The sequence below is a fragment of the Pinus tabuliformis genome, chromosome Q, assembly GCF_031772625.1.
Source record: "Pinus tabuliformis cultivar Carrire ecotype Pingquan chromosome Q, CPIR1, whole genome shotgun sequence".
NCBI lineage: Eukaryota > Viridiplantae > Streptophyta > Pinopsida > Pinales > Pinaceae > Pinus > Pinus tabuliformis.
In genome coordinates, this window is record NC_142296.1 from 379718129 (window position 1) to 379790217 (window position 72089).

The window sequence follows — 72089 nt, forward strand, 5'->3', positions numbered from 1 at the left end:
AAAAAACTTCCCGTGTGCCATGCATTATATATTTAACACATGCCGTATATAAGAAATATAAAACATATAAAAAAAATTAAAACTGTGCGCCCATGCTCATATTAATGGGACTCCACCAAAAATTACGTATGTGCCCATAATCATTTAAGACGGGCCTCCACCAACCTTCATAAATGCATTAAAGGCCTCAGCGTTTCCTCCACGGTGGTCAACGAAAAGACAAACATTATACAATTTGGTTTTGGGAAGCCATCGGGTCCGCGCTTCATCGCATCGCAACTTTACTCATGTTAAAGACCCCGACCCTATGACATTGCCGATAGCGATGTGCTGATCGCTCATCGGCGATCGCTCATCGGCGATGTTTCATATTGCTGCCACTGACTGCCTCCGATGCTCCAACCCGCCGATATGCCGACTTGCCGATATGCCGACACGATCTGGACCGCTGATCGGCCAGATTTAACGGTTGAGATTTAAAGTGGATCCTCTATTCTGTAATTTTAAATTTTGAGTGTTTCTGCCTCCCGATCCTTGGTGAAGTGCGCGGCTATAGTCTTCATGCTGCTGCATGGCTCAATTGTTGCATAGTTGAAATTATATTTTCAACACTCCCCTTTAATTTCAACTGTCGGGCATTCAATCATACCCAAACACTTCCTCAAAAATTCAAAGATTTTCTGATCCAATGGCTTTGTCAAGATGTCTGCAACCTATTCCTGAGTGCTGCAATGTTGCAAACTGATTTCTCCATTGCTTACCAATTCTCTGATATAGTGAAACCTTGTATCAATGTGTTTCGTTCGTTTGTGAAACACTGAATTCTTTGACAATGCAATAGCAGAGCTATTGTCACAATAAATTACTGTTGCTTTTGCCTGCTCTTGGCCTAGACTTCTCAACATCCTTCTCATCCACACTGCTTGACATGCTGCTGCTGTAGCTGCCACATATTCAGCCTCTGCTGTAGACAATGCTACAATGGACTGCTTCTTAGAAGCCCATGAGATGGCTCCTGAACCCATGTTAAAAACATAACCGGAAGTGCTCTTCCGATCATCTACACTTCCAGCCCAATCACTGTCAGTGTATCCAGCCAAATCTGAATGTTCTGAGGCATGATATAGAATTCCAAACATTTTAGTGCCTTTGACATACCTCAAAATTCTCTTTGCTTCCTGCAAATGTGCCTCCTTTGGCCTCTCCATAAATCTGGAAATCAAACTAACAGCATACATTAAATCAGGCCTAGTTGCTGTTAAATACATAAGGCGACCCACAATGCTTTTGTAGAGGCTAGGATCAAAATCCTTGCTGTTGTCCTCTCTGCTGAGCTTTAATCCCATCACTGTGGGAGTGATTGCTGCCTTGCATTCTTCCATCTTAAATCTGCCCAAAACTTGATTTACATATCTTGCTTGAGATATAAAAATTCCTTTTTCATTTTGATCTACTTCTATGCCTAAGAAGTATCTCAACAAACCCATGTCAGTCATTTCAAATTCATCCTTCATGACTGATTTAAAATTCTCAATAAGATAACTGTCATTTCCAGTGAAAATAACATCATCTACATACAAGACAACAATTAAAATTTTACCATCCTTTTCCTTGATGTAGACTGTGGGTTCTCCTTCACACTTGTCAAATTCATTATCCATTAGATAAGAATCTATCCTGCTGTACCATGCTCTTGGCGCTTGCTTCAGCCCATAAAGAGCTTTCTTCAACTTGCCCACTTTGTGCTCTTCACCTTTCTTCTCATATCCGAGAGGCTGTTCCACATAAACCTCTTCCATTAACACTCCATTTAGGAATGCTGACTTCACGTCCATTTGGTAGACTTTCCATTTGTTTTGTGCTGCTATGGACAACACTGCTCTCACGGTTTCCATTCTTGCAACCGGGGCGAAAGTCTCCTCATAATCTCTCCCATACTGCTGCTTGTACCCTTTGACAACCAGCCTTGCCTTGTGCCTTTCTATCTTGCCTTCAGCATTGCTCTTGGTCTTGTAGACCCATTTCACACCAATGACTTCTTTGCCTTTTGGTAACTCAAACAAATCCCATGTTTTGTTTCTCTTTATGGCATTCATCTCCTCATCCATAGCTTCTATCCATTTCTTATCTTTAATTGCATCCTCGAAATGAATAGGATCATCAACATGACAATACAAGGCAAATAAGGAATTCATTCCTTCATCATAAATATCACTTAGATTTCTAAATTTCTTACCTCTTTCACTTGGTGTGCAAGTGCTTGAAGATGCACTTGAATTTTCTCCTTGTGGTGTGCTTGGAGAAGCACTCTCATTGATCCTCAATGGTGTCCCTTGCTGTCCTTGTGTTGGCGCTGCTGTTTGGGGATGCATTTCAGCCACTTCCTCTTCATCTTCATCATGAGACAAACAGTTCTTGACATTAACTGTCTTCTCTATGCTTCCATCCCAAGCTTCCTCTTCAATGAATTGAACATCTCTGCTGACAAAAAACATCTTGGTAGATGGGATATACAGCCTGTAGGCTTTGGATTCCTCACTGTATCCAATGAATAGACATTTCTCCCCTTTGCTGTCCAACTTCCTCCTTAGCTGATCTGGAATGTGTGCATAGGCCACACATCCAAAAACTCTCATGTGGGTGACTCCTTGCTTTCTCCCACTCCATGCCTCTTCTGGCACCTTGTTCATGACTGCTTTTGTAGGACACCTGTTCAGTATATAAACTGCACAATGTACAACTTCAGCCCAATACTCATTTGGCAAATGCTTTGCCTTCAGCATGCTCCTCGCCATATCCATGATGGTCCTGTTCTTCCTTTCAGCAACTCCATTTTGCTGTGGGGTGTACCGAGTTGTAAACTGTTTATGAATTCCATTTTCTCTACAGAATCTTAGGAATTCCTTGGAGATATATTCACCTCCTCTATCAGTTCTCAAAACTTTTATATGCAGCCCGCTTTGGTTCTCCACAAGTGCTTTGAAATTTTGGAATTTCTCAAAGACTTCACTTTTGTTCTTGAGGAAATATATCCAAGTCTTTCTTGTAAAATCATCAATGAATGTTAAGAAATATAGGCTGCCAGCTAATGATGGAGCTTGCATTGGTCCACACAAATCTGAGTGGATAATCTCTAAGGGTGCCTTTGCCCTTATGCTTTTCCCTGATGGAAAACTTTCTCTGTGTTGTTTTCCCAATATGCAGCCTTCACATAGGTTGTCCGGCTTCTCTATCAATGGTAATCCTCTTACCATTCCTTTCCTACTCAACAAATTCAGACCTCCAAAATTGAGATGTCCAAATCTCAAGTGCCACAACCAATTCTCATCATTTGGCACGCTTTGGAAAGCCTCTTGGGTAACTGCTGCAATTTCTCCTTTGTTTTTCAAATCTGCCCGGATCCTGAGAGGGAACATCCTGTTCCTTGTCATCTTCACTTCAGCAATGCATCTTTTGCTAGGTGGTATGTCCATGATGGTGCACACATCATTTACAAAATAAACATTGTAACCCTTTTGGATAAGCTGTCCAACACTCAATAGGTTACATCTCATTCCGGGGACATAGTAGACATCTGCTATGGTTTTCCTTTCTCCTTGTTTTGTAAATATTTTTATCTCCCCTTTTCCCATAACAGACACTTTACTATCAGTGCCTAATGTGACCTCTGATTTCAAGTTTTGATTTAAGGCTGAGAAGAGGGCAATGTTTCCTGTCATATGGTTGCTGCAACCTGAGTCTAAGAACCATATGTCTTCACTATGTGTTTCAGCCATGTTACATGCTAACAACACATTATTTTGGCTGTTGTTTTCCCTAGTAACATTTGCATTTTGTCTACTACTCATATCGTGCTGCTTCTTCCTACATTCACTGGCATAATGCCCATACTTTTTACAGTAATAACATTGGACATTGGATTTTTCATACCTTTGTCCTTGAGCATGATGTTGTCCTCCTTGTTGGCTCCTGCCTTGGCCTTGGTTCTGATTTGGATTGCTGCCTCTTCCTTGTGCATTTGATGGGCTGTTCCTTCCACCTCTGTTCTGGCTTCTGCCTCTTCCTCTTCGGTTTCCTCTTCCTTGACCTCTTCCTCTTCCAAAGGACATCTGGGTCTTGAAGGCTTGCTCAAGAGATGAGTTTTCATTCCTACTCAACCTCTGCTCATGTGTTATCAGTGATGCATGTAGCTCATCAACTAAATACTTTGAGAGATCCTTTGTCTCTTCAATGGTGGTGACTATGGCATCAAACCTTGAGGGTAAGACCCTCAATATTTTCTCCACTATTCTTCTATCTTCAATGGTTTCTCCATGAGTTCTCATTTGTGTGATTACACCAATCACATGAGTGAAGAATGAGTCAATGTTATCTGACTCCTTCATGTTCAAGTTCTCAAAATCCTTTCTCAGCAATTGTAGTTTTGCTGTCTTCACTCTCTCCATGCCTTGATAGGCTGTCTTGAGGGTTTGCCATGCTTCATTGGCTGTCTTAGCTGCTGCTAACCTTGGAAACATACTCTGGTCTATTGCTAGATACAACAACACACGGGCTTTTGAATCTTTCTTCCTATTGTTCTTAAGCAGATCCTTCTCTCCCTGAGTTAATGCATTGAACTCAGTTTCATCTGCTGGTTCTTCAAAGCCATCTTCAACTATTTCCCATAAGTCTTGGGAGGCAAGCAGGGCTGTCATAGTTATTGACCAATAATCATAGTTCTTCCCATTAAACTGTGGGAGCTGGGTGTTAAACAAACCCATACCAGTGCTTGTGCTGGCCATTCCTTGTATTCTGATCTATGCCACTAAATCCTTGACTGTGTGTTTAAACAGCTGACTGTTTCTTCAGCAACACAAAAAAAACTTTGTGAAATACCTGAATCCTTTGATGTCTGAGTCTTCTGTCTGCCTGAGAAGTTTTGCTGCAGCAACAACCTTCTCCCTTCAGCTTCTTGAACACGTTCAAGAGCCTAAGCCGGCTCTCATACCACTGTTGGGTATTTTTAAATGGGGAAAATACCAAAAACCAAATGTTCAAATAAACACACACAGAGGCAATGCTCTGTTTTTCCTTCACGGGATCTTTTGTGCAGAGACAACAAAAAAAAATTCACAGAGAGACAAAGTATTTCACCACCATAAGAACATTCTATTCATTAAAACCTGATCCAAAGATTTACCAATGTAAAATCCTTTTTACATTCACTGGTGTGAAAAAAAAACTCACTGCTGTAATAAAAGGATTTACATAAGTTTACTGCTGTGAAAAACAAAATTACACAGGCTTACAAAAATTCACGCTCCACCCTTTCCTTTATCCACTACTTGTCCAAAACCACACATGGTTTTTCGGTTTTTACTGCATCTTCGTTTTACAATGCTCCACACAAAAACATTACAACATATTTGTGCACTGCTATGCATACACCCTCTGGTTCTTCACAGTTTACACACTGCTGTGTGTTTTTCCTTTTACTGCACCCTCGTATTTTTGTGAGCACACACACCAAAAAAAACTTCCCGTGTGCCATGCATTATATATTTAACACATGCCGTATATAAGAAATATAAAACATATAAAAAAAATTAAAACTCTGCGCCCATGCTCATATTAATGGGACTCCACCAAAAATTACGTATGTGCCCATAATCATTTAAGACGGGCCTCCACCAACCTTCATAAATGCATTAAAGGCCTCAGCGTTTCCTCCACGGCGGTCAACGAAAAGACAAACATTATACAATTTGGTTTTGGGAAGCCATCGGGTCCGCGCTTCATCGCATCGCAACTTTACTCATGTTAAAGACCCCGACCCTATGACATTGCCGATAGCGATGTGCTGATCGCTCATCGGCGATCGCTCATCGGCGATGTTTCATATTGCTGCCACTGACTGCCTCCGATGCTCCAACCCGCCGATATGCCGACTTGCCGATATGCCGACACGATCTGGACCGCTGATCGGCCAGATTTAACGGTTGAGATTTAAAGTGGATCCTCTATTCTGTAATTTTAAATTTTGAGTGTTTCTGCCTCCCGATCCTTGGTGAAGTGCGCGGCTATAGTCTTCATGCTGCTGCATGGCTCAACTGTTGCATAGTTGAAATTATATTTTCAACAAATGCCTGGAGTATTCGATATCTTTTAGTCATGAAATGCAACTGAAATGTAAGGTAAATAGCCTGTGCACTCAATTTTCGCATACCATCGCTCTTTCAGAAACTGTATTCTCTCCGAACTGGGACTTCTCCTCTTATAAGACTATGTTGCTTGCATGTCTTAAAATCCTGCGCTGAGACGAGGTCGAAGCGACAAGAGATGTAAAGTTGACAATTCGATTTGGAAAGCAACTTTTCCATGGGCCTTGTTTAGACAACTTACAAGATAATGATTTTCTTCCCCTGGGAGACCTGCAAGACCTGTGTCGGCCAAAGGAGGTGAAATCCTTCTTCTCTACTGCATGTTTAGAGACGGCTGTAAAAGATCTCCGGCTGAAGTTAGAAGTGCTAGGATACGTGAAGGTCTCCAGTCGAAAGAAAATTAGCATTCACGTGGCAGATCTCGAAGACAACCAACTCTCTCAATATAATATCTCTGTTCGGTATGACAGCAACGACAGTCTGTTGCAGAGCAGTGAAGTTAGACGCATTTTGAATGCAAAAGATTATTTTCAGGTACAATTTTAACTAGAGAGTTTTAAATTTATTTAGTGAATGTTAAGCAATTCATTTGTTTTGAGGATATTATAGGTAATAAAAATACAATTTTTTAGGTTCTGGATGTAGACAGGGGAGCGTCGGAATATGAACTTGAGATGGCGTATCGGAGGTGTTTGCTACGAATTCAGTTTCACGGAATTAATGGGGCATCTTGTGATGAGGCCATTAAAATTGCAGAGGAAGCGTTCGTTTTTCTACTAGATCCCTCGAGAAGAGATCGATACCTTAAGAAAACCCCTGTAGGGGGACCTTCTTTGCCATGTAATGAATTACCATCTAGGTTAGAAGAAAAAGCAGTGATTAAGAGAGTTAGAAAGCTGCGAAAACGACATGGGTTCGTGACATTTTGTAGAGAAGGCCAGGCAAGAACAGATTTCAGGCTGGGAGTCACGAGTCACGAAACAGACCCGGATAATATTAGCCCCGAAATGGTTGCATGGGTAGAGCAAGCATGGAGGGATAGAACCGTTGACCAGTTCCTCGTTTTTCCCCTGCCGGGCAGGTTTCTGGTTATGAATGTCCGGTACAAGGACACTGAGACGTATGTGACGGAGGATTGGAAATTTCGAATTTCATATGTGGGAGAAGGGCAGAGAAGAAGTAACATGATGAGGAACAAACGATGGGAATGCGGGTTGAGCAGTAGATGGTTCAAGTGGAACGATGGAATAACAGGTGACGCGAGCATTGATTCAATTTTGAAGACTGATGTGCATTCCCTTGTCAAGGAAGCCGCCAAAATTAGTGAAGAAATGAGTTCAGAAATCTAACTCACTGCAAAGGGTGGAAAAGATTACAGTACATGAATATTATATTGGAAAATGCCTGAGAGTTGAAGGATGCGTTATAATCGGTCTCTCACTGGTATGTCAAGTTCGTTAGAACTTTGAATTTTGAACCATTTTTTACGTGTTTTGAATTTTGAACCATTTTTTATGCGTTGAATGTAGTTTTTTAAATAATCAGTTTGGATCACAGAGCCCGCTCAGTTGGTAGAGCTCCGTGTTTAATTACTAGTACATATCCTGTTAGGGAGCTCAGTTTCTAAAACATCCCTCGTATGTTTGGATAATATAAGATCGATTATGTGATTAGTTTATTAATTGTGTAGAATAGTATAATGGACGCAGATAAGATAATTGTATTTCATAGCATCTCTATATATTATCAAATGCATATATATTTTTTCCGAGGGAAGAAATTAGTGTTTTTTTTTTTAAATTTATTTTCTAGTAAAGAAATTAGTGTTTTTTTGGCTCGTTGAAGATTATAGTTAAAATATTTATTTAAAAATCCAGAAGATTTAAAGTTAAAATAACAATATTCACAAGTAAAAAATTATTATGATAATATTGATCAAAACATTATAACTTATCATTTTACTAAAAAGAATTTAAACCTGGTTTTGAAAAATAACAACTATTCAATCTAACCATGGAAAAATAAATCTAATTATTAAATAATTATAAAAACTATAAAAAAATATATCAGATAAACACTAAATACATTTATATTATGTGATTAGTGTATTAATTGTGTAGAATAGTTTGATGGAGGTAGATAAGATAATTGTATTTTATAGCATTTTTATCTATATTATTAAATGTATTTTTTTTTTTAATTTATTTTAGAAGAAAGAAATCAGTGTTTTTTTTTTATATTTATTTTCTAGAAAATAAATCAGTGTTTTTTGTGTGGTGGGTTGAAAATTATAACTAAAATATTTATTTTAAAGATTATAAGATTAAAAATTAATATAACAATATTCATGAGTAAAAAATCATTATAATAATATTAATTAAAACATTATGACTAATCATTTTACAAAATAAATTAAACCTAGTTGTGAAAAATAACAACCATTCAATCTGGAAAAATAAACTTAATTATTAAATGATCATAAAAATTATATATTAGATAACCATTTAAATACATTTATATATTAGATAACCACTAAAATACATTTATATTATAATACTAGTTTCAAAATTAATGTAAAATACACTTTGATTTCTAATATATATAAAATAAAATAAAAATTATATCAAAATATATTTATAATTGTAAAGTTGGATGTTTATAATTGTAAAGTTGGATGTTGAAGATATCTATGGATAATAATCATTATATATATTTTTATAGTTAGATTTTATTAAGTTATATATTAATTCATTATCAGGGTTAGTTTTATTAAATTTTATATTAATTTAATGATGTTGATTTTTATATTAATTTTCGTGTATTGTTTTTAATATTTTGAAAAAAAATATGAGAAGTTAGAGTGTTTGAAAGATTTTCAATTTCAAAAAGCTGGTTAAACTAGAGGCTGATCATTTTATATTAATTTTCCTCGTGTTGTTTTAACATTTTGAAAAAAATATGAGAAGTTAGACTGTTGGAAAGATATTCAATGTTAAAAAGCTGGTTAAACTCAGGGTTGATCTCAAAAGGCTGGTTAGATTTCGCAGGTTTTGCTCGTCAATTTCATCATAAGGGTGAACAATTGCTCGACTGATACTAACGTTCTCTACATTCTGTTTTGTGTTTCCTACAAGGAGATCCGTGTACAGGGCTATTAATTTCACCTATTATATGACTTGAAGGTTTATTTTGGATCTACGAGATCTAAATTATCAATGTATTTCCTTTACAGCAAGTAATATAAACGTTTTTTTTCTGTTTGAAAAAAATTCAAGGTTGATTAGTATTTAGTAATTGAAAAGAGAAATTGCTTGATATATAAATCTTGTTACAGAGTAAATAAAAGAAGTATTTTGAAATTAGATATAATATGTGAAAAGTAAAAATAATTTGTTATTTTCTAAATGTGTAATAATGAAGAGTTATGATGTAAGTAATGTTATTAAAATTGAATCTATGTGGTTGAAACTTGAAACTAATAAAAATTATTTTCTTCTCATTTTTGTGGTTAAACTTCAGGTCGATCACTGTTTAGTAAGTTTAGTAATTGAAAAAGGAGATTGAGTGATATATAGATTTTTTTTTATAGTGTAAATAAAAGAAGTATTTTGAAATTAAAGATAATAGGTGAAAAGTTAAAAATAATTTGTTATTTTGTAAATGTGTAATAATGAATAGTTATGATGTAAGTAACGTTATTAAAATTGGATCTATGTGGTAGAAACTTGTTGGTACTATCGATTTTTTGGTAATATTTATTTGATTGAAAGTTTTAAGGAAACAATTATTTGTTTTTTTTTTTTTTTTGAATTTTGTTATAAATTTCAAAATTGGCTACTTTTGTATAAAACAAAAGTATGATTTATTTTCTTTAGTCAATACAATTCAAAAAATAATAGTAGTCTTTTTCCCTTTTCCTTTCCTTCTTTTACTATTTAAAGAACTTTACATCTTTATGCATCTCACAATATTAATTTAAACAAACTGAAATCTTCGAGCTTAGTCTTTTTTTGGGTGGATTGAAGATCTCATCTAAAAAAAATTCATATAAAACAAAAGTATGATCATTTGGTTTTTTTAATCAATAAAATTAAAAAAAATAATCTTAACCCTTTTTCCTTTTCCTTCTCCTTTTACATTTAAAGAAATTTACATCTTTTATGCATCTCACATTATTTATTTGAACAAATTGAAGTTTCTGAATTTAATCTATTTTAAGCACAAGTAAAGAGCTCATCTAAAGAATTTGTTGAGTTCATGCAAAGAGCTAATGTTGACTTCGAGATATTTCCAGCTATAAGTTTCTTTGAGATGAGTTTGATTTTATTGAAGAGTTTATTTTCTATACTTTTTACACTTGTTTGAGTTAATTGAAGGGTTGTTTTTCATATTTTATTAGATTATTATAGAGTTATTTTTTACATTGTGAGGAGATGTTTTGTAGTTGTTTTAGACCATTGAAACTGATCTTTTTCTCTTAATTTGGAAAGAAACGTATTTTAATTTTTAAAATTTAATTAGTAATATTTCTAATATTATTATTTTTTTTCCCAAAAAAAGAAATTTTAGGCCTTTATTTTTAGGGTAGAGTTTTCATCAGCAACTCCTAAAAAAAAGTACATGAGATAATTTCCAGTGAATTGAGAGGGATATGGCACCCAATTATTCTCAAAGGAAGTTGGGGATGGATGTATCCATACGTTGAAACTAGATTTAAGCACATGTAAGAGACAATGTAGAAATCTACTTAAATTTTTTTAATTATCTAAAAGTTGACACACACATCTTGAATCCTACCAAATAAATAAGATCAAGTTTAAAAATATTTAATAAAAATGGAAAAAATTAGGCTCCACTAATCAAAACACTTGTCAGATTTAAAGTTTGGAAGAATTTTAATGATCTTGCTCCTTCTACAACCTTGAATGTAATATACCTATTGTGATTTACCCCATGTAAAGTAATTTTAAATTACCAATCAGTTATTCAAACCTGCGTAAAAGTAATTTTAAATTACATTTCAGTTACAACTAATTCTTGGCATTGGTTAAATGGATCAGCGAGCACCCTAACAGGGAGGATTGAGTTTCCTAAAAAGGGAAAACAGTTGATGGAACTGAAAAATAACATGAAAGTTCTGGCTTCTGTGCTGTAGTGACAGACAGAAGGGAATAGAAGAACAGAAGAAGAACATGCCTGGTTTTGAACTAAGTCTGGTAGAGACCAGATAGTCAAGACACTGGTGCAGTCTTACTGAGGATTGGGATCCGGTAAGAGTGAGCTCGGGGGGAGACTCAGGTCCCGAAGGACGAAGTCTCAAGGTTGGGTGGTTAAAGAGCTTAAACAGGAAATTGCAGGAGGCTTGCTACCAGAAATACAACACGCACGGAAAACAGGTAAGTATCGGAAACCTATTAAGTAACTGCTGTTACGGTTTACAGGTTTTTAGACCAGAATACTTGTAAGTCTCTGCTAATCTTAGTATGTAAAGATTGAATGCGAAACAGAAATTGTATCCTGGTTATAAAACCCAATTCTTGGGGATTTAAGGCAATAGTGATGAGATTGCTGCCTAGCATTTAAATGTACATTATTCGTAAGACGACAGAGCTGTAATACTCTCTGTAGGAATTCCCGAGACACATACCCTGTCCCTGTAGTAGATAGGCCAGGTAAACGAGATTTATTTAATAAGAACAGCAGAGGCTTGAATGGGCGACGGAGTTAGAGTTGAGCGGGTTAGTGCTCAGATGAAGAAGAGAAAAATGTAAACTAGTAAAACAAGAAAACATTTTCGATAGTGTCGTAATCGGCATAAACACCAAGGCCTGCATTTTATCCAATAAACCTCAGATAGAAGCATGAGGATCTATCGATGCGTAGTATTAACTTCCTCGCATCATAATCTGAGCCAAGAATGCCAAGTATGCATGTAAGAGCTTTCCGCTCTGTTTCCTCTTAAATAAAACAGTTAAGGCCAAACAGAACAAAGCTTATGAAATTGTATAAATATCAAATGAAGGCTCAGAATCGAGCTTATAAACATGTATGAATTTCACATGAAAGCATTGAATAAGAGCTTGTATATGTAAACTGGGAACAGAGTGTGAAACCACATATGAATCTCAAATAAAAGCAATGAAAGGATTTAAAAGCTGACAGAAATGACAAACCCTCGAGGTATCGAGTGATAAATATACATTGATAAAATGAGAGCCTGCTATAAGCATAGGAAAGGCGTAAGATAGCTGTATTATAACATCCATTGACATATGTATATAAATGAAAACATGCCATTCGTATATGGTCCATAAAGCCAGCTACACATGCATTTCTGTTGAGGACTTCAGAACTGCTAGAAAAAGAATAACCTTATTAAATATTGGTAACTTGCTGGTTCGAACAGTGGTCTATTCACAGAGAACTCAAGCCGGGGTCGACCATGCACCCTTCGAGTTCGGATGCAGGTGCAACCCTTACGACGTTCCTATTATATGTATATAAACATAGAAAAAAAGTAAATGCACAACAGAGGAATCGAACCGAATGGAATATGTACAAGCAGTTACATAACAGAGGAACTGAACCGAGTATCATATGTGCAAGTAAAATATCATTATATAGACAAGGAAATCGTGTTTGCTTAAACATGAAATGTATATAAGTTGCTTTTCAAGCACTGTACAAAGAAGGAAACCTTTATCTGGATTATAACCATGGTCGCGTTAATCAAGAACCGCCATCCCATATTGGGTCCAGAACCATTTACACACACAGCAAAAGTATAGAGCCTAGTAGCCTAAGCAAAGACAAATAACATAAATGTAGCTACTTTCAGAACGGTCGAGCGGTCAACCTCATGAACCAAAGACTGACCCTCCTCTGGCCGCAGTAACTAAACAATGGGATTAACCCAGAAATCAAGAGGTTCTCCATCATCTGCGCCTAAGAAGAAGATTGGGAGCTCAGAATCGCTCGGAATTATACACTGACCGAGGACAAATACCGAATGATCAAATACATCGGGGTTAAGAAGAAATCTTGTATGCACCTGTGGAGAACCCGGTCGGTAGCAGATGACAGAGTGTGCCGACCGCCGAGCAGCTCCCAAAACCGCCATCCATAACCTGTAAACAAGGAAGACTAGTAATTGACATTACTTGAAATTTAACACAGAATAACCTTGAAACATTTAACCAATAAAACTCACCGAGCCAATTCGGTAGTTGGTAGCCCTAGAATGGTGGCGCCATGACAGACACCGCAAGCTGGAGGATAAACTGTATCGGAACCAAGGGTTAATACACAGACGAGACAGAATGGCGCGGAGACGAATGAACGCCGAGTAAAATCAAGGAAATCGCGAGGTATGTGGAGGTCTGCTTTTATAAACACAAAGAGTCCTTTTGAGACGTGGAGCGTCTGCCTCCGTTGATCTCTGCCATCGAATAACCTCCGTTGATCATTGCGGGATTACCAAAGAACCGGGCGGGAAAGTTCCTAACGGGAGCCATCCCCGTTCACGTGAAGAAGTCAGTCAGCCTTAAAGGTAAGTCCAGGTGTCATGAGATGGCCTTGCCAACTCTCACCTCCAGCACGGAAGCCAGTACGTGTAGATATAAGATATTAAAGAACTCACCGCATAGAATCATGTGCAAATATTTCATAATCAGGTTATATGAACTATGTTAACAAAACAACCCTTCGACATATATATGGTAAGATATCACGATAAGATCTTATGCACTGTGCAGTTAAGTTGTATATTCACGGTTAATGATAATAATGCATATAAGTTCCATGTGCATGGTTAGAATTATTATTACCGCAATCAAATTTTTTTTTATGTGCTTAAAGTTAATGAGTAGAGGCGTGACAAGTGGTATCAGAGCCAAGTTGCAGCACTGGCGCCTTTGGGAATTGGTAAGCGGAAAGGATATTGAGGTACGCCATCAGTAGGCATTAACTCAGGTATGAGTTTAATCATTCGCATATTCATTTATGACGTACACTACTTTTGGCATGACGGGTGTGATTCATGTTTATAACTTCTTTGAGAAGTAGGTAATAAGTTGTTGCATAACTACATTCATAACATTGGATTCCTGATGAGGAAAAGACAATGAAAACTTTTGTCGCACTTACAAACAAAGATTTGAACACTCATTACACTTAAGAACTATATTGAACACTCATTGAGGAAGTGACAACCAACTACCAACTTTTGATTTGCACATATGGCAATAACAACAATGCATATATTGAACTAGATTGAAATTACAATGAACGAAACTTAATGAGCCAATGCATGAATATAAAATTAGGGGGAACATCCTTGAATAGGATGAAAAATTGTTTTAAAAAGAACATTAGAAGAACCCCTTTAGATATTGAAAACATGCAATGAGTCAAGCAGCGAGACTTGATTTTCATAACTAACTTTTGATTCAGTCTTGTCATGGATGCATGAAGACGATTGGTAGTTGAGATTGGTTAGTGTTGTATGACTAACCCATAGAACTTATGTGCATTAATTCAATTGGACTAAGATTGTTACATTTCGTAAACAAGTGAAGGTTGAATGGTGTCACATGCATGGAATGTGTGTATGAAGATTCTTTACTCTCTCTGTGCTATAGTCCAGTTGTTCATGAGAAGAGTTCTTAATTTTATTCACCATGAGAATGCATGATGAAGAGTATATGCTTATGTCTTAATAGATTTAATGATGATTACCCTCTAATCAACTGAAATCCATTAGCATGATATGTGTTTATCATTACTTGTTGAGAGATAAAAACCATTGGAACCTCGATGTAAGGATGGTTGAATTTATCTCTACTATGGGAATGATGGATTTCTTATGCATGTTGCATTCCAGTGTGAAGTAAATTGTAGAGGCATGTGCAGTGGGTAACATTTCTAGGACCTATTCATGGTATAATTACATGTGATAATTATACATAAATAGACTACCTGTGTTAATACAGCTGTCAGTAAACTCTAATTGCCTTCCCCAACCTTAGATGCTTCCAAAGGAAAAGGAAGCAAGGAGAAGGAAGAAGACCGTGCTGTAGGGACAGACGGAGATGGGAAAAAGAAAATCGCTAAGTCTGGTGATGACCAGATAAAGCAAGCTTTGAGTGTTAGAATCTTGCAGAAGACTCTAAGTCTTGGGATGACTAGATAGTGCTCGATGAGCATGTGAGTATTTCCTTGACCATGCTTAAGGAGTTGGAAAATGATAACCATAGTGTGTTGATGTTAATGATTTTCATAATGTCTCCTTGAAGTCATTATTTTGAAAGGGACACATAGTACTGTTATGATAGTTGTTGCATCTAGCATCAAGTGGTAACTCTGGTGCGTGTGTGACACTTAGGAGATGATGCTTCTAATTGCATAAGTAGAGCCATTGCTTCCAGTAAGGGTGGTTTAACTTGTTAGTTATGCATGTTGGTCCAAGGATAAGATAAGTGTCTTGTTCACTTACTTGAAGAACATGTATGAATGTTTTATATGATTTCTTAGTAGAGAAAGTATTTGAATGCATGCAATAAAAGAATGGTTCTTTTATAGATTTTTCTTGGTAAAGAAAATGGGTTAAGGCATGCAGTTAAAGATTGATGATTCATATGTTTTCTTGGTAGAGAAAATATGATAATACTTGCAGTAAAAGAATTGGTTATTTTATATGCTTCTTAGTAAGAGAATAGGTAGTTCCTCCTAGTAGGACTACATGTGAGTCTTGTGAGAGAAATGTTTGTCTCTTGTTGTTTTTCTTGGAATAAAATCCTTGCTAAATATAGCCAAAGAATCTTCTTGAGAAAGAGGATGAAGCATATAAATGTCCTGAGGACATAGCATGGAAGGTGGCCAAGTTTTCTTGAATTAAAGTATGTATCTTTATTTGATAAAAGCTTCTTGGAAAATATATATATATGCTAATTGCATTATGATTCTAGTTAGTCTCTAAGTTCTAGAAAAATGATTATGCATTACATGCATGATAAAAGATAACTAAGGATGTGCTTCTAGGCACATAGATATTTATCCCTAATTTCTTGAGGAAAGAGTATATTACATATATACATAAATATAGTCTCATCCTAAGAGTATGCATACTTCATGTATGAAGATAAAGGATTTTATGAGAATTCTTGAAAATGGAAATAGAGGTTCCTTCCTTTAAAGACACATTAGAATAGTGTTCATACAAGAACCAAAATCCTTACTTGTTGCATGAAAAGAACTATGTGCATTAAAGTAAAGTAATTGTGTTAGGAGCACACATGTTGCATATTGGTAGCTGTTTTGACCTTGGAATTATGAGTCTGTGTGTACTTAGAGAAAGTGGTCATGCTAGCTTCCTTGAAAATGATAAATCTCTTGGAGAGATTGTCTTGTTGGATGAGCTGTGTTGATTGCTTGATTTTGATACATAAAGGATAATTAATCCTTGTTTTTGTATCCCGATTTTTATGCCTAAAGATAGATACCTTTCATAATTTCTGGAAAGGGAATCTTGAGAAACCCTCACATCTGAAGATAGAGAAATGAGGATTAAAATGACTTCCTTTAAGAAAGAGGTATGTGGTTTGTCGTATGAAATGATGGTGGTCTTCTAGTGAAGGGAATAAGTGTTGCATACATTAAAGAAGGGCTTATACGATAAGCAATAGTATGCACAAAGATTAGTCATTGTGACATAAGAGTTGTGTTCTTGTATGTTAGAGAAATTATGTTTAATTACACTAACAATGCATGACCCAAGCTAGCCATAGTAAACGTAAGATAATACTCCATTAATGATGATTTGAATTGGAACAACAGACTATGGCAAAATTGGGAATGCTGAGAGTATTAACTCAACTGTTGCTGACATTTATACATTAATGAGTATTTGCATATACTTTTATACATGACAAGATTGTATGCATGAACACTCTTGGAAATGAAATACGTGTTAACTGATGCATATTTATAACTAACGTTGCTGATGGGATTAAGTAGTGGTAGCTTAATGGCAACAAGAAAACTCATCACATAAATTGCAGCAATGTGAAATGCAAGTATACATGAGAAAGAATGATGTTATATGATATGCATGAATTATGTTATTTGGAAAATTTGCATGCATACAACATGTATGATGGATATGTTTCCCATCAATCTTGATGTTGTGGACCCATGTTGGGGGTTAAGTGTAAATGCATGGTATACATGCATGTTTGTTGTGCTAATGATAATGTTCATATGGTTCATTGTGTAACTTACTTTGAGAAAGAGTAATAAAAGAGAAATTTAACATGACAGACAGTTGTGGATACTTGGGTTGATGACAGTTACCTGCCCGGAAGGGTTGATGGTACTTGTCTGCCCGGATTGTGAAAGGCTGGAATGCCTTGGGTTGATGACAGTGACCTGCCCGGAGAGGTTGATGGTACTTGTCTGCCCGGAGTTGGGTTGATGGCAGTTACCTGCCCGGAGGGGTTGATGGTACTTGTCTGCCCAGATTTCCTCTCCCTGGAATTCTTGAGCTGGTTGGCCAGTGGAATTCCATGTTAGACCTGGTAAGGTCTCTATCAAAGAAACTATCTGGATGTGAAAATGACTCGATTTGGTTGTGGAAACCAGTTCCCATGGGTTGGGAATTCTTTAGCCTATTATGGTGCTCATAGCTAAAGAAATGAATGACTCAGCTATATGATATGTTGAAAATAAATTCTATGTATAGTTGTGTGAAATATGTTATGCACATTTAACAAGAAATGAGCTTAGTGCTCTATAAGGAGTAATTGGAAAAACTTAACTCCTTTATTGTATTATTAATGATGTGAACATCTTAGTGGGAGCTAAGACAGTTTTTGCTTGATGCAGTGATTGACTGTTTTGATGATTAGAGAATTATGTGCTCTTTTGGTACTTCTCGAAGTACTTTGCGGATGTTTTTGGAACTACTTACCATGGAAGGGTGAAGAATTGTCCAACCTTTATTAACAGGCTTACATGGAAGTATTCATGATTTTCAAGCATAAGATGGTAAGTTATGGTAAGTTGACACAGAGAATTGTTTATTATGAATGAATAAGGGCTAGGTGGTGGCGATTAGAAGTTGCATATTTTTGCAATTACGAATGATTATGATTATTGATGGTTATAACTAATGATATTTCTTATGACTATATCATTACTATGTTGTTTGTCGGAATGAAATCGTTGATTTCAAAGAGAAAGGATCACATTTTTTGTGGATTAGATGGTAATACCACGAGTAAATATCAAAGTTCCGACGAAAGATGAACACCGAGGACGGTGTTCCTGTTAAGGGGGGGAGTATGTAATATACCTATTGTGATTTACCCCACGTAAAGTAATTTTAAATTACCAATCAGTTATTCAAACCTGCGTAAAAGTAATTTTAAATTACATTTCAGTTACAACTAATTCTTGGCATTGGTTAAATGAATCAGCGAGCACCCTAACAGGGAGGATTGAGTTTCCTAAAAAGGGAAAACAGTTGATGGAACTGAAAAATAACATGAAAGTTCTGGCTTCTGTGCTGTAGTGACAGACAGAAGGGAATAGAAGAACAGAAGAAGAACATGCCTGGTTTTGAACTAAGTCTGGTAGAGACCAGATAGTCAAGACACTGGTGCAGTCTTACTGAGGATTGGGATCCGGTAAGAGTGAGCTCGGGGGAGACTCAGGTCCCGAAGGACGAAGTCTCAAGGTTGGGTGGTTAAAGAGATTAAACAGGAAATTGCAGGAGGCTTGCTACCAGAAATACAACACGCACGGAAAACAGGTAAGTATCGGAAACCTATTAAGTAACTGCTGTTACGGTTTACAGGTTTTTAGACCAGAATACTTGTAAGTCTCTGCTAATCTTAGTATGTAAAGATTGAATGTGAAACAGAAATTGTATCCTGGTTATAAAACCCAATTCTTGGGGATTTAAGGCAATAGTGATGAGATTGCTGCCTAGCATTTAAATGTACATTATTCGTAAGACGACAGAGCTGTAATACTCTCTGTAGGAATTCCCGAGACACATACCCTGTCCCTGTAGTAGATAGGCCAGGTAAACGGGATTTATTTAATAAGAACAGCAGAGGCTTGAATGGGCGACGGAGTTAGAGTTGAGCGGGTTAGTGCTCAGATGAAGAAGAGAAAAATGTAAACTAGTAAAACAAGAAAACATTTTCGATAGTGCCGTAATCGGCATAAACACCAAGGCCTGCATTTTATCCAATAAACCTCAGACAGAAGCATGAGGATCTATCGATGCGTAGTATTAACTTCCTCGCATCATAATCTGAGCCAAGAATGCCAAGTATGCATGTAAGAGCTTTCCGCTCTGTTTCCTCTTAAATAAAACAGTTAAGGCCAAACAGAACAAAGCTTATGAAATTGTATAAATCTCAAATGAAGGCTCAGAATCGAGCTTATAAACATGTATGAATTTCACATGAAAGCATTGAATAAGAGCTTGTATATGTAAACCGGGAACAGAGTGTGAAACCACATATGAATCTCAAATAAAAGCAATGAAAGGATTTAAAAGCTGACAGAAATGACAAACCCTCGAGGTATCGAGTGGTAAATATACATTGATAAAATGAGAGCCTGCTATAAGCATAGGAAAGGCGTAAGATAGCTGTATTATAACATCCATTGACATATGTATATAAATGAAAACATGCCATTCGTATATGGTCCATAAAGCCAGCTACACATGCATTTCTGTTGAGGACTTCAGAACTGCTAGAAAAAGAATAACCTTATTAAATATTGGTAACTTGCTGGTTCGAACAGTGGTCTATTCACAGAGAACTCAAGCCGGGGTCGACCATGCACCCATCGAGTTCGGATGCAGGTGCAACCCTTACGGCGTTCCTATTATATGTATATAAACATAGAAAACAAGTAAATGCACAACAGAGGAATCGAACCGAATGGAATATGTACAAGCAGATACATAACAGAGGAACTGAACCGAGTATCATATGTGCAAGTAAAATATCATTATATAGACAAGGAAATCGTGTTTGCTTAAACATGAAATGTATATAAGTTGCTTTTCAAGCACTGTACAAAGAAGGAAACCTTTATCTGGATTATAACCATGGTCGCGTTAATCAAGAACCGCCATCCCATATTGGGTCCAGAACCATTTACACACACAGCAAAAGTATAGAGCCTAGTAGCCTAAGCAAAGACAAATAACATAAATGTAGCTACTTTCAGAACGGTCGAGCGGTCAGCCTCATGAACCAGAGACTGACCCTCCTCTGGCCGCAGTAACTAAACAATGGGATTAACCCAGAAATCAAGAGGTTCTCCGTCATCTGCGCCCAAGAAGAAGATTGGGAGCTCAGAATCGCTCGGAGTTATACACTGACCGAGGACAAATACCGAATGATCAAATACATCGGGGTTAAGAAGAAATCTTGTATGCACCTGTGGAGAACCCGGTCGGTAGCAGATGACAGAGTGTGCCGACCGCCGAGCAGCTCCCAAAACCGCCATCCATAACCTGTAAACAAGGAAGACTAGTAATTGACATTACTTGAAATTTAACACAGAATAACCTTGAAACATTTAACCAATAAAACTCACCGAGCCAATTCGGTAGCTGGTAGCCCTGGAATGGTGGCGCCATGACAGACACCGCAAGCTGGAGGATAAACTGTATCGGAACCAAGGGTTTGATACACAGACGAGACAGAATGGCGCGGAGACGAATGAACGCCGAGTAAAATCAAGGAAATCGCGAGGTATGCGGAGGTCTGCTTTTATAAACACAAAGAGTCCTTTTGAGACGTGGAGCGTCTGCCTCCGTTGATCTCTGCCATCGAATAACCTCCGTTGATCATTGCGGGATTACCAAAGAACCGGGCGGGAAAGTTCCTAACGGGAGCCATCCCCGTTCACGTGAAGAAGTCAGTCAGCCTTAAAGGTAAGTCCAGGTGTCATGAGATGGCCTTGCCAACTCTCACCTCCAGCACGGAAGCCAGTACGTGTAGATACAAGATATTAAAGAACTCACCGCATAGAATCATGTGCAGATATTTCATAATCAGGTTATATGAACTATGTTAACAAAACAACCCTTCGACATATATATGGTAAGATATCACGATAAGATCTTATGCACTGTGCAGTTAAGTTGTATATTCACGGTTAATGATAATAATGCATATAAGTTCCATGTGCATGGTTAGAATTATTATTACCGCAATCAAATTTTTTTTTATGTGCTTAAAGTTAATGAGTAGAGGCGTGACATTGAAGTAAAACCAACCTAAAGAATAATTTCTTACTATCCAAAATATTTAATAAGAAATTGGGAAAAATTTGCGCTCAATTCACGAAAGCACTTGTCAAATTTCAAGTTTTCAAGTATCTTATTATCTTATTACTTATATAACTGTGAGATAAAACTAACCTAGTGAATAATTTCTTGCTACCCTGTCTCATTTGAAGGGGCTTAATAGGATTGAATTGTTCTTGATGCTACTACTAATTGTTACTTCACCATCTATCCGAAATGCGAGAAGAGGTAAAATGAAATTGCATAAAAATGCATTACTACAATAGGGAAAATGAAATTGAGTAAGAATGCATTACTAAATGGTAGCATGAAACATGCATACTTTTTAAGCCAAATTCCATAGTCAAAGGATTTCAAAGTTGTTATTAGATTTGCTAATTTAAATAATAAGGAATTCAAATTAAAATATCATTTTCTTTAGTTATATATTGAGATGTAAATTATGAGACTTAAAATGTTTATTTCATATAATTGTATTTATTAATTAGTGATGTGCTTAATCTTTGGACTTTAAAAGTTATTAGAGTCACTTTATAGATTATAGATTACAATTAGTATTATTTTAATTATATACATATTTTTATTTATTATTTAAATGAAAAAGTTTATATATTTGTGAAAATTGGTTTCAATTCACATAAATATATATATTATTTTTTAATCAAAATTAGGATATTTTATATATTTGTGTTTAATCAATTTTTGTTTAGTTTTAGTTTTTGGGTTAATTAATTCATTTCATTTCATCTTATTCATCTATATTCATAAAAAGAGTTGTTACTTTTTGTTATAGAACTTTCTCTACTATTTATTTGTAATATGATTTGGGCCAAAAGAAAGTAATACTTTTTTCTCTTCAACACAAATGGGTAGTGAATTTTACTGAATCTACGCCTTGTCACATTGAATATATGGGGAATTAAATACATTGTCAGTTTCCTATGAGATCTTCCATTGGGATAATGAATAAATTCCTAGGATATAGATCCCAATATTTTCTGCAGATATTACAATTGAGTCCTACATGTTTACAAGAGCAAATTCTTACATATTGTGAGCATGAGAGAATACAAAAAAATTACATTGAGTTATTTTGGAGGCTTCTCACACAGAGAATCCACTAAAAGTTGGGGTCTTGAAGGCAAGTGAGAATATCTTTCATGCTCTTTCTTTTCTTTATTATATTTCTTGCCTCTTGTGAGAGGTGATTCTGTTGCATTCGAGGAGAAATATTTTCAGCATTGTCTACTATCATGATTTTGCATGAGCTACTCTAATTTCCATAGCTTCTTTGTAAAACTTTGGGGTAGATTGCTTCATCTCCCCAAAAATAGAGGGTGTCAATTCCAGTGCTCATTTTGCAATATGAGACTTTGGACCAGGAATGTCATGCCCCCACGCTATGGTGCCTTATAACCACCGTGGGCGATGTGCGACACTACCCAGATTTTTCTTCAAGTTAAACTACTTTCACCTAGACAATGCCTAAGTCGAGTCTCAGTTAATTGCATGGTAATTTTATGTAAATTTTCATTATTTTTTCAAGTGATTTTAACATGAACTCTGTTGCATTTCTAACACTGATGACTCTTAGGTTACTAGGTTACCCTATAACTTTCTTGTACAAACCTGGTCGTGAATGGGACCTAGGTTATCCGGGACCCATGCACTGCCCTTAAGTTGATATCTAAAGTTTTAATATGGTTTTAGACTACCCCTAGAAAGGCTTGTGCTTGCTACCCTTGAGGCTTAACCAGAATCCCAGGTATAAACTATATAACTCCTTTGGATTATGTTTAAATACCACTAATATCATGCCCAAAATGACATGGAATCGGTACTCACACATATACAACTTTTGTTGCACATATACGCATACGTTCTTTCCTAGCAATATTACAGTCCTAGATACCATTAAATTTAAGGTCTTTCCCCATAAATGCAAAGTAATTTAAAAACAAATGCCCATCATATATTTCTTTGTTAATATTTTCCTTTACAGTTTTATTATTTTATTAACACATGTAACACATGATTTTATTATATTCACAAAAAAAGTAAGAAATCTTGCAGAGATACTTATCTGTTCTCTGACTTTACTATAAAAATTCTGCCAGAAAGATCTCTCTGCATAAAAATGAGATTGAAGCATCGTATGTGTTCTAGCCACAAAATTTTGTGGAGAGACTAGAATGCATGAGATCTCCAAACCCCAAAAAACATTTCTGGAAATTCCACTTGGAGACAACTTAATTAGATTATTAGTCATGTTTTATATACTTCCTAAGTCTAAACTTAGGGAATATGACTAATTAATCATAATTAATTAAGTCATGGTGAGAATGTTCTACAAAAGTACGGATCGATTTCCATTTAGTCCTAGCCATTGATTAATATTTGATCATGCTCATTGAAGTCTCAATGGAGGGTTGTAAGAAAAAAGTCAATGCGGCTTGGAGAAAACACTTGCGGAGTTCGATTTTTCTAAGAAATCAATTTCAAATGTAGCAGTGGTGTGTTTCTGGAGGTGATTCCATGAGGTTGAAGTAGTGAGAGGGGTAGAGATAGTGAGGTTAGAGGAATTTTTTTCTAATTCTGGCGTGTACATTGCAGAGAGGCAATGATTACAATAGAGAGGCAACACAGAGGTAGTGCAGATCCCTCTCATTAGGGCAATTTTGAGGTCTAAAATGGGTCTCCTAAGGAAATTATAAGATAATAGTTGAAATAATAAAATAATATTAGATTACATCATCAAAGTTTAGAGGGAAAAGAGAAAAACTATTTTTTTTTTAACTCGTATTTTCAACTTATCTCCACATGGGTTTATTCAAATTTTGAGTGGTAACATTCATTGGATGCAAAATTTTATTCCTCATCCAACGAACATCCATGTTTCATACTTTCAATGGACCTTACTACACAAAAAATGAGAAATACATAAAAAAAATCTGATTGTAATCACATTTTTTCATGTAGTAGGGTCAAGCAAAAATATGTAACATGGATACTCCTTGGATGAGGAATTAAATGTTGCATTTAACCAGTACTCCTGCTCGATATTTGAGTAAAACCTTAGGGAGATAAGTTGAAAATACGAGTTGAAAAAATAGAGGTATTATTTTATTATTTTTTAACCTTTTTTCTTTTTTACTACGAAAATGGTGAATGATCCCCCATGGTTGTTATCATCATTTCGAATCCTATTGGTTTTTATAAAGTTTATTTTGGTTGTACATTTTTCTTATGAGGCCCATTTTAGGACTCAAAATTCCCCTAATAAGAGGAGATTTATGTTTTGTTAGGGAGAAGTCAAGATTGAGTGTCAGATGTTGGATAGAAGTTCTAGAGGTTAGAAGAATCGGTTTCCCAAACAACAGCTGATGAAATAGTGAGAGGTGATGCAGTTCTGAGCTAGAGGGAAGTAGTGACTGTGTAGGCCGACACAAACACTGTGCATAGGTAGCAAGCAGTGACTTGGTTTCGAGCTAAGGTCAGTCTCGGATTGCCTCTGGGAGAGGAATTTTCCTCTCGTTATTTTTGCCAGTTTTTCTCTGTTTGGATAGCCATTTGGGGCATCCATAGATTGTACTTAGTTTTCACTACTGCATAATATCAAAACCCTTAGTTGTTGCACCAATTTTCCTGAGTTGGGTTTTCTAGGGACTTAGTCCAAAAATAATAGTGTTAGATTTTGTTTGTGCACCTATTTCTTCTAGTGTTTTGTTTTCTTCCATAGTATTTTATTTGTGAAGGCTGCAGTGTATTTAATTCGATATTTTCCATAGAACACAAGAAGTAAATTTTTTAATTGAATCAATAATTAGAAGAATTAACATCAGTTGTTGCAATAGGATTTGGGGGTGGCTAAGTTTTCACATGGTATCAGAGCGCAGATTGCAAGTTGAAGAGCTTAGTGGCAGAAGGGAAGAGGAATTATGTAGCTCTACGTAAGCAGTGGTGCGAAACGCTCGGAGGAAGTGCAATTTATTGGCCAAGAGGGTCAATTTCTTGAGGAAAAATTGATTTCTCTGAGAGAGCGACAAAGAAATCAGATTTATCCAATTCAAGGATTACTAGAGGTGGAGGGAGCTCCAATATTCTCCTTGTAGAAAAGATCTCTATCTAGACACAGTGTTTTGCAGCGGTTTCTAGACCAAAATAGTGTTAGGAGGAATAAAGAGCACACACTGAGGGGAATTTTCATCAGGGGACTTCTAGCTTCAGAAGTTCGATTTTTTCTTACAAATCAGTAGTCGTTGTGAGCATATTTACTCACTCCAGTGGCGAATGCATAGAGTCTAGTAGCAGCTAAGCAGAGGAAAAGAGGAGGATTTCTACTTATTTCGCTGAGGTGGTCACTACTGAACTACAAGATTAGGACAGGTTGGATGGTGCTTCCAACTATGTCATCTAGAAGGTAAGGATGTACTTCCTTCTAGATGAATATGGCTTGAAGCGATTCATAGATGGGGTGGTATCTATCCCCACGAACGTATATCAACTGAAGGAATACCGAAAGGACATGGTGAGGGAAAATAGGTTGATTTTTTACTGTGTTCGAGATCACATTGTATCACACATACCGAGCCAGGGAACGAACAAGGATATGTGGGATACACTTTCCACGCTATACCAAGGAAATTCCGAGTAATGGAAGATGTACTTGGAGGAAAAGCTAAGATGCACCATGGTACAAAAAGGGGAATGCATAGACCCATACCTCACCAGGATTTAGGAGATCCAGGATCATCTGTCAGTTGTTGGAGCAGCACCTCAAGCCACAAAGCTAGTACAATTGACACTCAACAATGTCTCTGAGGAGTGGAAAGTATTCGTCCAAATCATTTTGTGTAGAGAAACATTGCCAAGGTGGGACAGGATGTGAGCCAATTTACAGTAGGAGTAGTTGAGGCGAGACTTAGTGAAAAGCTCCATTAGTGGCAATGGTAATGGGTCGAAGCAGGTAAAGGAGGAGGACAATATGGCCCTTCCATCGAAGGGTACCAGTGAGGGACAAGGGGAGAAGAGGAGAAAGAAGGAGGACATGTTGAAGGTCAAGTTCTTCAGATGTGGTGATTTTGGCCACTGCAAAATTGAGTGTCCTCTCAAAAAGAAGGAAAAGTAGAAGTAGTAAGACCAACAAGCAGCATCAGGAGAGATCGATAGGTTGTCCTCCAGGCTAGAGGAATACTTCGCCATGTTTTTTGATATACCCCGAGTAGTCAATTGGGGTGACTTGGTTTTGTCACCTTAGAGTGCTACAGATTGGCAGGACCCTTGAGGTGGTCCACCTCTTGAATCATAACCTTGCTATGGGAGCCCATAATATTTCAGTAGCAAGATGTATTAGTTGCACTAGATGCAGTCAGATGCTAGAGTGACATATGCAGAGTCTAGTTGCATGTCACATGTTGGGGAGCAGAGTGAAGAGTTGGAAGCAGTGTGGTTGGTACAGTGCAGAGTCAGTAGTAGCGCAAATGCCTCAGTGACAACTCATATACTAGAAGTAGTCAGAGACTCGGGTGAGATATGTATCATACTGATCATAGTTGATTAAGTATTTTGGATGCTTTTCAGTTGCAAATATTGCAGTTGCAACAGCAGTATATGGGGAGATAGTTGTAGTGTAGATGTAGTAGTTAAGTCAACAACAGCGCAAATGCATCACATATAAGAGTTGTGCAGTAGTTGGTGGGTAGCAACATCCATACATTAGTAGCATCACAGGAGATGATGTAGAGACAGGGTTGTGCTACAAGGGGCAACAACATTAGAACACGTTCCTCCCTAAGAGGGAGTGTCATTTTCGTAGAATAGGATGTGTTAAAGCCACGAAATTTTGGGGAGAGGCTAGAATACATGAGATCTTCAAAACCCAGAAATTGTTTATAGAAATTCCACATAGAGACAACTTAATTAGATTATTAGTCATTTTTAAATATTTTCTAAGTCTAAACTTAGGGAATATTGCTAATTAATCAGAATTAATTAAGTCATGGTGCGAATGTTCTAAAAAAGTATATGGATCAATTTCTAGTTAATCCTAACCATCGATTAAGATTTAATTGTGGTTATTGAAGTCTCAACGGAGGGTTATAAGAATAAAGTCGATGGTAATTGGATAATACACTTGTAGAGTTCGATTTTGTTGAGAAATCAATTTTCAGAGTATCAGTTGTGTGTTGCAAGAGGTGATTTAGTGAGGTCGAAGTAGTGAGGGGAAAAGTTAGTGAGGCCAGAGGAAGCTTTTCGAGTTCCGGCAAGTACATTGCATATACATAGCGGAGATCCCTTTAGAGGAGATTTATGTCTGGGGAGAAGTTGATACTTAGTGCTAGAAGCTAGATAGAGGTTCCAAAGGCCGGGAGAATCAATTTCCCAAACAACAGCTAACATGACAATGAGAGGTGGCGTAGTTCTCGGCTAGAGGGATGCAGTGACTGCGTAGGTTGACATAGAGACCGCGCATAGGTAGCAACGAACGACTCAGTTTCGAGCTGTGGTTAGTGTCAGATCCCTTGTGGAAGAGAAATTTTCCTCACTAGTTATTTTTTTCAGTTTTCCTCTATTTGGATACCCAGTTTGGGCATTGATAGATTATACTCAGTTTTCACTGCTGCATAATATCAAAATCCTCAACTGCTGCACTGAATTTCCTGAGTTGGTTTTTTCTAGGGACTTAGTCCAAAAATAACGATTTCATATCGTGGGCGTGCATCTATTTCTTCCAGCGTTTTTATTTCTTCCACAACATTTTATTTGTGAAGGTTGCAGTGTATTTAATTCGATATTCTCCATAACACATAATAAGTAAATTGTTTAACTGAATTAACAATTAGAAGAATTAACATCAGTTACTACAACAGGATTCGAGGGTAGATGAATTTTCACAGCAATGACGTTTAATCTCCCCCTGAGCTTCCTCCTTTCTAGAAAATTTGATAATCCAATATTTGAGGTAGCCTCTTCCTAAACCTCAAGACTACACCAGTCCAGTCCAATGCTCTACCGTAAGTATATGTCCAAGGGTTCGATTAGCTCTAAGTCCAACTCAAGAACAACTCATCCTGACAGCGTCCTGCCACCTTCACAACATCCTATGCAAGGTATTAGTTCCAGTCCTCACTTCTATCTCAATCCTCCATCCTTCACATGCCATCCTTCGGTCTTGTTCCACTAAGATGGGGTATTTTTCCATCTCTAGTAAGAGAGACACTCATAATTGTCTCTAACTTTATGGAAGATTACAAATTCATTTTAATTTTCTTTTTATTTTATTTTTGGTCCACAACAGGGACCTTCCAAGTCATATCATCATTCCTTATTCAAAGTTTTCTACCAAGGTCATAAGTTATTGAGTCATGTAAAGTAAAAAGTGATTAATCAATAAACAAATATTCACATCACTGGGTGTTAGAAAAATTCATGGTGATTTAACCACAATAATGCCAATTTGAACGTTAATTAACAATGTTTTTATAGATTTCAAAATATTGTAATAAAATTGTTGATAGCATGTCATGTTAAATGTCGAAAGTTGATACTTTGGTGTCAATAAATTTTTAAGAAATTTTAGATATAGATCCCACAAAACTAAACCTTACCACCAAGGTGAAATAAATCAATTGATAGACACTCTTGATGGACATTTAAATGTCCTCCATATAGTTGTTAACACTTAGCGTTGTTGCACACCACATATTAGGTTTTATGGACAAAAAAGTAAAACAATAAGATTGAACCAATTTTTTTAATTTAAATACAAAATTTTGTATTAATAATATAATATTTAATTTGTAAATTAAATTACCTTAATATTAATATAATAATATCTCATCCATAATTACTTATATAGTATTTTAAATTATTTTATTACATGTTAATTAAATTTACTTGTAATACTAAGAGATAATTAAATTTATTTTAAATACACAGAAAAAATATTATTATTATTTTTTTACTGATTTTTATTTTTTATCAATAATATTATTAAATTTATTTAAAATATATTATTATAATTATTCATTTTTCATTAATAATTAAATATTTACTAGAAATAAATTCAATTAATACAAGAGTGAACCAATTTTTAAATATTAGGCTTTATGGACAAAAAAGTAAAACAATAAGATTGAACCATATTTTTTTTAATTTAAATACAAAATTTTGTATTAATAAAATAATATTTAATTTGTAAATTAAATTACCTTAATATTAATATAATAATATCTCATCCATAATTACTTATATAATATTTTAAATTATTTTATTACAGGTTAATTAAATTTACTTTAATACTAAGAGAGAGTTAAATTTATTTTGAATACACATAAAAAATATTACTGTTATTATTTATTTTAATTTTTTATCAATAATATTATTAAATTTATTTAAAATATATTATTATAATTATTCATTTTTCATTAATAATTCAATATTTATAATTAAATATTTACTAGAAATAAATCCAATTAATATAAGAGTAATTTTACTTTTATCTAAAGCATATCTCTCTACTTAAATTATTTAGATTAAAAAAATCTCATTTCTTAATTAAAAAATATAATAATATTATAAATTATAAATACATTAATATGAGAGTAATTTTACTTTTACCTAAAATAATATCTCTCTACTTAAATTATTTAAATTAAAAAATATCAGTTCTTTATTAAGGAAAAAATTACAATAATATCATAAATTCATTGTAAATACGGTAATACCATAAATTATATACTTATTGGTTTAATCACATCTTCTTACCTAAGACAACCTTCCATAACTTACCTTCATATCAATATTTTTTCTTATTAATCTTCCCTAAAATATGGTAAGTTGAAAAAAATTAATATAATATAGTAAGTTTAAGATAATTAATATAATATATATTTTCATTGAAAATATCATTTTAATTTTACATTATAATCTAAATTAATTAACAAAAATGTGTTTATTATTTTAAAATTAAAAATTCTAATATCTAATTTTCATTTAAAAAACGGTTAAATGAAAACGTCCACCTTCCCTTTCGGCACATCACTTATGCGGCAAGAAAACGGGAAAGCCTCCATTGCCTTTGACACAGTTAATCACTATTACTCTGTATTTGAATATGTTTGAGTTTAGTCATATTTATTTACTTTATCATTTAATATTAAATGTTGTTAACCTATTAAATTTAAATACAACAATGTATATATTCACCATCTAAGTGATTTTGTAAATTTGTAAACCAACGCAATCATTGCATCAAAATTTATAACTGTTATGATGGTATCAAACGGCTTTAAACCACTTTTGAGCTGAGCCGAGAACCTGAGTTATCGCAAATGAGATCAGCGCTGAGCCTGGAGGATCATTGAATGCGATAGCTGGGTTTCTTCCACTAGGGACCAGGCGGGAATAGTAAATTTCGAACACGTAACTACTATTTCGGGGAGGTTACACCTGGTCCTTTCATGCAATTGCCTGAGTCCTTTGTATGAAACGTGTCGATTTTCAAAAGACTACACCTATCTCCCCTTCGGCCCTGAACGTATATAGCGGTATTTTCTCTTCGAACAGTTCTTTTCGCCTTAGTTTTAATTTTTATGATCTTTTTCCCGGAAGACCCCAGAGCATCTGGGCTTTTGCTTTTGGGTCCGTCTTAGGTCTTTTGAACCAGCGGTTGATTTTACCTGCCGAGACCTTTCGTTTTTCATTCATGTCTCCACATATTCTATTCTCAGCGTGGGGTTCTTAAAGCCTATTACGATTGATTCTCATCCTGGTTGGTTTGCATAAAGGATATGCATTCTGGTTCTTTAGAGGAAGGTCGTGTCTGATTGAAAGGAGTCGTGGGTTCTTGGGGAGGCTCGGCTGCGGCGTCTTCCTCGTAAAGAGGTAAGCTGTTTTACAGTCATATCTTTACAGTAAAATCTTGCGAAAGTCCAGAAAGCATAGTATATGTTGGAATAATCTGTCATGGATCCTACTTGGAATGTTTCACCTTTTCCTATCTGAGATGAGGTTTTAGAGATCAGTATATGTCACTAGTTTGTTTTAAACAATATCTTTGTCAAGAAGAAAGAAGCCCTGTTTCTACTTGTTTATATCTTGTCTTTAATTTTCGTATTTGAGGGGAAGCAAAGGGCTTTGTAGATGTCTCTGATATGTTTTTATAGTTCCTTGGAGGATATAAAAGCTATACTTGTCAAGCAAGCATCGTTTTTGAATTTTTTCTGTAATTTTCCCTTCAAAATATCAAAAATCTATGTAATATCTAGACCATGTGTTGATTTCAGTTTTAGATTTGTTACTGTTGCTGCATAAGTTTACCAAGCTTTTCCTGATATCTCTAGGGAGCCTTAGATCATCAGGCATGTTTCATTATCTTTAGAATTTTAGTTTATGAGGGTTGACATTCTGTTTTCTTTGATATCTGGTTTTTCCGGGATCGGAAAATTCAAATCTCTTTCTCTCTAGTACCGGCGCAAACTTGTGACGTTGACAGTGGAAGGATTGTCAAGGTTATGTCAAAAAGTTGCCGTCATTTTTAACATTCTAGTCTGCATTGCATTCTTTCCTGATGCTTCATCATATTGTTCATCAATTTTCTCTCAGTCATAGTCCACTTTTAGTCTAGATTTTTCTGGAAAGGTGTGTATTTAATTCTTCGATGCTAGATTTGTCAGTCCTCATGTCATGGGAATTTTCTTGCATTACTTGGCCAAATCATCCCTTATCTGAATGTACATAGATATGTCAGTTTCCATTTAAAGTTGTTGCCTTGGTAATCAGCACCTGGATATTGCTCTCATCACAGTTCAGCATGGCTGACGTCGTTATCTTTGTCCTTTCTAGTTTTATGGAAATTTTCTTGGACGTGTTTGCCTCGTCCGCCATGGTGCGGGCCACCATCCAAGCGGAAGCGATCCACGGTAGATCCATTCCCCCAAGTGACTGGCAATCCTCGCTGGCGGAGTTATTAATCCCTCCTACTCTGTCGGCACATGAGGGGGAAGGTGGTAGCCAGGATTTTGCGCGACGTGTGCGGAAAGGTGGTAGCCAGGATTTCCCTCGACGTGAGTTAAAAGGTGGGGAACATGAGCTCATGAGACGTAAACATATCCATCGACCCATAAAAACTATCCCGCCACCCTCTGCTATTAACTTGGACAACGTTTTTCTCTCCGACCGCATAGCCAATTTACAAAATCGAGTGCTTGTTGGTCATTGGTTTTTTCCAGAAATGGATGAGGATCAGATGAGAAAGTGGCTTGGTACTAAGTGGAACTCTTTACTGGGATATATTCCAACGATTGTCAAACTAATGAAGGATTGGTATAGTTTTCATTTCATAAGTGTTGAAGACCTGGAAATTATTTGGACTCTTCCATGGGTTCACGGAAAAAGTTTTCTTGCTCTTCATAAATGGTATATAGGATATAACCCCCTGAAAAATACTCCATCAAACAATCTAATTTGGGTGAAGTTGCTTAGACTTCCCATTGAATTATGGACAAAGGAAACGTTGTCTGACATAGGTAATGCTATAGGAAAATTTGTTTATGTGGACCCGAAGTGTCTCAGGGCAAAGGACAAAAGAGTAGCATGGATTTTAATTGAAAAAGTATATAGAGGAGGATTTCCTGATCATATAGAACTATTCTAGGGATATTTAAATATTAAACAGAGACTTGATTTCTAGGGGGTCCCTTTTAGATGCTCGGCTTGCCACAGAACATGACACTTAAAAAAAAATTGTCCTCGTCGTCCTAGTTATAAATCATATGGGAGAAAGTTTTAGGAGAAATTCCCTACTAAATCCTCGACAAAAGAGCAGCATAGGTCTTCACCTGCAGGTATGTCTATGTTATCTACTCCTCTCAGTTCATCTCCCATTTTGTCTAGAAGCCTATCTATGAAGACTGGTTCATATGATCATTTGCCTCGAAAATCTATATCTCCTCTTGAGAATTGTGTAGGGAATCATATCTCTCCTAGGAATCAATCTTTGAAGAATGATTTCTTATTTGAAAAGTCCTGAAGGTCGGTCACTCCATCTGGGAGGGTGGATCATAATCTCATTAACCAATATCCCCTGGAGCCTCCTGTTCATATAGAAATCCATTTCCATGTTCCTATTCCTCCTCCCTATTATGATATACCATCTACTTCTCACATCACCTACATCCCATCATCTTCACCATCTCCCATAAAATTTTTACCTTCAGCTAAAGGAAAAGAACCTTGCACAACTGTCACTCCCCAAAATTTGCCTGTCTCATCTCCCATAAACTCTGTGGGAAGTGACCTTGATTTTTTTTTGAGGAAAAAATCACTTGAATTACATCCACTCACAATCCACAAACCTGATACGCCATCTTCTCTGTATATTAGTCCTAATTCGGCAAAGAACATTACTGTTAGGAGAAAGCAAAACAGAGGCAGTAGGCATTTCAGGGGCAGGAAGGAAATGTCTGGCATTGAGATCCGAGACCTCTCTCTCATTGATATCCCTATTATTGATCTGTTTGTAAATGGACCTCTTAGAGCAAATCAACCCAAGAATAGACCATCATGACTCACATCCTCTCTATGAACATAAGAGGTCTAGGGGAGACCAAAAATACTTGGCCCTAAAGGATCTGTTTTATTCAGTGCAGTCCAAAATTATCCTCATTCAGGAGACTATGCATGGTGTTCCTGAATCCATAATCTACTTTAGATGGATGTTTCCTTTTTGGCACATTGTGGCTACAGAGGAAAATGGTCAATCGGGGGTTTGGTAGTTCTATGGGATCCTGGCTGGATTAGGGCTAGGGCTTTCAGATGTTTTGTTGGCATCCTACTCCTTGCAAACTTTCGGGGGTATGTTGGTTCTTTTCATATTTTGAATATTTATGCCCCTTACAAGGATCGGTTCACTTTCTGGAACAGACTCTTGGCATCAGAGTTATTGGATATTGAATCCTTGATGATTGTTGGTGATCTGAATTGCACTTTGAATTCAGACGAAGTTTGGGGCAGAGGTAGGAAAAATGATCCTTTGGCAGGCCCCATAAAAGATGCGATGCTTCATCACAATTTTGTTGATATTTGTCCCTCCTAGATGGGACCAACTTGGGACAACGGTAGAATTGAAGCTGCATATATTGCAAAAAGGTTAGATCGATTTATTATCCATGACAGTATATTAGATAGACTAGGCTTACCAGTATCAAACATTGAAAAATGTTTCATCTCAGATCACAGACCAATCTCTCTTCAATGGAGGAATCAAGGTTTCAGGAAAGGTTATCCTTTTAAATTTAACAGAATTTGGCTGGAGGATTCTGAATTTAATGATCTTATTCAAAAATCCTGGATTAATTTCCCTTCACAGGACCAAACTTCTCACTCTATGTCCTTCATAGGTAAGCTTACATCTCTCAAGAAGAGTGTAAAAGATTGGCAATACAGGAAAAGACTCTCGAATAGGAAGGCTCTACACGAAATTCAAAAGGAGTTGGATAGAACAGCCGTTGTTTTGTCAGAAAATTCCATTTATTTAGAATTGCGCTATCGTATAAAGGAGCTAGAAAAGAAAAAACAGAATCTTCTGGACATTGAAGAAGCTTCCTGGAGCCTGAAAAGTCATGCAATTTGGTTGAAAGAGGGTGATAGAAACACCAAATTTTTTCATAGATTTGCAAACACTAGGCAAGAAAGAAATACTATTTGGGGGATAAATGATGAGGAGGGTAATTATCTTCATTCACAGGAAGACATCACAAAAGAGGCAGCTAAATATTTTGAAAAACAATACAAAAGATCTGGGGATTGTGGAATTGAGGATATTCTTTGGGGAATTGATTTATACCCACAAATGTTTGATGAAGAACAAAATGATTGCTTCTTCAAACCTGTCTCTGAAGAGGAAATCTTGATGATAATGAAGTCCTTTGAAAAAAGACAGGAGTCCGGGCCTAGATGGATGGACGATTGAGTTTTTCATTCATTTTTTTGACCTGATAAAGAATGAATTATTAGGGATGGTAGAGAAATCAAGAATTTCAGGAAAAATTCATCAGCACATTTCATCTACTTACATAGCTCTCATTCCGAAAAAATCGGAAGCATCTTTTACCTGGATTTTAGATCTATTTCCCTCTATAACATCTCTTATAAAATTATATAAAAAATTATAGCGGGTAGAATTCAGAGTACTTTATCTAGATTCTTGACTCAGGATCAACATGGGTTTCTTCAGGGAAGGAATATTCTGGACGCAGTAGAAAACACTCAGGAAAGCCTATTCTCTATGCATACAAAAAAAAGTGAAGTGGCCATACTGAAGATTGATCTTAAGAAGGCTTATGACTGCCTTGACTGGGGATTTATAAGATGTCTTCTTGTAAAAATTGGCTTAAATTCTCAGTCTGTAAATTGGATTATGGCCCACGTTGAAAAAATAAATTATGCAATCATCATAAATGGTATGCCTTCCACCTTTTTCTCGGCTGCTAGAGGTTTGAGACAGGGGTGTTCACTATCCCCTCTCTTGTTTATTTTAGCTATGGACTCCTTAAGCCTTCATATCAATAGGGCGGTCATGGAAAAAAGATGTCAGTCTTTGAAGATCAGCAAGGGTAATTTCATCTCTCACAACTTACTTTTGGATGATATCTTGATCTTTGGAATGCTCTGTCGACTTACTTGGAAATGTTTACATGATATTTTGGATAAGTTCCAAAAAGGCTACAGGTCTTCTTATAAATGATTCAAAATCCTCCTTTTATCATGGGGAAGTTAATATGGAATTTATAGAGCATCTGATTCAACTATTTGGGATTGAAGCGAGGTCCATAAAGGATGGTATGAAATACCTGGGGTTTCATTTAAAATCAAAGGGTTATATTAAATCTGATTGACTATGGATTTCGGATCGATATTTCAAAAGGATATCTGGATGGGAATATAAGTGTCTCTCAATGGCAGGTAGAGCGGTTCTAACTCAATCAGTTCTGGCTCAATTAGCAATGTATTGGGCTCATCTTTACTATATTCCAGCATCATTCATCTGTTGAATATAATGTCTGCAAATTTTATTTAGGGAGGTAATAAGGAGAAAAGAAAATATCATCTGTCAAAATTATCTCACCTCACCCTCCCAAAGAAGCAAGGCGGATGGGGAATATTGGACCTCCGGACTTTTGGAAAGGCCTTACTATGTAAGTCTCTATGGAGGGGAGTTTTTGGGGATAGCTCATGGAGCAAAACTATCAAGAAGAAATATATGGCTAGCAGAGATATCTCATATTGGTACAGGAAGGGGAAGATAGGGTCTTATCTGGGCTCAGCCATATGGATGAGCTTCTGTAAAATCGAACCTATCTTCCTTAAAAATATGGTCTGGAGTCTACAAACAGGAAAAAATATTTTTAATGGTCTTGATCCTTTTATGGGTGGGGGGACGACATTAATATATCTCATCAACTTATGGAGTTCTTTCATAGAAAAGGGTATTTTACCTAGAATCAGGTCATTGCTGACTGGCAGGGCCCTTTCCCCATCTGGAAAAATGCTTCGTCTATGGGTCTTATAGGATCATTAGCACAATAGCGGACTCAGATTCAGTGGTGTTTAAGAACAGAGGCTTTTGTCGCACCAAGGACGATAATGTCCTTATCTGGAAGGGGTCCAGTGGATTGGACACTGTTTGTGTTAAAGATATATACTCAAATCTTATTAGTATGAACATTTCTCATCCTCTTAACATCTTTCCTTTGTCATTATGGAAAACTGGATGTCCTCATAAAATCATTATATTTTCATGGTTGGTTTTTCATAACAAAAATCTGACGTGGGAAAACTTGCAGAAGAGGAATTGGTCAAAACCTAGAATATGTTTAATTTGCAAAACAACAGAATAAAATAACTACCATATGTTTCTTCAATGTTCTATTTCCCAACAGCTTTGGAGAAACCTTGCTTCTTATTTTGGTTTTAATTTTTTTTTACATCCTTCATTAAAAGAAGCACTTGATTGGTGGTGTAGCCAAAAAGAATCCTGGAGACCAATTTCTCTACTAGTTTTGTGGTTTATATGAAAATGGAGGAGTAATATTTTGTTTTAAAATAGAAAGGAAGGTTTTGGTGTAGTTTTTTAGAACATTATCTCTCTTTATAACTCTATTCCTGATAAGCTTTCTTGGAACAACAAGGAAAAATCAAAAGAGCAATTGACAGATCACATGGTTTTCCCAAGAGCTTATTTGATGGGGCGTCACAAAATGGCATATGTGGATGTGGGGTCCTTATTGTCATTGATGATGATCAATAGTTTGAAATCTACTGGAATGGGGGAAAAGGAACTAATAACAAAGCAGAGGCAATGGCGTTAACATGACTTCTTAATTTCAACATATTCCTAAATATTCAGTTCGTATAGATCTTCGGTGATTCCAAAATAATAATAAATCATGTCATAGGAAAGAATCATATTAAAAAACATCATCTATCTGGTTGGATGAACAGAATTGATATACTCTGGGGGAGGAGGAATGATTATTCTATTCAGCATGTCAACAGAGTACAAAATACCTAAGCTGATGTCTTATCAAAGAGAGGACTCCTTTCACAAATGGGCAAATGGAATATGGATATTAAAATAGAAGTTGAAACTTTTTTGATTCAGGAATTTTCTCTTCCCGGCTCATAAATCTAACATCTTTCATCTCAAAATTTCCAGGTATGTTTCCAAGACACTGTTTATCTTGCACTTTTTTGCATATTTTGTATATCCTCTCTCAGCTGGTTGAAGATGCCCCTTCGCGTTATGATTCATCTAGAACTATCTATCTGTTTCAACCATAGTCTTCCCTTCTGGTTGATAGTTTGTTGGAAGCACATATACTTCTTCTTCACTAGTTATGGTGGAATATTGGCTATCAAACATATCAACATCACTTTTGTTTCATCTTCAGTTTTGTAGAGGTTGGGGATATCTCTCATATCAGACTATATTAGATGTATTTGGACTTTATATGATTATCTAGCATAATACAATCAAGCTTTTTTCGTACTGAAAAAAAAAAAAAAAAAAAAAAAAAAAAAAAAAAAAAAAAAAAAAAAACTCGACATATTTTTTAATGGTCTCCCACTCAGTTTAACTTTTAACATTGTTTGTGTTTGGAGCTATAAAATCTTTGAGCTTTCGTTTGTCAAGGTTTGTTTTCTGACAAAATTCTAATGAGATTTAGAAACATATTATTTTATTCCTATTTTGTGTGGAGACATGAGAATATATATAGTTTGCACTTCGTAGATTTTCACATTTTTATGGTGAAAGTAAGTCATGAATTATGATCTAGATCAGTGTTCAACTATCAAAATTAACTAATATCTTTTACTTCTCTGATATTAGCAGAATTGCATGTGAAAGAGTATGAAAAATAACATGTGCATACTTTAAAGAAGAGGAAACATAAAGGAAACCATCAAATTAAATAACACATGTAACTTGATAAAGGAGTTCACCCAGTGTGGGCTATGTCTACGGACCCGATGTCAAGGGTGGGAAGGCCGCTTCATTAAATGTTGCAAGATGATGAGTACATGATGTATTTTTTGTTAATACAACGAAGAACTCCCTTAACTAGAGTGGCATGTCTTTCCACGAAGTGTTCTCCTATAAGAACTCTCACTCATATAATCTCTCCTTCAACATGACAAAATATCAAACTCTCACATGAAATGGTATACAAGGATCATCCAACAAAATGGAAAACAAGGATATCAACATCAAATCATCAACTCAGCAAAAAAAACAAAAAAAGACATGGCAACAATGCATCTTATACCTCCACTTCCGGGGTCAGCCTCAAAATGCATAATTCTTCTAAAGAAACATATTGCACAATTGAATTCGAGATAAAAAACTGTGAAAACTGACTATAAACTAGACCCCCTTCTGACTCGGTCAAATCTGGGCTCCCCGAGAATCTCAAAGATTCTCTTCTATGGGCTAATAGAAATTTGGCTACTCAGATGAAGACACTGGTGACACCATCACGTCCCTTGTGAAAAACTGAGAAAAATGAGTATAAAATTGGTCTGTTTATGAAACTGTCATTTTCGAGCCTCCAAAGAATCTTTCAGATTTCATGCAGATTCTCGTGTCATAGTTCCACCTTCATGGTTCCACTATTCAATGTATGTCAGATCAGAAAACCATCTACACCATCAGACTCTTGGCAAAATTATGAGTAATTTGAGTATAAATTTGGCATATTTCTGACACTATCAAAATTTGGCCTTTCATTGATTCTACATGAGAATATTTTTCTGAAATATTATCCTCGACTTTTTTGTCTCGAAAATTGTGTCGAGCATGGGAGTTGTTCTTCCTTGGCTCCAGGGTCCGCACACGCTCCTCCACCTCCATTCTTCGTTTTGATTCCACTGTGGGTCGAATGGTAGAACTAGATTTTATAGCCCTGCGTGAGTAGAGTTTGCAATGTATAGCCTCATGCGTTGTTGGCAAGTTGTTCCGATTATTTCGGGGTCCGCCTAGGGTCAAACCCTGTGGCCCCCATTTGTTTGTTTCTGTTTCAATTTCAAAATCGGCATGGGTGGTTGATGTTTTAGTCGGTGTTGTTAATTGTGGTGTGTTGTATCATCTGAGGCCACCGCATCGGGCGGGTCGGCGACACGACCGACACGTGTTCGATCCCCACCAACTCCCACATTGTTTTGTTTGGAAACAGATTATATATATATCTATATATATATATATATATATATATATATATATATATATATATATATATATATATGGGTGGATGGGGTGGTGGTTTCGTTGGTGTAGTGCCCTGCCACCCATATATATATATATATATATATATATATATAACAAGTAGGTAAAAAACTGTCAACCATTTTTTCAGGGTCACCAGAAATTTTAAGTAGGTGACAATGTGAATTTTTCGCCTTGTAAGTAGCTGCCAAATTTAGTGGCTTTGCTAGATTTAGTTGTCTTCTAAATTTAGTTGGTGCTATGCCAAATTTCGCTAGTGGGCTTAGTTGACCAAAATTTTGATTGGCCATAACGTTTGCGTACGAACTTAGAATGAGATGATGTTTTCTCCATTTGAAAACTTGTGAGAAACTCTTCGATATGGTTCTAATTCCATGGAAATCCAAAAGATTTTATTTTTGAGCATTTCCCAAGCCCTTTTTGACTTCTGAGCATTTTTAGAGCCACCTGGATCATTTCCTCCCCATTGAGGAGATTTTGGTCCTCCGAATGCATGAACACAATCTGCAATTTATTATACTTCCTCGGCTGCACAACAGGTTCCCTAACAAGCCACACTTCCTTCTCCTTCACCTATGTTCTTTGGATCCATAGGTGATGGATCGACATTTGTGTCCTCTGCAAAGCTACATTACATTTTTGCAAAATACATGTTCCTTTACAAAACCAAACATGACCAAAGAAAATCCATACTTGCCAAAAGTTTGTAACACACTCTTTGGTCAAGTTTACGTCAAAATCATAATAGAAATCAATACCCTAGCTATCAACAAAAAGGGCCAAAAATATCGCCATGCTTCTTTCACAAGTGATGGAAAACACTATCACTTTTAAAATCATTTCACAACATGTGATTTACAAAATTTGGCCATGTTTAACTACTAAAAAATGTTACCCATCTCTTACCCAACCAGGTTGATGGGCTCTCTTCTTGTAGCTAGCTTTCTCATTGATTGACTTCATTGATAGGTTCCTTTTTAGGTTCTTTTTGGTCCTTTGGCCATTGCTATGGATGGAGCTCCCAAAATGTAGCTCTCTGATGTCCATGATTGTTACAATATCTGCAAAAATTATTTTTCCTCCAGACTTTTCTGACCTTCTTTCTACCTTGATGTGGAGAAGGTTCCACATGTCTTATTATTCTCCTTGATACCATTCTCTTCTAGCACTCAACAACCACATGGTTATACAAGCCACAAAAACTACATGGTTTTCTATGCCAAAAGTTCTGCTCACCATTAATCTTATTCTAATCAAAAGGAACATTAGAATATCGAGACCTTTTATACCTTTCTTGGTTGTCTCTCGTGCGATTCAGGTGAGAAGATATTTTTGTAGTTCTTCCTCTGCAATTCTCACAGTCACGAGAAGATTGTGATGTTCTTACAACATCCTCTTTCCTTGATGGTTTCAGTAATGTCTTGGATGCTTCTGCTGCCTTTGAGCACTCTCCTTCAATGTACCCCAATCCTGCAAATTGAGGCCTTTATACAACCTCCAATGATTGATTCATTCCTTGGCCATTAACACCAAGTCCTCCTCCTTTACACCCCATTTTGGTAAGGAGTATAATGTCGGTTCCTGAAATGGGTACCTCAATTCTTTCAACAGAAATAACATCATGTGAAAATGAAACTGAGGAACTACCAACATTGTTTAGCTTAGATGTTGACTCTGAAGCAGGTGATGATTGCTTCGCTAAACTTTTGTTGTGCTTCATATTTTCCCGGGCCTCTTCCGTGGCTCGTAAATCAAGTTGCAATCTTTGCTTCTCTTCTTCCACTTCATGTCGAAGTCACCTAAATTCACCATTCTTTGTTTGAAGGCTTTCACTGATCTCTTCATTTGAATGATGAGAAGAAGAAGAAGAAGAAGAAGAAGAAGAATATTCACTCGAATATGGAGATGGATCATTATACACTTCTCTCTCTTTCTCCTATTCCTTTTTTTCCATTTTCTCCTCATAATCTGCATAAATTATATTTACCATAAGTGTCATCCCGAGGAGGTCCTCCTAGAGATCTTTGTGATCCTCCATTTTCCTTCTTGTTTCACATTCAATTTTTGGTTATCATTCACACTCGTGATTCACATCAGTGAGAAGACCACTCTGATACCAAACTTGATTCAAACCCTCTCAACTACTAGAATTAACCAAGATATTTTACTTTTGTGATGTTAGCGTAATTGCATGTGAAATATTATGAAAAACAATATGTGCATACTTCAAAGAAGAGAGGGCAACCATCAAATCACAGAACACACACAACTTGATAACAAAGTTCACTTACTGTGGGCTACATCTCCGGGCCCGATGTCAAGAGTGGGGAGGTCACTTCATTAAATTTTTCAAGATGATGATGAGTATATGATGTATTCTTTGTCAATACAAGGAAGAACTCCCTTAATTAGGGTGACATGTCTCTCCATGAGATTTTCTCCAATAAGAACTCTCACTCATATAATCCCTCCTTCAACATGAAAAAATATTGAACTCTCACATGAAGTGGCATACATGGATCCCCCAATAAAATGACAAACAAGGATCTCAACATCAAATCATCATCTTAGCAAAATCATAAGAATACATGGCATCAATGCATATTATACCTCCACTTTCGGGGATGGCTTGAAAATGCACAACTCTACTGAAGAAACAAACTACACAGTTGAATTCCTGGCAAAAAATCGTGAAACTTGACCCCTTTCTAACTCGGTTAAATCTAGGCTCCCCAAGAATCTCAAAGACTCTTCATAGATTCTCTTATGTGGGTTGACAAAAATTCTCCTGCTCAGATGAAGAAACTGACTACACCATCACGTTCCTTGCGAAAAACTAAGAAAAATGAGTAAAAGTTGGCCTAGATCTAAAACTGTCATTTTAGGGCCTTCAGGGAATCTTTCGGATTCCATGTAGATTCCTGCATCATGGTTCCACCTTCATGGTACCACTGTTCAACTTCTATTTCTGGAAAATCCTCTACTCAGATCAAAAAACCATATGCACCATCAAACTCCTAGCGAAATTCTGAGTAATTTGAGTATAAAGTTGACATATTTCTAACATTGTCAAAATTTGGCCTCTAGAGAATCTCCAAGATTCCTTGCTAATTATACATGAGAATATTTTGTAGAATATTTGAGGGAATATTCCCTTGAAATATTTTTTCTCGAAAGCGTGCCCGACCTGAGCACAATCTTTCTCGACTCTGGGCTCCGCACATGCTCCTCCACCTTCGTTCTCTATGTTGATTCTAGTGTGGGTTAAATTATAGAACTAGTTTTTATAGACCATAGTGGGAAAAATTTATAGTGTATAGCCTCGTGAGTTGTTCGTAAGTTTTTGCGATTATTTTGAGGTCCTCCTAGGGTCAAACCCTGTGGCTCCTATTCATTTGTTTATTTTTTGATTTCTAAATGCATGTGGGTGGTTGGTGTTTTAGTCGGTGCTGTTAATTGTGGGGTGTTGTATGATATGGGGTCTCCGCATCGAGCAGGCCGGCCACCCAGTGGGTGCAAATTCGATCCTCGCCGACTCCCACATTGTTTTTTTTACAATGGATTGCATATATATGTGTGTGTGTAGAAATTTTGAATAATATAACACTTATTCACAGAGATTATCCTGATTATACACTATTTGCGGAATGCATGCATAATACATAACCTCCTCTACGTTGATCATCAATTTTGCGGAACTAAAAACAATGAAACATCAATCACATGCACACATTAACACAGTATGTAATGGGGAAAGAATACAGCTGAAAACCCCAAACTGTCTGTATATTATAATGATAGAGAACATGTAACAATTCATAGTACAATACTCCTCACAAGTACTCAGTACTATCTCCACCTGCTACACGCAAACTAGCTCAGATCTGAATCAAGTCACAGGTTCAAATCTCCTCCGCTATCTGCCTGCCTCTACTGCGCAATCCAATGTGAGAAATAGGAATGATCTAAGTCTGAATTCCCTTTTGTTGTACTACGCAATCCTCATTGGCAATCTCAATCAATGATTGTGCATATCTCATGCATAGCTATAGTCACAACTGATAGCAGTCTCACTCTTTCACTCACCTCTAACACTTTTCTCCACTGAATTTTTCATGCACTGAGTTAACTGATGTATTCTTTAGTTGCTTTATGAGTTAATAATTAGTGAATTAATTAATAATTAATTCACATTACTCATCAGTAGTGTATTCTGCAGTTAGACTAAATACAACTAGTTCAACCAAGTCAAATTGAACACAACTCCATCAACTCCTCAATCAACTCCACCAAACTCAGTCACTTGAGTTCTAACTGAAGTCCATCATGCAATAGCTCAACTGACCCATAAGAAAAGCGTATTTCCTTCTGGCAGTTGCATGTGCCACATCCGTAGCTCGAACTGAAGTGCTCCAAGAGGATAAGATAATGTTTATAGTCCAAATATTATTAAGAGCTAGTAATATTCGACTGTTCTATTTTTAGCCTGGCAGTCTAAAAATAGACTCCGCCCATATGTCTAAAAATAGAAGTCCATCTATTTTTACCAACATGTCCAATCATCCACAAATAGCATCCTGCAACTCATAGACCATGATCCATATGTCTAAAAATAGACTTAGCGCCAAAAATAGCTTCCGAGCCCACTTAGTGAAGGCGAATTCTTTTCACTAAGCTCCATCATCTTGTTGCATTTTCAACAGTGTGTTATAAATATGGGTGGATGGGTTGGCAAGTCTGTCGGTCTGGTGGCCTACCACCAATCTATATATATATATAGTTTTAAAAACAAGTGAGTTAAAAATCGTCTACCATTTTTTCAGGGTCATAAGAAATTTTAAGTAGGCGACAAATTTTCCCTTTCTGACCATCGGGAACCTTCAACATTAAGTGTCAATTTTCTGCCTCGTTAATGGCTCCCCAATTTAGTGGTATTCTAAATTTAGTTGGCATTCTGCTAAATTTAGCTAGTCGGTGTAGTTGATCAAAACTTTGATTACCCATAACCTTTGCATACGAACTCGGATTGCGGTGTCGTTTGTGTCATTAAAAATGTTGCGATGAGCTATTTTATCTAGCCCTATTTTCATGAGAATCTAATAAATTTTATTTTTGATCATTTACTAAGCCATTTTTTACTTCTGAGCATTTCTAAAGCCACCTATATCAAATTGAGTGTTACATGTGGATGGATAGAAATCAACCAAATTGAGATCCATTCATTATATTTGTCAGGATGTAGAATATGACCCTGATACCGCTAACGCTTTCTAAGTACGGAAACCATCGAGAACATTTACCAAACACAATACACGCATAAATAACAATAGTACACAATGAATATAAAAAGAACCCACTATTGCATGGGGATGACATTCATCCTCGAAAACAATAGCGAGGGATGCCGCTGATGTCACTGGTTATAAAAATATCAAAACAAAAGATTAACTTTGCAAATTTGCAAAAATTCTCAGTATGGTTTAGACTAATAGGTAAGAGACGATCCTATATGTCACTGTAATGTAATAATAACAACAATTATTTTAAATAAAATAATAATTTAATTAATTTTTATGATTTTTTTAAATCTTTGGAAATTTGAGATGTATAGGTGTGTATGCTTATTATGAATCGATGCCACCCATTTAATTTATATGGTTGTGGTAGTTATAGACATAATTAATATATGATTTAAATATATATACATTTGAACAAACATGTAACAAGATTCTTGATCATAGAAATTCATCTTACTAATGAGATTCTAATTAATTTATAAATAGACCTACAATATCATAGCTTAATAATACATCATGCCCAAAAAATTATAACTCGTGTTTATATGATATATGTTCACATGACATTTCGTTTCATTAATTAATTTTATTAAAATGGTAGAAAGGGCATAACAATCTTTAAAATAAATTTCAAGCTTTGATATCTTAATACTACTTAAAAATATTCTAAAATAATAGCTGGAGGTTAAATCCATACCATCAACTTGATAATTATATCAATGTGGTTGATAGAGCCAAAGGCTTTATAAATATAACAAAAAAAACTATTGCAACATGAATGTCTTATCAATGTACACATTTACATGATTACCTAACCATGTATAAAAAGGTTATGGATTAACTTTAACTTGAGGAAAAAAAGAATTACACATCTTGTTGTAAAATGCACCATTTTTCTAAATAAAATTTGCTTATATATTAATTTCCACATCTAATTAGAATATGAGCTTATTAGAATTGGAATAATCTCAAATCCCTAGGAAATTCGTGGGCAGGGAATCATGTGGCACGAATTTAATTTAATTTGAGAAAAAAAGGAATTACAAATCTTATTGTAAAATGGACTATTATTCTAAGTAAAATTTGCTTATATATTAATTTCCCCATCTAATTAGAATATGAATTTATTGGAATTGGAATAATCTCAAATGCTATGAAATTGGTGGGAGCCACGTGAACGAATATTATTTTTTAAATTTATTAAAAGTCAATGCAACCTAACAAATTCAGTAACATACTACAATCATTGATAAACATTATGACTAAGTATATGTTAAAAATATTCCATTAAGAATCAATCTAAGTATGCAATTAAGAAAATTAAAAAAATACTTATCCACCTTAAATTGAAAATTTCCCTATTAAACAAATCATTATATAGATATTTATATCTTATAACATTAATATATATCCATTAAATTATAATAAACTTACCTTTCTTATTAGAGTGGGACCATGGATGGTGGAGTAGAAACCATGCCCTATATATGAGTACTAGTTTTATGGCTTATAGTATTGATATATATACGCAAATTTGCATTGAACGTAAATTTGTGATTGGAGTTGGATCATGGAGGGTGGAGTTAGACCACTAATTTTGTGAGATGGTAAAAGTATATGGAAGTTGTTTTAAAAGTCAAACATGAGAATGAATTTTTATAATTTTGAAAAATTATTATATATAAGATTGTTAAATTAGAGTGATGGAAAAAGAAATAAAATATTTGATTTCCTTTAAATAATATATATTTTATTTGTGAAATTATAAAATTGTAAAAATATTTTTTAAAAATAAACAAATTCCAAATACCTAATATATTGTGGAGAAATAAAAAAAATCTAATAATAAAGTTAGAAGGACTAAAAATGAAATTTCATTACTTTACTTCCTATTATTATTATTATTATATGACCCATTTATAGCAAAAAAAAATTAATTTAATATAAGAATGTAGGAAGGTTTGTTTTAATTTAATATAAAAATTTAGTAATGTTTTTTATTAATATTTTATTTAATTTTGATTTTTTTTTTAAATTGTTTTTGGGATTGTTGAAGAAATTGAAATTAAAAAAATAATGATTTATTGATCTGAAAATGGAGCACTAAAGGCTTCTTGTCAAGCTTACAAAAACCTCTCCCACTCCAAAGCTTATATATTCTCAAGGCCTTATGATTAACCAATTGCAGAATTAAAAAGTGTTTGAAATAGGTGTATGCTTGTGTTTGTTTTTAGACTGTTCAAGTGCTTATGTACATTTGCTTATGCTGATATTTAAACACACATAACAGTAAATAAAGTAGCAAACCAGCAAACACATAAGACAACAATATAATATGGAGTTCACCCAAACCTCTTGGGCTACGTCTTCGTGAGCTCTAGTCAACTCAACTAGGGTCTTTGGGATTATGGCATAAATTCTTTTACAAGCTCCACGCTCAACTCCATTGGTTTACAACTGAACCTATGGGTTTAGAATACCATTTTATCCTGCTGGCTGTTCATACTCTACAAACAGATCTAGGCTTCTCTGGACTAGACTTCTTCAATTAGGACTCTGAGCTATCTTGCTCTAGATTGCACCAACTCCCTCAAAATTCTTTCACCATCTCTAGAACGCCTTCTTCTATCTTCAGTACACTCTGAACACCAACAATAGCTGGATTATTTGATCTCTTTGATGTTCTGAAGCTTCATTACTGCTCCATGGCTCTTAGAAGTCTTCAGGATTTTATGAACTCCATCTCAATGGATTCAACGGTCCCCTACAGTCACCTCGACTATTGGAACCTTGAGAATGAACGCTGGCTCTATTATCTGCAGTTGCCTCCAACCTCTGTCAGCCGCTGCTTCTGCTCTCGACTCTGGCTCTAGCTCTGGCTCTGGCTTCTCTGAGCTCTCTGGTTTTCGCTTGACCTCCAAGAAACTCGAAAACTCTCTGCGCTGCATCTTAATCATGCTCTCTGGCTTTTGGGAGGCCTCCTTCCATCTCTGTGGCTTCTTGTCCATTTCTCTGTGCGTGATCATTCCTCTGTCTCTTTAGTTGGACCTCTGGCTTCTGGCTCTGTGGCTCTGCGTGTTAAAAATGCATCATTGTTACAAAACACCCACTTGCAACATGGCACAATGATCAGGGGCAGTTAAAAAGGAATCGACGACCTTTCTCTGCCTTAATTATGAAAATAATCACATTTCCAATGCACAGAGATAATACATGTAAATACACTATCGGGCGCAAAAATCCGGACTTCAAATAGAATGCAACCACATCTATAAACCTATCGGGTTTGCCATTCCATCGCAAATCACAATCACGTGGCCAAAACCCAAATACATGGGAACACATTGAAAATCCCGAATTTCCATATTTCAAAACTTATGAAATTAGGTCCATAATTCCATCGGGTCCGCCCCTTATCGGTATATTGCAATCGCAAGTCACAATCGCATGTAATGGCCCTTTGTATCGGGGATCTGCCGATCGCCTGATCGTCAATCACCCCGATCAGATCCTGACTATTGATCCTACTCATCGATCCAACGGTTGGCGTGCGATTGCACATCAACCCATCACTTTATTGCATATCGCAATATCGATATCGCAACGGCCCCAGGGGTCTTCCCTTTAGTTATGCTGACCACCGATCTGTCGATCACCGATATCGCACGTCGCATATCGCATCGACATATCGCTCTGCCTGGGGTCTCGATATCGGGCGAAGGCCTACCTTCAATGCGATAAGTCGAAGGTCGCAATTGGGGTTCCTTCCACCTTTGCTTTAAGTCTTTCCCTTTGGCACATTTGAGATGCGATTTCTTCAATGAGCCTTTTAGGCCATTTTTATAAGGATTTGCCTCATTTTCAAAGGACAATGGCAATCTTCTTTCCGCGATAACTTCTTCATCCAAAGTCCATTTTAGCCCATTCAAATTGTATTAGATTCAGATTGACAAGATATATGCAATGGGACTACTTTCAGAAGAATCCTTTGGCTTTCATTTTTGAGTGAAAAGTCATCTAGGATCATCTTCTGATCACATCTTCCCACTAAAAATCTTTTGGTCTCCAAAAGACTGATATACCGATCTGAATAGTAAATGAGAGTAACAATACCTTCTTCTTTTAGCCTCCATACACTTGCCTTGCATAGTGCCTCTGAACCAAAGCCTTTGACCACTCTCATTCCTGGATGTGCTGGTCCTCTTGGGAAGAACTGTTTTCCTCCTTGGCTTCATGCAAAACTCCTGTTGAGAAGGTTACAGAAGGTAGTTTGAACTTCTCTTCCTTGATCATTGATCCAAGGTGGCTCAAACAAATGTGAAGTTACATTTGCTTCACAAAATTTTCATTTGTACCTGTTTGACATACTATCAACAACAATTGTTAACAACAACTAGATGGCCTAAACTCCTGCTTCAACAAAAGAAACAGATTTCACATCTTGTGAACACCTCCATGTCTTTACATATGCATACAAATGATGGACTAGATAACAATCCAATAAAACATGCCTTTAAAACAATTGACCCTTCAAGTCAAGCATGTAGAAAAGCTCCCAAGGATTCTTTTCAAAAGATGAAACACTTCATCATTATCTCCATCTTGGAGATCAAATCAAATTTTCTCAAGTCAATATTACATGCATGTTTAAAACAAAGCAATCAACCCTTCAAGTTAATTACACATACATGTTCAAATACAAGGAAGTCATCCACATCCCTGTGTTCATGCATATCAAGCTTATGCATGCATTTCATCTTTTAACTTTCACTTAAGTACAATATACTTTCAAAGCTGAAATGAAATATAATGTTGCAGCGATAAAGTGAGTCTCCTACTCAACTTTTCCATTCACCTTCTTAGTAAAATCCCGCAACTTGCATACCATTGACAAAGAAATGCAAATAGATGCATCAAATAAAAAGACATGCAATCTTTAATTGGATAAGAACTCTAACCATTTATTACCAACCCATTTCAAAGGTGCTACCTTTTTCTGCACATCAGCATCAACATGTGAATCATCTTGAAACACATCATTCATGGTATCTTTCTTCCCATACCTACCATTCTTTCTTTCCACCTTCTTCAAGTTTTGTGGAAGCATTGTTGGATTCAGAGTCCAACAATTTTCAGCAATGTGTCCTTGCTTATGGCAGTAAGTGCAGCACATGTGCATCCTCTTGACAGCATGATTTGCCTTGTCCAATGGACCTTTGACTTCTTGCTTCCTTTCCTTCAAAAGTTTCCTGTATGTGGCGGTTCTCTTCCAACATCTAAAAACATTATGATTAACCAAACCACAAAAGGAACATGCAATTTTTTTCCCATACTTATATGGAAATTTATCATGCTGAACATAATCAAAATGAATATGATTAGAACCAGTGTTATACCTTTTTCTTTCACCTTTATTACCTTCATGAGGAGGTGAATTGAATGAAGAAGTAGCTCCCTTTGGAACACCATCAACCTCTTCAATGGTTTCAAAGTTTCCACAACTCTCTGGTTCAAGTGCATGCTTATGAACACCTGCATCTTACAAATGATGTTTCAAGCTATTGCATTCTCCATGAATACAATCTTCACACTCTTGAGGTAGAAGACCTGAAATGAAACTCCTTTTCGGAACTGTTTCAATTGTCTTCATGGAAGCTTTGGAACTTTCTCCATAAGATTGTCCACAGCCAAGACCCAAATACTTAGGCCTTTCGTCAACCATTATTGGCTCAAAAATACCCTATGCATGTTTGCCCAAGCCTTTTCCTTCATAGCTCATCTTGGACATGAACTTGGAACCTATGCCTCTGGTATGTTTTCCAAAGAACCAATATAAGCATTCTTAAAAGAATTTGAAGACAAACAGGAATTGTTTACCTCTTCTTTGAGCTGATACTTGACTAAGGCTTCTTTGGCAACAAAGATTTGTGTCTCCAACTCATGCATTCTTTTCAGGTTCATATATTCAATATGAAGTTGCCTCTCCATTTCCTGCAATTTGTCAGAAAGTAACTGCTTCTCTTCCTCCACAAAATTCAATTTCTCTCTAAGCATGCTGCTCTTCCTTCCATCCTCATACATTTCTCTCACCTTGTCCATCATGATGAACAAGTATTGCTTCATGTTTTCATCAAATAATCTTGTGAAGAAAGAAGATTTTGAGGACTCACTTGTAGAATTTGTCATTATGCCAACGAACAAAAGCTTCAAACAAGATTAATAAAGAGCTTATTCAGCGACCTTTTGCAACAAACCTCTTATGCTTCAAGGATTGCTTTGAGGTCCTTTGGGATAAGAAGAATGCCTTCAACCCTTCTTCCTTCTTGCCCTCTCCTGGACTTAGCTATCAGTAACTTTCCCTTCACCTTTGCAAACTCACACAACAGTCAATTTACAAACAATCAAACAACAAAATCCTTGTTATTGTTTGAACACCTTTCAAGTCAAGCAATATTTGCTCTGTCAATTAAGAATTCTGATCTGATACCACTTGCTCTCGTATAACCAGCTTTGATATCACCTTCTTTGAAGGTGGGGTTAATAAAACTTAAGCTCTGATACCACCTGATCTGAAAATGGGGTTAAAAGGCTTCTTGTCAGCTTACAAGAACCTCTCCCATTTCCAAAGCTTAAATATTTCCAAGATCTAGCTTATGATTAACCAATTGCGGAATTAAAAAGTGCTTGAAATAGGTGTATGCTTGTGTTTGTTTTTAGATTGTTCAAGTGCTTATGTACATTTGTTTATGTTGATATTTAAACACATATAACAGTAAATAAAGCAGCAAACTAGTAAACACATAAGACAACAATATAATATGGAGTTCACCCAAACCTCTTGGGCTACGTCTCCATGAACTCTACTCAACTCAACTAGGATCTCTGTTATTATGGCATAAATTATTTTACAAGCTCCACGCTCAACTCCATTTGTTTACCACTGAACCTATGGGTTTAGAATACCATCTTATCCCGCTAGCTGTCTATTCTCTGCAGACAAATCTAGGCTTCTCTGGACTAGACTCCTTCAATCAACGCTCTGAGCTATCTTGCTCTAGCTTGCACCAAGTCCCTCAGAATTCTCTTACTGTCTCTAGAATGCCTTCTTCTATCTTGAGTACACTCTGAACACCAACAACAGCTGGATCATTTGATCTCTTTCCTATTCTAAAGCTTCATTACTGATCCATGGATTTTAGAAGTCTTCAGGATTTTCTAAACTCCATCTCAATGGATTCAACGGTCTCGTACAACCACCTCGACTATTGGAACCTTGAGAATGAACGCTGGCTCTATTCTCTGCAACTGCCTCCAACCTTTGTCGGCCTATGCTTCTACTCTCGGCTCTGGCTCTGGCTCTGGTTTCTCTGAGCTCTTTGGTTTTCGCTCGACCTCCAAGTGACTCCAAAACTCTCTACGCTGCCTCTCAATCATGCTCTTTGGCTTTTGTGAGGCCTCCTTCTGGCTCTGCAGCTTCTTGTCCGTTTCTCTGTGCATGATCATTCCTCTGTCTCTTTGGCTGGCCCTCTGGCTTCTGGCTTTGTGGCTCTGCGCGTTACAAATGCATCATTGTTACAAAACACCCGCTTGCAGCATGACACAATGATCAGGGGAAGTTACAAAGGAATCGGTGACCTTTCTCTGCTTTAATTCCGAAAATAATCACATTTCTAATACACAGAGATAATACACGGAAATACACTATCCAGCACAAAAACCCAGACTTCAAATAGAATGCAACAACATCTATAAACTTATCGGGTCCGCCATTCCATCGCAAATTGCAATCACATGGCCAAAACCCAAATACACGAGAATACATTGAAAATCCTGAATTCCCGGATTTCAAAACTTATGAAATCAGGTCTATAATTCCATCGGGGCCGCCCCTTATTGACATATCACAATCGCATGTTGCAATCACATGTAACGACCCTTTGTATCGGGGATTTTCCAATCGCCCGATCAGATCCTAACCATTGATCTTGCTCATCAATCCGATGGTTGGCGTGTGATCGCACATCGGCCCATCGATTTATCGCATATCGCAATATTGTTGTCGCAACAACCCCGGGGGTCTTCCCTTTGGTTATGTCGACCGCCAATTCGTTGATCCGCTGATCGTCGATATTGCACGTCGCATATCGCATTGGCATATCGCTCTGCCTGGGGTCCCCATATCGAGCGAAGGCCTACCTCTGATGCGATAAGTCAAAGGTCGCAATCGGGGTTCCTTCCACCTTTACCTTAAGTCTTTTCCTTTGGCACATTTGCGATGTGATTTCTTCAATGAGTCTTTTAGACCATTTTTATAAGAATTTGCTTCCTTTTCAAAGGACAATGGCAATATTCTTTCTGCGATAACTTCTTCATCAGAATTCCATTTTAGCCCATTCAAATTGCATTAGATTCAGATTGACAAGATCTATGCAATGGGACTATTTTTAGAAGCATCCTTTGACTTTCATTTTTGAGTGAAAAGTCATCTAGAATCATTTTCTGATCATTTATACTTACCTATTGTTTTTACGATCTTATTATAATAAGAAAACACTGTATTTCATAATTTAAGTCTAAAATAAATTATCTAATAACTAAAATGAAAATTAAAAATGTTAAAAGTAAAGATATTTTTTTTATATTAATTTATTTTATAATATCATAATATTAAATGGTAATTTATATTATCGTATAATTGAATATATAAATTTATACTAATATAATCATATAAATTAAAAGATTTGTAAATGTGGATGGATATGGATTCATGATAAATAAACATCAAATCAGTTACTCCAAAATACATTTCACATTACTTTATTTTTTTTAAATAAATTATAATTTTATTTTAACTTATTATTATTGTTAACTATAAAAAGAATGAACTACATTGGTTTTTATTTCAAAATAGTTTTTTCACATTTTTAATTTAATTATTAGTAATTATTAACTAGATGGTAGAGAATTAACTACCCTAAAATATGGGGAATGTTCATAGTAGTATTCACAAATCAAAGTTAAGATTTATTTCTAAGTTATTTATATTCTTTTGATTAATTTATTTCAAACTAATTAATTAAAAAAAATGTCATACCAACAAATGTTATATTGGTCGTGGGGTAGTGATAAGCCATGATATTCACTTATAGTATTGTAACAAAAGTTATTTACAAATTGAAAATTCCATGGTAAACTATAAGTGAATCTTTATGGTTAAGAATATTTTTAAACATATAACAATATTCTTAAATATGAAGATTTACCTCCACTTTACCATATTGATATGTTACTTTCTTTAATTAATTGATTTGAGATCAATTAATTAAAAAAGAATAACTAACTCGTAAATAATTTTATCCTTGTTTTGTGAATACCACTCTGAATATTTAGAAATATTTTATAGAGATTAAATTTCTACCCTCCATCAAATATTTACATATAATTAAATTAAAATTCTAAAAAAACCATCTTGAAATAAGCACACTTATCCATGTAAATATAAAACAGAACAATAAAATTTAAAAAAAAAAACATTAGAATTACATGTGATGGAGATATATATATTTATTATCTTCCTTATACACAAAATGTATGATATAAGTTAAATATATTTAATGTATTTATTTTGATATGAATTAAATTTACTTCACGGAGTGGAGCTAAAGGCTTGTAATTGAGGCAAAAGCGTTTGAACTGGACAGGAAATCAATAGGTCATGTATTCATGCTTTATATTTTGGGACAAGTTTTACTATTAATGTGGAGTGTATGTTTATTAAGTTTTTTTAGATACATAATTTACAAACGTTTATTAAGTTTTTTTAGATACATAATTTAAAAAAGTTATCAAGAAAATTATATTGAAGTGTGTGTAACCTTAAAGCTGTTAGATATTCACCATGTTAATGTTAAAGAGAAATATAGTGATGTTACAATCTTTACATATTTAGTTTTAGAATATTCTAAAATATTTGAAAAGGTTTAATTTTTAATGTTTATTCGATTTTATCGCATTATATATTATATTACTTAATGATGTCACGTCTAATTAATTTTGTTATATTTATTTATTGAAAGTTTTGAATTTAAAAAATTATATATATATATATATATAAATTTGGTTAAACAAATTATTTTTAGTATTTGTTTAAATTAATTTACAATTATTATAACATTTAGATATTTAAATATGACTTTTCTAAGAGTAAGGGAAGGAAGTGAAAATTTGAACTTTTGTTCTAACAAAATATCTTATTAGTCCCTGCCATTTAGCAATGGTATGGGATTATAGTAATCGAAATTGATGTAGTTAGTATTAGTTGAGTTGTTTGCTAGCGTTTGTTCATCGATTATAATCAAAGTTTTTAAGTCAATATTGATTTACGGTCTTATTTGGCCTCTTCCCAGGGTAGAGAGGCTCAAAGCATATGCTATCTTGCCTTTGTCTATTCATTCTAGTTCATTCTTTCCGGAGTTGTTGATTAATGTTAACATTAATCTAGCCGTATGAAGAAATGCTAGCTCCCGCTCCCGGATATTGTCTATGGCTTTCCCTGGGCATTTATTAGTCTTTGAAGTTACCTCCTGTTGCAATGTGTCTACAGTGTCTGTTGCAATGTGTCTACTGTGTCTGTTGTAATGTGTACTCTGCATATTGCCTACTTTTCATGTTGCTCTGGCACAAGTCTGCCTGGTCATTCGAGTTGTGTTTCAAGCCGGACAAAAACATCCAGCTTAATACAGAACCAAAACCAGAACAAAACCAGAACAAGCTAAGGAACATTGGTAAGATCGATACATACCTTCTCATCGAATTTCCAGTTCAACTATGATTTTATGTTTCTCTTGGTTAGGGGGAAATCATTCTATAAGTGGCTTTCTGTCTTACAATTCATGCACCATACTGCCTCTCTTGCGCTCAGCTTGGCCTTTGCCAGTTCTTGAATCTGCTCAGACAGGCCCTGCAATTCTTTGAATCAGTGGCGGGCAAGATTCATCCATATCTGTAGAAGTCACCTAGAGCGGAAGTGTGATTGCAATAATCCTACAGAGCCCAATGGGCATGCCAATCATTTGTTTCTTGCAACTGGGCAGGGATCAGATTGGCAAGCCTCCTGCGTTATTCACTTTGCCCTTACATTGCTATGCTATATTTTTTATTAGCTCCCTCAACCCATCCAATTCGAGCAGTCAGCCCCGACAGTCAAACGCTTTATGGCCAACCTGCATCTATAGTATTCTGTGGTAAGAATATCAGTCTCTATGGTCCCATAATAATGGTCATTAGGCAACAACCTAGTCGAGAAAGACTCCACTCAATTGAATTAAACTTGAATCTGTTGTGGGTCGCAATGAACCAATCTGATCATCAGCTTATGTGTCCAGTTCCTGATCAAAGTCTGTCCCCCATCCTATTCAGCGCTGATAATATGCCCAGAATGCTTATCAAGGATTCTCTAATCATTGTTCTTATTTAGCCCCATGCCTTGCTAAGATCTGGTGGGACTTCCTTATTAATTAAGTCAAATTTTCCTATTGTGTTGTTTCCAGATGATTCTTCTAATTCATTTTGATGCGTCGGGCCGCTTGACACTTCCTTTTCATTGTCCTTGACCATCTGAATTGGGTATAGTGTCTTCCGCCACAAATCCTTACTCCATCTACAATAACATAATAGATGCTTACCAATTTCTATCTCCCTCTACATAGGCAATTAAGGGCTCATGGAACCCCAATCTACACAATCTATCTCCTATCATTATGGTGTTGTTCTACCAACAAGTTATTCTCTTGTGGTAGCAATGGAGTGGCACTGCAACTTGCTTAGGGAAAACTCGGATTCAATCGCTTGCATGAGGCCCATGGAGTTTTGCTCCCTCAATATGATTGAGCGCCCATAAATGCGTCGCTAAAGAAATGTTTATAACATATCTAACACGACACAAGCTCCTCCGATGATACGGATAGCTCCTACAATGGGCTCGATCGGCAAAGGTGTATGATACAAGCTCACCAAATCCTGAAACCACCGGTACTTGTCACCATTGTCTTGATCTTCAGCTACGTTTCGATTATGCATTATGATGCGTTATATTTAGCCACATATCTTGTTACGTTCAATGTTATGTTCAACCTTTGCTTTTAACGATTCAAAATTTTGTTACGTTCAACCTTTTCTTTTAATGATTCAAACTTTTGTTTCCATGTATTTCTAGTAGTTTTCATGTATTTGTAGCAGTTTTCATATTTAAGTAAATTGAATTGTGATGTTTGTGTGGTATGTAACTTAGGCTTATAAACCCTCAATACGAAATCTGAAGGAAGTAGGGAATCAAATGTTTGCCATATTCATAACATCTGCAGAAACCATTTATTTGGAACCTATATGTGAGGTGTAGTAAGAATTAAGCGGTTTTTACCTCTTCATCACACCATATTTATTTATTCTTTCTCTCTTTCAAATTGAGCTCTGCAACTTTAATTTCTCTGTTATGCTCTTGAAAACGTTTTTACCTTAGCGATGCTCAACACTCTTTATCTTTTTGGGCTCATCAAATTTCATAGTTTCTTTTCTTTGAAGTGCATAGACTGGACAAAGGGTATTTCAAGTGGCACAAGTATTGTTTATTGCCATACATATGGTAGGTACCAGTTCTTTTGGCATCGCTCAAAGATTTTTCGAAGGTGAGCAGGCCCATAGCGCGGCTTGCGAGAGAGCAAGAAAACACTATCGATGCATTCTTCTCTGTTAAGGGTTTATAAAATTTTGTTTTCCTCTTTTTCATATATTCTGATTGTTTGAGGGTTCTAATGTTACCCCTTGCATTGCAAGTTCAACTTTCTCTTCTGCAAAGTGTAGGTGGGTTTTTTTTTCATGGAGTCCTTGCTCGACTTACGATGAGCTATGTTATTATGTGAATTGATATCTAAGTGAGATAAGGAAAGATATTTTCTCTTTTACCACAGAAGAACTACGCTCTTTGAGGAAAGAAAGAGATCCGGTCAGGAATGAACAAAATAACCTTGTGAATCATGAAGTCCAAAGAGAACACGCCTATGATTACAGAGGATTTCAATACAGTTCTTGAATGGAAAGTGGAGTTCAGTAGAACATTTTTCCCTTGCTGTCCTCGTAAGCACTATCTTATTTGGTCACTAATTTCAGAAGTGGATTTCTCTTGAACAATGTTATTCTCCCAATCATCATTAACGTGTGATAGGTTATCAACAAGGTTGCAATACTTTCTATGGTTTCATATTTGCCTTTTATGCCTTTCATATTGCAAAAAAGTCTTTTGTAGGTGCCACTTGATTTGTAATTAAAACATAGTTCTGCACTGAACTCTTAGCTTGCAAGGTCTAAAGCATCTATTGTCATAGAAATTGATTTTCTAGTTGAAGGCCTATTGAATTTATAATAATAGAAAGTGTGTTTTTCTGTGTTTTTCTCAATAATTGCTTACTTTTTTTTGTCAATAATTGCTTGCTTTCTGGGAGCTGTAGGTGCAACAGATTCTATTTTTCCCACCTGTCAAACTTGAAAGATAGGCAATATGCAGCCTCTCGTACTTGAAAATTGTGATGACATTAGGAAGATAAAGGACAACTCGTAATGCCATATTGGGGCTCTGCTTGTGATGATAGCTCTAGTATGCCACAACTTTTCCCCCAAATTTGAGATCAATACCAAGTTGAAGTACCTCCTTTTCACCCCCAACCCATAAGGTCGCTAGAAGTAGGATAGAAGTGGAAACATGAGTACAGAGGAAAAAGAGGATGAGGAAAATGAGGAATTGTTTGTAGAAAGATTACCTATGCCAATAATTCAGATACTATTCTTTTCTCCTCAACTTTGTGTAATAGAGTCTAAGATGAACTCTGATGAGCCATCATTGGAGAGTGCATTTGGGGTAAAGGGCACAATAATCGCAGCGGAAAAATGGGAAAATATGGTTTTCAAATGAAATTCTGTCTATTAAGTGGGGTTTTCAAATAGCTTTTCCTTACTTGGAATTGGGTTTCAATCCGCTACTCTACCTTACTTTTCTCTTTTTTGTAGGGAGGGGCTTGGCTCGGCCTTAAGTTGTATATAGGAAGTTTCTTTCTTGTGCGCTATTAGATCTGGAAAGTCCTAACTAAGATTTCATGTTAGTTACGCCCCATATTCATTCCCCTCAATCCTCCTTGGCTTTCAATTCATTATGCCTTGGGGAGGCGATAGGCAAGCAAGCTTGTTTCTCTCAACTATGGTTTCTTTCACTTACTGACTTTAGGGCTATAAGTGACCATTATTTGGTGAGGGAAATTTTCTGTATATATTAGTTACCTCACTCAAGGCAATAGGCCCAACTACTCATTATGCATCTACTTGCCAGCTAACTCCAACAAATTAACACCCATCTCTTTCACTCCCAAAACAACAAATGGAACCACCAGCTCATGAAGCTAGTTTGGGAGGTAGGTGGCATCTGATGCCTCTCCTGGAAAGCTTAGTAGGGAAAACTCATCCAATTATTTTCCTTCCGATGGAAGCTACAAAGGAATTTCAATCTCCATATCTCTCAAATGGAAGCTCATCAGCATCCAATTGAGTGGTACCAACATCTAATGATCTCCCATCCTTTCCAGTAGGAGAAAGGCTCCCAACAACCAATTCATGGATGTTTTGGGCGAGTTGTTAAAGGGAATCCGATCCATCTGCATTTCCATCGAGTGAAGGGAAGGGCTTCTCTCCATATCTCTCTTTTGATTCACCATTTTCATAACCAGGATATATTGATCCAATCTCTAGATTTCAATTTCCACTCTAGTGCCTGGGAATAAACCAGTGGAATCCAATGTTGACTCATTGCAACTGGCTAACCGGGAAGCTTCAAAGGCAAAGAAAGGATGGCCCCTGACAGAACGAAATTCCCAAATTCAGGAAATAAACCCTTGGGCAACCCATTCCCCCCAGCAACCTCCTAAGTGGAGCCATAAGCCTATCTATTCGATCAAATGAATCCTTGGTATCTGAACCCTCTTTCTCTGCCTCAAACTATCTGAATTATCTTTCTCTTTCTCAAAATGGAAGGAATCCCATCCATCTTATTCTCTTTCTCCCATTGCCAGTGACTCTCACAAGGCTAGCAAGGAGCCCCAGGGGAAGCATAACCCACATAGCTGAACCTCTTAATGAAGTCCCCAGAGGCGGATCTGACCCCAACTAGTGGATCCAAAGCAATGTCATTGAAGTCCTTGTTCCCTATCAATTGGGAGCTAAGAAGCTGCATTTCCACCACCAATATGAAATTTCTAATGAACCTCTTCTGCCTAGAACTCCTTTATCTAATGCTTGGGACGTCCAAACAATCGGATGATAGGCGAGTAGTGAGACAATTAATTCAATACTTTTCCATCTCTCCCAGCTATTCCACAGAACCAGGTATTGACCCCAAATATCCATCATTAATAGCAGTTCTTTCTCCCTCTCCTCTCTGTCTTGATGTTGATCCAAGCAAGAACCACTTCATTCCTTTGTCCAAGGGAAGTAGCGTCAGAACTGCTCAACAAGTTCTTCTATTCCTACACAGGAATGAGAACCAATAATGAGAACCAATAATGAAAACCAATGAGTAGCATCTAGAACCAAATTGGATCAATTTACATCATTTGAAGCCCCATAGGCGGGAACAAGCCGGGAGAAGCTAATGCCCTGACTACTGCTATCAATGCTTTTCAAAGTGACACATGGCAACATTTTTTTGAGGCCATGGTGTGGGATTCATAAAAAGTTAGCAAATTGCCCTTGTAACTCTGGCTACTGGTCCCTTTATTATCGCTGTAGGTAAACATGGTCTCTTTATTATGGCTGTAGGCAAGCATTCCAGAGCAGGTTTGGAAACTTTTTAGTTAGACTGCTTATATTTTTTGAATAAGCAATATGGTTCAAATATTATCTGAACTTTGAGTGTGACCAAACTCGAACACTATTGGCAGAAAATTGTATATTAAGCTAGTTCATACAAAAACAAAAGCTATGAACCACAGTACAAGTTCATCACAGTGGGATCTGTCAATAAATCAAACTAAATGCTTAAAAACAACATTTTTTACTTGTAATCTTCATATTAATGCTTTATTATAAAAGAGTAAATATTTTTCTTGCACGTACTTGATGCACCATGGCTATGTAGCCTTCAACTCTGTGCACGCATAAGCTACAAAGGCTGCTGGCTGGATCAACATAATAACTGTAGTGCTCCCTGAATCAGCATAATAACTGTAAAAAAGGTGTTGTAGCTTGTATAACTTTAAAAAGCAAGGTTTGGATTCTTTAATCTGTCCTACATATGTCTTTCACTCATTGCACGATTCTATCTTAACTTGGCCATGCAGATCTTGTGTCAGGAAAGGAAATTAACATTTGTGTACAGGAAACAAGTTGGATTTGTGTCCAACAAGATCTTGAAATCAAGTTCCCCACTCTACAATTTTTTTTGTGTATATTCATATTTGGGTAGTTACTAGATTGTACATATTTAATTTTCTCTTTCATATGTTTTTGGATTTAAAGCCTGACTGTCTGTTGTCTTAGATTATATTTTGGGACTCCTGCCTTATACGGGATTCAATAGGCCCGTTCTTGCTCTGTAGAATATGGATATGCTCCATTCGCTGCTTCATCGATAAAAACCAACTGCACAGTCAACTCCTGCTTCTAGGTCTCGATTTGTAACATTATAATCTGGATAACGATCAACATAATCTACAGTCCCTTGAGTATCTTCTCCAGGATATGCAAGTAAATATCGATCTGTAACTTGTTTCCAGATCCACTAAAACTGTAGATGCTCTACATCTATCCTTGAACAAAATAACAATCTCACATACACTGGTACATAAAGAGTGACCCTAGAGAACCCTGTGTTTGGAAAGCTCCAACTAGAATTGGCTTGCTCAGATATTTTCTTATGATAATTCAATTTACAAACTACAAAGGGCTTCGAGCCATCCTTTAGTGGGGACCCCTTCGAAGGGTTCAAGTGTTACTACAATGCGCTAAAATGGCCATCTAATCATTTTATCTATAACTAACCATGTAAGCACCACATAGATTGAATGATTCTCATTATATATATAATTATGCATTTCTGTGGCCAAGCCAAGTCAGCACTTTATACTATCAGCTTTCTTTGTCCATGCACTATGTTCCATAGAGTTGGTTTAAGCCTTAGAGTGAAAGCCAGTTGTCTACATATTGAAGGGAATCTCCCGAAGAGCATATCCCTATTTTAAACATCTGATATCACCATCTCTACGCTTCACTTTGCCCCATTGTAATTGGTAATATGTTGAATATGCAAGCTGATTATAAAAGAGCTAGCTAATAGTAATACTCTAAGTTACATACTAGTGATAGAGTAAACCTCTTATACCTACGTGAATTTCTCATTCTCCTTCTGCACCTCTTTTAGTCTATATCCTTGGGTGGTCCTCAGGGCTGTAATAGTTTGCTGAGCAATTCCATTAAATCCACCATTTATATAACCCACTGGGATAGAAATTGGAGTCTGCCCTCTTGATGTTATGACCGCTGAGGACTCCTACCTTGTACGGGATTCAATAGGATGGCTAGCATACATGCTAAACTATAGTTACTGTTTGCACTGGATTCAATAGGATGGCTAGCGTACATGCTAAACTGTAGTTATTGTTTTCTACATACTAAATGCGTTTTCTTGAAGCTCCCCTTCGAGGCAGGGACTTGCGATGCAACCCTTCTTGTTATTATAAAGTAATCTAACTGATCTATAGAGCTTATGTTTTTTTAGAACCTCTAGGATTTTTATATTTGTAGGGGTTTATATTTTATAAGCCCTTTAACTTTACAATCTATAGAATGGTTCATCCATAAAATGGTATGCAATCATGGTTAAAAAAGGTGTATCCATAAAATTATTTAAATAAAACATAAATTATATAATTTTCATAATAAATTTTACAATGATACGTAGAATCATTTTAAAACCACTGTTGAACCAAAAAAAATCCATAACTTATAAACCACCCCAAAAAAATCACCTTCCTCTTAAGAAAACCACCCCTACCAATTCACACATGTGAAGATAAATTTTACGACAAGAGCTAAGGGGCATAAGGGGCATACTACAGGGCATTAAATGGCCGGCTACATGCCCCCCGTTAGCTCTTTAACACGCCCGCGTAAGCGGGCGTGTTAAAGAGCTAACGGGGATGCATGTAGCCGGCCATTTAATGCGCTATAATATGACCGACCGTTAGCTCTTGCCAAATTTTACCACCTTGAAAATAAATTCTCTTTTAACAAAATCTACATTACCATAATGAAAAATCTCTACGAAAATATAATGACGTGTTTTGCCTATAATATGCCCGTTAGCTCTTGCCAAATTTTACCACCTTTAAAATAAATTCTCTTTTAACACAATCTACATTACCATAATGAAAAATCTCTACGGAAATATAATGACGTGTTTTGCCTCCAGCAGCTCGGATTTGGCATCCACTGGGCAATTCACGGACTTTGAGTTGACACTGCACGCCTAATGACGGTTTTGACCTCCGGCGGCTACGATCTGGCTATCCACAGCACATATCTCCAACACTGCGCGTGCCAAACCAGAGAATTGATTACTGTGATTTAACTAACACTCAAACACAAGTGTTGTGTTGTACACTCTCTTCACATGGTTTTCCAGTTTAATGTCGGAATGGCTTTTTGTTTTGCGGAACATGCAATGTTAAACACAATGCAAACGTGGTTGGGTGGATGAGAAAAGCAATGGAACACCGGCAATCGATCCGCAAGACTCCATCATAATTTTACTGGGAGATACGTGTACCCCCAGGTTCAGCGACATCGGCCGTTATAGGGAGGAGTGGAAAAACTATTCAGAAATTCCGAAAATCCCCGGGGATCTCTTTCGTCGGATTGTCTCATGGAAAAGTCGAAATATGCGGAAAATCAGGGGAAGTTGTACATGGCATTGCTTTGTCTATTGAAGCTCTCATAATCTCTGTTATTGATAAATCCGAAGGTTTCTTTCCAGACTTTTACATTTACTGTTTTTGTAAGTATGTTGCAGAACCCCTATTTTCTGTAAAGAAAATTTGCTTCGAAAATTTCTCAGGAGAAACCTCTGGGGATAAAAAAGGCCAAAATTCATTTTTCTGTTTCAAATCCGAAGTGCAATGCCTGGAGGATTCGATATCTTTTAGCCATGAAATGCAACTGAAATGTAAGGTAAATAGCCTGTGCAGTCAATTTTCGCATACCGTCGCTCTTTCAGAAACTGTATTCTCTCCGAACTGGGACTTCTCCGCTTATAACACTATGTTGCTTGCATGTCTTAAAATCCTGCGCTCAGACGAGGTCGAAGCGACAAGAGATGTAAAGTTGACAATTCGATTTTGAAAGCAACTTTTCCATGGGCCTTGTTTAGACAACTTACAAGATAATGATTTTCTTCCCCTGGGAGACCTGCAAGACCTGTGTCGGCGAAAGGAGGTGAAATCCTTCTTCTCTACTGCATGTTTAGAGACGGCTGTAAAAGATCTCCGGCTGAAGTTAGAAGTTCTAGGATACGTGAAGGTCTCCACTCGAAAGAAAATTAGCATTCACGTGGCAGATCTCGAAGACAACCAACTCTCTCAATATAATACCTCTGTTCGGAATGACAGCAACGACAGTCTGTTGCAGAGCAGTGAAGTTAGACGCATTTTAAATGCAAAAGATTATTTTCAGGTACAATTTTAACTAGAGAGTTTTAAATTTATTTAGTGAAGGTTAAGCAATTTATTTGTTTTGAGGATATTATAGGTAATAAAAATACAATTTTTAGGTTCTGGATGTAGACAGGGGAGCGTCGGAATATGAACTTGAGATGGCGTATCGGAGGTGTTTGCTACGAATTCAGTTTCACGGAATTAATGGGGCATCTAGTGATGAGGCCATTAAAATTGCAGAGGAAGCGTTCGTTTTTCTACCAGATCCCTCGAGAAGAGATCGATACCTTAAGAAAACCCCTGTAGGGGACCTTCTTTGCGATGTAACGAATTACCATCTAGGTTAGAAGAAAAGGCAGTGATTAAGAGAGTTAGAAAGCTGCGAAAACGACATGGGTTCGTGACATTTTGTAGAGAAGGGCAAGCAAAAACAGATTTCAGGCTGGGAGTTACGAGTCACGAAACAGGCCCGGATAATATTAGCCCCGAAATGGTTGCATGGGTAGAGCAAGCATGGAGGGATAGAACCGCTGACCAGTTTCTCGTTTTTCCGCTGCCGGGCAGGTTTCTGGTTATGAATGTACGCTACAAGGACACTGAAACGTATGTGACAGAGGATTGGAAATTTCGAATTTCATATTGTGGGAGAAGGGCAGAGAAGAAGTAACATGGTGAGGAACAAACGATGGGAATGCGGGTTGAGCAGTAGATGGTTCAAGTGGAACGATGGAATAACAGGTGTTGCGAGCATTGATTCAATTCTGAAGACTGATGTGCATTCTCTTGTCAAGGAAGCCGCCAAAATTAGCGAAGAAATGTGTTCAGAAATCTATCTCACAGCAAACGGTGGAAAAGATCACAGTACATGAATATTGTATTGGAAAATGCCTGTAAGTTGAAGGATGCGTTATAATCGGTCTCTCACTGGTATGGGAAATTCGTATAGAGCTTTGAGTTTTGAACCATTTTTGACACGTTCTATTAAGTTTTTTAAATACTTTGAATTTTGAACCATTTTTGACGCGTTGAGTGTAGTTTTTTAAATAATCAGTTTGGGATCACAGAGCCCGTTCAGTTGGTAGAGCTCGGTTATTTGTACACACCCTGTTAGGGAGCTCAATTTCTAAAACATCCCTCGGATATTCGGAAACATCCCTCGGATATTCGGATAATTTAAGATCGATTATGTGATTAGTGTATTAATTGTGAAGAATAATGTAATGGACGTAGAAATTCCCATAATTATAATGTGGTAGATATAACTAAGGCTTTATTTGTATTTATTATGAAAAATATATCATTTGTATTTACCAAAAAATATTATTAGAATAAAAATATATATATTTCTTGTAAGTTTGGTAGGAGTAAGTGTTCATTATGTATAGTGAATAGTACAAGATTTCGATTATATGATTAGGGAAGAATAATTTAATGGATGTAGAAATTCTCATAATTATAGTGTGGTAAATATAACTTTGAGGTTTTATTTGTATTTATTATGAAAAATATATTATTTGTATTTAAAAAATATTATTATAATAAAAATACAATATATTTTTTTGTAAGTTTGGTAGGACTAAGTGTTTATTATGGATCGTGGATAGCACAAGATTTGAAAAAAAATACGATTGTGTTCATTATGTATCATTATGTATCGTGGATATCAGAAGATTTGAACCAAAAAAACACTATTGCAATAAAAATATATATCTTCCACACCCATTGCCAATTGAGCTACCCCAAGCTGAATGCAATAAAAAATTTATTATTATCTTTATAATTAGTAATAATTATTTGTTTATAACCATTATTACTTAATATTAAATGTTTTCTATAATTATTTAATTTGAAATTATGTAATATAAATATAAACCTAGCAATATGAACCCATAGATTAATAAATTCGAGGGACTGATATTATAAACCCAAGGAGTTAATACTAAACCTTGTGGAATTATAACCCAAGGGATAATAGATAAGATCATTGTATTTTTTGAGAAGATTTTTCACAATCACATTCGAATGCATTTGTTGACACATTTTGAATCAACAAGTGTGGTTCATCATCATGACAAGTTGAAGAATAAGATCCCAACGAGTGTGGTTCATTATCAGTACAAGTTGAAGAATAAGATCCACCCTGCATGTTAAATAGATAGAGCAAAACATCCAACGGACCAACGAGTGTGGTTCATCATTAGTACAAATTGAACTGGTGAGCGAGACTGGCTAACGACTATATTTGACTGGGAAACGGCTAACCCAGTGAGTGTGGTTCATCATGAGTACAAATTGAACTGATCCACCTTGCATGCTAAATACATAGAGCAAAACATCCAACGGACCGACGAGTGTGGTTCATCATCAATGAGTGTGGTTCATCATCAATACAAATTGAACTGGTGAGCTAGACTCGCTAACAGCTATATTTCACTGGCTAACGGCTATATTTCACTCGAAAATGGCTAACCCTAATGGCTATAACCCAACGAGTGTGGTTCATCATCAGTACAAATTGAATTGGTGAGCTAGACTCGCTAACGACTATAATTGACTGGGAAACCGCCAACCGGATTGGAAATGTATTCAATTAATATGAATGGTGAGACTCGCTAACGACTATAATTGACTGGGAAACCGCTAACCGGATTGGAAATGTATTCAATTAATATGAATCATAAGAGGGTAGCAGAAGATTCGAACCCGAAACATATTCAATTAATATGAATCATAAGAGGGTAGCAGAAGATTCGAACCCAAGATCTCTGGTCTGGTGAGACTTCATTCCACTACCATCACCACTTGAGCTACTCCAAAGAAACAAATTTTATATTAATTTAATGATGTTTATTTATATTATTTTTCCTATATTGTTTTGATATTATGAAAAAATATGAGAAGTTAGAGTGTTCGAAAGATATTCAATTTTAAAAGGTTGGTTAAACTCAAGGCTGATCATTTTATATTAATTTTCGTGATGTTGTTTTAACGTTTTGAAAAAACCATGACAAGTTAGAGTATTTGAAAGATATTCAATTTTAAAAAGCCTGTTAAACTCGAGGATGATCATTTTATATTAATTTTCGCGATGTTGTTTTAACATTTTGATGAAAATACGGCAAGTTAGAGTGTCGGAAAGATATTCCATTTGAAAACGCTGGTTATCCATATTTAGTAATTGAAAAAGGAGATTGCGTGATATATATATTTTTTTGATAGAGTAAATAAAAAATGTATTTTGAAATTAGAGATAACATGTAAAAATAAAAAAATAATTTGTTATTTTGTAAATGTGTAATAATTAATAGTTATGATGTAAGTGAATTGAGAGGTTTATGACATGTAATTATTCTCAAAAGAAAGTTGGAGGTGGATGTATTTATAGGTTGAAATTAGATTTAAGCACATGCAAGGGCAATGTAGAAATCTATCTATTCATTTTTTTTATTTTTTTTTACTAAGATATTTTGAATGCTATCGAATAAATAACATTAATTTAAAAATATTTAATAAGAAATGAACGGAAATTTAGGTTCAATTTATGAAAACACTTATCAAATCTCAAGTTTTGAAGAATCTTATGATATTATTCCTTATATCTTTATATAATTTTGAGGTAAAATATTTAATAAGAAAGAGGAGAAATTTAGGCTCAATTCATAAAGGCATTTATCAAATCTCAAGTTTTGAAGAATTTTGAAGATCTTATTCCTTATATAACATTGAGGTAAAACTCACCTGGAGAATAATTTCTTTGTTATCCCTGATATATCTAATTTGAATAGGCTTAATATGATTAAATTATTCTTGGTACTAGCACTAATTCCCAACTCACCATCTATCCTAAATGGAAGAAGAGGGAAAATGACATGGCATAAGAATGCATTACTAAATGGTAGTATGATGCATTCATATCTTTTAATCCAAATTCCATAGTCAAAATATTTGAAAGTTGTTGTGAGATTGCTACCTTATTGTTAGATTTCTACTTTAAGCAATAAGGGATTCAAATTAGAATGTCATTTTTTAGTCATATTGAGGGTATAGATCATGAAAGCCACTTTATAGATACGTTGACAGTGTTTGATCCATCAACATTCAGGGGATCTCCATGATATGAAATCCCAACTAGACCTCACATCGTTTTGTGTAGGAGTCCTAGCAATGGGTGGTAATGTTATGCCTTGACGTGCGAAAACACGCAAAGTGAAGTATGGTAACTTTGGGTGAGAGTGAGTGTGCGACCCTGTGGAAAGTCAATTGCAATGCATGAAGGTTCCAAAACATGAAGGAGAAAATAAGTGCGCCATTTGGAATATTGTAATAGTATGCAATGTGAAAGTGGCACATGAGCATAATGATATCACAGGCTAATATGCAGAATAGTCCACAACTTAAAGTGATGAATTAATACAACAATACTCATTCAATAAGATTTATACATATGAAAGCGAAATAATTCATAAGCATAAACATAATTTAAATAACATACATTGCATATACAACAAGAATAGTCCTACTATGTTCACAACATATGCATGAAATTGTGTTGGCTCTGATTTTATTATTATAAGTCAAAGTTCCATTAATAAATACACCATTGTTAAACCATTATTCCCAATAGTGGAACATTAAACTCTATAACACTTGCTCTTCCAAATACATATACTCGATCTACACTACGGAGAAGCCAAAACTCTTCACAATACTCTCAAGCTCCTTCTAAGCCTAAGCCTAAGCCTAGCCAAAAGCTTGGCTCCCAAAAGCCATGTTACATGAGTTATGAGGTTGTACTTATAACAAGAGGGGGTGACTCTTTAACTCCCATTTGTGACCTTTGGACTACCCTTGTGACTTTTCAAATTCTTTACAAAAATGACTTATTACATTACATGACGACTCTTCATATTCCAATATTAACACTTGGAATCTTACTTACAACATAATTACAAATAATATTACATTTTACACTTGTACCCATGTAAGAAAAAATATGGTAGAGACAACTTGACAATGAAACAAGACATAATACCATGATGCTTGAGTTTAGGAGAAATCTAGTTCAACAACCTCCACTTCTTGTTTCTCCATCACATATTGGTGCCAAGCTTGATACTATGCGATGATGTCTTCAAACTGCGTGATGGTCTCTGGTTGGAAGCAGACTCTACCCTCCATGGCACCCAGGTGCAATATTTTGAAAATAGTTTCAAGTTTGTTCTGAAGCATGAGCAATATTATTCTGACTTGGACAGGACCACCTTTGTAATTCCACATGCTCTGTTTGTTCAAGTCTAAATCCTCCTTGGTGGAACTCTGTCTTAGCTTCTCCAAGTACTTTTTGATCTCCTACCCGACCTGGTTCATGGGTTTGGATTTGGTGAGTGAACCGACTTATGGGATATGGTGTGTTCTCACCAAGACATCCAAACTACTTAAACACTGTATGTATAAGGCTTGAATGCTACAAATAAATGAGGTGAGCTTCTTATTGTTCTGAATCAACATTTGAACTTTCGCTTTCTCCAGCTCTTCTTGTGGCTTCATTTTCTTCACTAAGTCAAGCAGTGCTCCTTTGTATCACATTGTCCTCTTTTACACGTAGGTAATGGATGATTGTATGTTCTTATGCGTTTTAACAAACTCTTTTCTCTATTGCTATAAGCCATGCAAACAAAAAACTTATTTATGTACAGTGACAAGCCCCTCATAGAACTTCTGCATGGTTTCTTCGAGTGTTGATACTTCAACAAGTATCACTGCTTTCATCTCCTCTAAGAAAACCTGTGAAAAAACTACATTTTTTGTTGCTACATGGAGTTGTTTTGTCTCTTTCCCGGAAACTTGCAATTTCCGTGCCAAATGCTCATTCTCGGCCATCAAACACTGAATGTTTGATCTTGTTGCTTCTGCATACGAAAAGGTGGCTTTGACAATTGTATTTGGATGCTTCTGATTCGGATTTAAATAGGAACGCAACAAATTATAGAGATAACCATATACACAAAGATGCAGCGGAAATAATACTTCATTTCATTAATGGAAAATACTGAAATATGCTTACAAACAGAAATGGAAATAAACTAGCTAGGGCGATGGTAGCTTATCTCTGAGAAGAGATGTGATGGCTACATGCCTCTGAACTGTAAAGGCTACATTGTGGTGGACAATCTGTCCTTTTACAAAATGTGACTTGTTACTTATAGCTTTTTTCAGTTACAATACCACGGGTCAATTCCATGGGTGAATGAATACCATGGGTGGATTTTACAATACCACGGGCAGATGCCATTTACAATGCCATGGGTAAATTCCATGGGTTAATGAATAATATGGGTGGATGAATACCATGGGTTGATGCCATTTTCCATTCGGATCATTCCTCCCTCCTTAAAAAGCAATGGTCCCCATTGCGTAAAGTTCCCTCCTGCGAAGCCTTTGTTGAATATGAAGAGCCACTGAAGATAAGGGTTTTATGTGGTTAACCCAAAACCATGATAAACGAAGATCCAAGGATAGAGATACCCTGTAATGCTTGTGACCAACTGTGATTCTGACAGTGTGCGGCCTAGCAAATGGACTTCGATAAAGTGTGGGTTTGTGGATGACCCATAACCATGATGAACGAAGATCTGAGGATAGAGATACCTTGTAATGCTTGTGACCAACTGTGATACTGACAGTGTGCGGCCTAGCAAATGGACTTCGATGAAGTGTGGGTTTGTGGATGACCCATAACCGTGATGTTGGTTGTTGACGAAGTAGCAGGTGCCTACATAGCCTAGG

At 36.1% G+C, this 72089-nt stretch overlaps 1 protein-coding gene and 2 pseudogenes across 1 annotated transcript; 2 read left to right on the forward strand and 1 right to left on the reverse strand.

Annotated features, from left to right (window-relative positions):
• Positions 1 to 7489, forward strand: part of LOC149219765 (uncharacterized) — an 8421-nt pseudogene extending 932 nt beyond the window's left edge.
• Positions 7490 to 20276: 12787 nt separating this feature from the next.
• On the reverse strand, positions 20277 to 48566 carry LOC149219766 (uncharacterized). The gene is made up of 4 exons (XM_089386912.1): positions 48333 to 48566; positions 20763 to 20932; positions 20604 to 20679; positions 20277 to 20491 (listed from the first exon to the last, which is right to left on the reverse strand). Exons 1-4 carry the CDS (start codon positions 48564 to 48566, stop codon positions 20387 to 20389), a joined length of 585 nt encoding a protein of 194 aa, XP_089243038.1. The 3' UTR covers positions 20277 to 20386.
• A 15793-nt stretch (positions 48567 to 64359) lies between these two features.
• LOC149219767 (uncharacterized) lies at positions 64360 to 66172 on the forward strand (annotated as a pseudogene).
• Positions 66173 to 72089: the final 5917 nt, after the last annotated feature.

Coding starts and splice junctions, on each gene's coding strand:
- LOC149219766 (XM_089386912.1), bottom strand. CDS start 48,566: ATGGACAAGAAGCCACAGAGATGGAAGGAGGCCTCCCAAAAGCCAGAG. Junction 20,933..48,332: donor TCAAGGTTCCAATAGTCGAG/GTGACTGTAGGG, acceptor TTATAAAAGCAG/ACCTCCGCATACCTCGCGAT. Junction 20,492..20,603: donor ACCGACCGGGTTCTCCACAG/GTGCATACAAGA, acceptor TCTTGGGCGCAG/ATGACGGAGAACCTCTTGAT.